General features: G+C 37.0%; 1 pseudogene, besides 3 other annotated features; it reads right to left on the bottom strand.

The window, feature by feature from the left end:
- Positions 49,146-49,346: a silencer, noted in NCBI's record as "peak1868 fragment used in MPRA reporter construct". NCBI's record gives its function as "represses an SCP1 promoter by STARR-seq MPRAs in K562 erythroleukemia cells {active_cell/tissue: K562}" and the evidence as "EXISTENCE:reporter gene assay evidence [ECO:0000049][PMID:32103011]".
- Positions 53,778-54,356: an enhancer, noted in NCBI's record as "OCT4-NANOG hESC enhancer chr12:88637506-88638084 (GRCh37/hg19 assembly coordinates)". NCBI's record gives its function as "activates a minimal SCP1, AML or CMV promoter by ChIP-STARR-seq in naive H9 embryonic stem cells {active_cell/tissue: H9 hESC(naive)}" and the evidence as "EXISTENCE:reporter gene assay evidence [ECO:0000049][PMID:30033119]".
- Positions 64,191-64,795, bottom strand: LOC101929554 (suppressyn-like; annotated as a pseudogene).
- Positions 69,710-70,256: an enhancer, noted in NCBI's record as "OCT4-NANOG hESC enhancer chr12:88621606-88622152 (GRCh37/hg19 assembly coordinates)". NCBI's record gives its function as "activates a minimal SCP1, AML or CMV promoter by ChIP-STARR-seq in naive and primed H9 embryonic stem cells {active_cell/tissue: H9 hESC(naive and primed)}" and the evidence as "EXISTENCE:reporter gene assay evidence [ECO:0000049][PMID:30033119]".

Raw genomic sequence — 72,089 nt, 5'->3', positions numbered from 1 at the left:
AGCAATACACATTCAGGAGAAACTAGACTTCCAATACTTATACAACCATTCTGTTTTTCACTTTCAGTGAACTATTCAATAAATTACAGGAGATATTCAACACTTTATTAGAAAATAGGCTTGATGTTATATGATTTTGCCCAAATGTAGGCCAATATAAGTGTTCTGAACACATTTAAGGTAGGGTAGGCTAAATTATGATGTTTGCTAGGTTAGGTGTATTCGATGCATTTTCATCTTATATATTTTCAACTTGCAATGAGTTTATCAGGACATAACCGCAACATAAGTCAAGGAGCATCTATACTCTGATATGGATACCCAAAATGAAAGCTGTATGGGATGGGTGGTATAGCTGAGAAATAAACATAGAAAAAGAAAATGAACAGACACTGGAAGGCCAACTCAAAATATCCCATTTGGATATGTAAAAGTCAAAAAGATATGTTTTACTTAAGAATTGGCAGATAGTCACCAGGCGCAGTGGCTCACGCCTGTAATCCCAGCACTTTGGAAGTCCGAGGCAGGCGGATCATGAGGCAGGAGTTTGAGACCAGCCTGATCAACATGGTGAAACCCCATCTCTACTAAAAATACAAAAATTAGCCGGGTATGGTGGCACGCGCCTATAATTCCAGCTACTCGGGAGGCTGAGGCAGGAGAACTGCTTGAACCCGGGAGGCGGAGGTAGCAGTGAGCCAAAATCGCGCCACTGCACTCCAGCCTGGACGACAGAGTGAGACTCTGTCTCAAAAAAAAAAAAAAAAAAAAAAAAAAAAGAAATTGGCAGATAGTCTGTCTGTCTGTCTACACTACTAGTTATCCTGAAGTTTCATCTCTCAGATGACAGGAAGCAGTTTAGTGTTTTTTATTTAAAGGGGAAGAACAGATAGGTAAAGCCAACAATGATATTCTGGTGCCCTATCTTGGAAATATGAAAAAAAAAATTAAGTATGTCAAAAATTTTCAAATCAACTCACCAGAGAATTTATAGGAATAGAATGGCTGAAAGTTTTAAGAAGTTCTCAACAAGCCAACGGCCCCAGTATTCCTCACAATTCACCAAAATTCACTGAATGCCTGCAGTGTGAGGAGCAGTATGCAATCAAGAAAGGAAACCAATGAATGCTGATTTAGATAGTCATTTAGCTTTGCGATAATATTCATTGTTTTTCTAATGTTTATTATTTGGAAAAAATTGAAAAGTGTGAAGAAGGAAATAATACTCATAATAAACATGGCTAAAATTATGGTATGTTTTCTATAAAAAATGTGTTTGTACCCTTTGACCCAAATCAAACAAGGTCAAGGTACGCACTGTTAATTATAAGATAAAATGAGATTAGTTGTACAGCATGGTGATTATAGTTAATAATAATAATGTAATAATGTATTTAATAATGAATTATATACTTGGTATTTGCTAAGAGAGTAGGTTTTAAGTGCTCTCACCATACACACACACACACACAAACACACAAATACACAATAGTAACTGTATGAATTGATGGATATGTTAATTATCTTGATTGTGATAATCACCATACATTGTATCAAAATACTACATTGTACATCTTAAATATGTACAATTTTTGTCAAATCTCTAAAAAGATGAGGGAATAAATACATACATATATGTGTATATTTTACATGTATGTATGTAAATTTTAAATATTGATATGTAATTTTATAAACAATTTCTTTTCTCCCACCTATGTTATCAGAGTTTGCGTTCTTTTTTCTCACATTATTAAATTTTTTTTTTTTTTTCGAGATGGAGTTTGGCTCTTGTTGCCCAGGCTGTAGTACAATGGCACGATCTCGACTCACTACAACCTCTGCCTCCCAGGTTCAGGCGATTCTTCTGCCGCAGCCTCCCGAGTACCTGGGATTACAGGCATGCGCCACCATGCTCAGCTAATTTTTTGTATTTTTAGTAGAAACAGGGTTTCACCATGTTGATCAGGCTGGTCTCGAACTCCTGACCTCAGGTGATCCACCCGCCCCAGCCTCCCAAACTGCTGGGATTACAGGCGTGAGCCAACACGCTGGCCAATATATTTTTTAAAATATAACTTTTAGAAGCTGTTTTGTATTCCATTTGTGGTTGTAACATAATCCATTACATTTGTTCATACAATGGATATTAGGTCATTTCCAATTGTAGATATTTATTTTGTTTATTTTTGCTATTTATGTGGTGATAAACATTCTTAAGCAAAAAGTGTACTGGTCATTTATAGTGCAGTGTATTATCTCTGTTTTAGAAAAAAATCCTATTGTGGTATGAATAAAAGAAATATAAAAGATTACATTGAAATATTGTAAATTCTAAAAGACATGTATCAATTGCAATTGCAAAGGTAGGTGATAGAGAACTAACTGCCTTCTCCCTACACAAATCAGAGCTCTCACAGAGATGTCACTTATCTGAGCCTTCAAGGAGAAATATGAGCTTGTTAGGAAGAGTATGATGCCACTGGTTAGTCTGAGTTCATTGTAGATTCTGGATATTAGTCCTTTGTCAGATGCATAGTATGCAAATATTTTCTCCCACTCTGTGGGTTGTCTGTTTACTGATTTTCCTTTTGCTTTGCAGAAGATTTTTAGTTCACTTAACTCCCATCTATTTATCTTTGTTTTTGTTTCATTTGATTTTGGGTTCTTGGTAATAAAGTCTTTGCCTAAGCCCATGTCTAGAAGTGTTTTTCCGATGGTATCTTTTAGAATTTTTATGGTTTCAGGTCTTAGACTCAAAGCTTTGATCCATCTTGGGTTCATTTTTGTGTAGGGTGAGAGATGAGGATCTAGTTTCATTCTTCTACCTGTGGCTTGCCAATATCACAGCACCATTTGTAGAATAGGGTGTCCTTTCCTCATTTTATGTTTTTGTTTGTTTTGTCGACGATCAGATAGCTGTAAGTATTTGGTGTTATATCTGGATTCTTTATTTTGTTCCTTTGGTCTATGTGCCTATTTTGATATCAGTACCATGCTGTTTTGGTGACTATGGCCTCGTAATATAATTTAAAGTCAGGTAACGTGACACCTCCAGATTTGTTCTTTTTGCTTAGTCTTGCTTTGGCTATGCAGGCTCTTTTTTGGTTCCCTGTGAATATTAAGATTGTTTTTTCTAGTTCTGCAATGAAGGTGGTATTTTGATGAGAATTGTATTGAATTTATAGACTGCTTTTGGCAATATTGTCATTTTCACAATATTGATTCCACTCATCCATGAGCATGGCATGTGTTTCCATTTGTTTGGGTCATCTATGATTTCTTTCAGCAGTGTTTTGTAGTTTTTGTTGTAGAGGTCTTTCACCTCCTTGGTTAGGTTTGTTCCTAAATATTTTTTTTGCAGCTATTATAAAAGGGGTTGAGTTCTTGATTTAATTTTCAACTTGGTCGTTGTTGGTATATAGCAGTGCTACTGATATGTTAACTTTGATTTTGTATCCTGAAACTTTGCTGAATTTATTTATCTAATCTAGGAGCTTTTTGGATGAGTCTTTAGGGTTTTCTAGGTATATGATCATACCAACGATGGACAGTGACAGTTTGACTTCCTCTTTACTGATTTGGATGCCCTTGATTTCTTTCTCTTGTCTGATTTCTCTGGCTAGGACTTCCAGTACTGTGTTGAATAGAAGTGGTAAAAGTGGGCATCCTTTTGTTGTTCCCATTCTCAGGGGGAATGCTTTCAACTTTTTCCCTTTCAGTATAATGTTGGCTGTAGGTTTGTCACAGATGGCTTTTATTACCTTAAGGTATGTCCCTTCTATGCCTATTTTGCTGAGGGTTTTAATCATAAGAGATGTTGGATTTTCTCAAGTGCTTTTTCTGCATCTATTGAGATGATCATATGATTTTTGTTTTTAATTCATAATCCCATCAGAAGGTGAGCTAAGGACATGGATAGACAATTCTCAAAAGAAGTTATACAAATGGCCAACAGACATTTAAAAATGCTTAACATGACTAATTATCAGGGAAATGCAAATCAAAACCATAAGATACCACCTTACTCCTGAAAGAATGGCTATAACTAAAAATGAAAAAAAATAGGTGTAGACACAGGGAACACAGTGAAAATGAAACACTTTTACAATGTTAGTGGTAATGTAGACTAGTACAACCACTACAGAAAACAGTATGGAGATTCCTTAATGAACTAAAAGTAGATCTACCATTTGATCCATCAACCCCACTATTGGGTATCCACCAGAGGAAAAGAAGTCATTATATGAAAAAGGCACTTGCACATGCATGTTTATAGCAGCACAATTTGCAATCGCAAAAAATATGGAACAAGCCCAAATGCCCACCAATCAATGAGTAGATAAATAAAATGTGATACACACACGCACACAAACACACCATGGGATACTACTCAACATAAAAAGGAACAAAATAATGTCATTTTCAGCAACCTGGATGGAGTTGGAGATCATTATTCTTAGTGAAGTAACTCAGGAATGGAAAACCAAACATCATACCTTCTCACTTATAAGTGGGAGCTAAAGTATGCGGACAAAAAGGCATAAGAATGATACAATGGACTTTGGGAACTTGGGGGAAAGGGTGGGAAGGGGTGAGGGATAAAAGACTAGACACTGAATGCAGTGTACACTGCTGAAGTGATGGGTGCACCAAAATCTCAGAAAACACCACTAAAGAACTTATCCATGCAGCCAAACACCATGTGTTTCTCAAAAACAATTGAAATTAAAAACAACTATGATCTCAGAGAATTCTAGGCAGAGTGTCATGTGTAAGGGTGGAATTAGCACTCTGTTTAATGATTTTCTTCTTGAAATAATCTCCACTCTTTATTACCATCACTCCCTGTTTTCCTCCAATCTCTCATTACAGACAAGTTAAGGTATTTTCAATTTTTCCTGTTTCTAGCTGACAGACTTCCCTAGCTGCGATCCTGGTCTCTTGCCTGATCTCTTATTCACTCTTCCCCATGAAGAATATGTAACGTTCTATTGATGATTGAAAGTCATTAGTTCATATATTATGTCAATCATCCATGATCACTGAGGATTTTAATCTTTTCTCCTTTCTCCACCAGACAGGCAGGGAAGCAAAGAGCTTAGGTTAACTATTGAATACCAAGTTCGCTCACAGGAGAACTTTCCTCAGACATAGATGGGAGGTACAAGAGGTGACACGGGCTACCAAGACATTCTAATTGGTCCATTTAGCCCTCACACTACTTTAAGAGTTGGGTAGCAATTAAGATAATGCTATAGTCTCCTCTTTCTGGCATTCTATTTCTCAATTGATTCTGCACTAGAAAAGGAAAAGGAGGTATTATGTATTGACTATCTAAAATCTCTGCCGTTTGTATTTTATTTGTAATTAATTTTTGGTTTGGCATGAGAAGATTTGGTGATTGATTGTGTGTGGGACGTGAGAAAGAGAGAATTGGAGTAATTCCTAGTCTCTACAAAAGAGATGTTATAGGAGAAGAAGCAGAATGAGGAAAATCCAATGATTCTATTTATTTGAGTTTAAGGTGTCTGTAGGACTTCCTAATGAAAGTCAAGTAAAAAAATTATTAAAAGAATTAAAGCCTTTGTTATGGGAGGAGTCAAAATTTCATTTCAAAGTACACAGTTGATTAGAAATAGAAAAGAATGGAAAGTCAATTTGCAAGTTAATCGAGACAACACAACGTAATCAAACCGTGGCACCACTTCATCAAAAGGCCACCAAATGCCAGAAGAAAAAATTCTAGGAATCAAAAATATTAGAGTCATTCCATTAATTTAAAAACATATCAGGAGGCTGAGGCAGGAGAATGGCGTGAACCGGGGAGGCAGAGCTTGCAGTGAGCCGAGATCACGCCACTGCGCTCCAGCCTGGACGACACAGTGAGACTCCGTCTCAAAAAAAAAAAAAAAAATACAGGGTGAGAAAAAGCAGCAATTGCCATAATTTGCTGATATATCTATTTCTTTAAAATGAAAGTGTGACAGCCTATCCTGTCTCTCCTCTGCCCTCACCTCAACAGCATTATTGTTACATGATTAACTGGGAAATGTCAGTGGCCTAGTGGCCTAAATTAAATTTTACCAGTCTAAGTAAAGGAAATGTTCTAGATTATAATTTAATGTGTAAACTTTGACAGTGGGAAGCATGCCAGTTTTTACAAAATAATTTATGACTCAAAAGCAAGCAGGAGAGGACCTAGTTGGTATGTGAAAGTATTAGCTACTAAGATGAAGTATAGCTTCCAAGAGGAGTATATTTGCAATTGGTGACACACTTCCTTATCATTTTCCTCTTAATAATTGTGTGTATATCTGTAGCGCTTTGTCACTTAGCTAGTTCACTAAAAGTTACACAATGTGTCACATAAAGCAGCCTAATATATGTCAAGCCAAGCTTCTGTAAGTTATCAAACCTGAAAAGACGGTTTGATATTTCATAGTGCTGACAAACTTGTGTTCCTTACAAATAGCATAAATAAAATCCGCAGGACTTTAAAGGAGGTAGTGAGAAATCACATCCAACTGGGGGACTGGGGAAGGTTTCAGAGGGGAGGTCAAACTTGAGCTAGACCTTCAAAAATCTTGATAAATGAGGATGTGACAGAAAGGACTGGTAATATAGGTGTTTGCCAAAGTACATTAAACTTGGTAAAGTGAAACTGGGTATTTTGAAAACTGTTTTCTCTCTCTCCTTGATACTTAACACTGGGTTTAAGTCAAACCTCACCTCCCAAGGACTAGTAACCAAAATAAAAATTAGCCCCAGGCCCACTTTGGAGAATTCATGGCAATCCTCAAGGGTCCCACCAATTTCCTCCTAACTTGCTCCTATTCTCATCCTTTATTTGACTGGTTCTGACTCTTATCCCTGTCTGCTATTTAAAGCTACATTTTTAACCTTTTAGATTTGGACATCTACATTCATCAGTGATTTTTAGTTATCAATTCTCCTCAAAGTTTTTTTTTTGACGCTTGAGTGATACCCAATCCCGTGACACTTCCCATTCTAGACTTTCTCTTGTAGAATGGTATTCATTGGTTTTGGACCTTTGGATTCATTTCCAGCACCAGACTTGGTTGGTACACAGGGTAGCCCAACACAGACCCAGATGGGGAAGAATTTAGACAATTTGAACCACTGAAGCTATTTTTGTTTTATTGCTATTTTATTTTTTTATGTCAACAAAACAGATACACATGGATTGAAGGAGATTTGGGAAAAACAGATAAGTATAATAGAGAAGAAAAATCACCTGCAATTCAAGATAAACTATCACTCAAGATAAACATTATTAACTTACTTTCCAGTCTTCTTTATATGTATGTATTTATACACGCATTTTAAAAAATAAAATTGCTTTCATAGTGCATATACAGTTTGTATTCTATTTTTGCATCTTTATTTTATCATGATTTTTTCCAGTATAATTTAGTAGTCTTAGATAAAAATGTTTTTGAATAGCCGGCTGCACATTTCAACATATAAATATAATATGATAGAACTCTATTATTAAGAATTTATGTCATTTTATTTATGTTTAACTTTTATTTTAGGTTCGGGGTATGTGTGAAGGTTTGTTATATAGGTAAACGCATGTCACAGGGTTTGTTGCACAGATTATTTCATCACCCAGGTATTAAGTCCAGTACCCAATAGTTATTTTTTCTGCTCCTCTCCCTCATTCCACCCTCTATGCTCAAGTCGATTCTAGTGTCTGTTGTTTCCTTCTTTGTGTTCACATGCTCTCGTCATCTAGCTCTCACTTATAAGTGAGAACATGTGGTATTTGGTTTTCTGTTCCTGCATTCATTTGCTAAGAATAATAGTCTCCAGCTCCATCTGTGTTCATGCAAAAGACATAATCTCATTCTTTTTCATGGCTGCATGGTATCCCATGGTGTATATGTACCATATTTTCTTTATCTAGTCTGTTACTGATGGGCGTTTAGGTTGATTCCATGATTTATGTCATTTAAAAATTTTTCACTATTGTACAGGAAACTCTAATAATATCCAGTGGTCCATGTGCAAGTCACTTTCAAGGAAATATAGATATAAAGCCAAATATAACTACAAAAATGCAAATTCTAAGTACTCATCTTGGAAACCATTCTTAGGAAGCCCATTCACAGGCTACTGCAAATTTCTGAAAAAACCTCTAATCATTCCAGATTCCAACATGAATCTTGAGCTATATGGTACTCTGACTGGGATTTAAAAACTTTTTTTATAAACTGGAACCTCAGTTATTGTGGACTTGAGAGGCTGAGGTATACCCACCTCATATCCAGCTACCAGGGGTCTATGCTCTAAACTTCATTAATGGATCCTGTTGTTTACTGTACAGTAAATAAACCACTTTTCCTTCCTTAGCCTTTGTCAAATTCCCAATTGAATCCCAGATTGAGTCTCAATGGAATCCTGTGCTATATATAAATTCCTAACTACAGATTATCAACGTGTGAACTTTGGCATGTCTGAAACTCATCCAATATTGAGAAAATATTTGTAAAGTACATATCTGAGAGTGTAAATTTTTGCAGAATATGTAAAGAACTCTCAAGACCCAATCATAAGAAAACAAGTCAATGTTTAACAGCTAAAGCTTTCAATAGACAACCAAAAAGATGTACAGATGCCAAACAAACACATGAAAATATGTTTAATATTAGTTATTAGGGAAATACAAATGTAAAAGACTGGCAATATGAAGAGGTGGTGAGGATGCACAGCAACATAGTGCTGAGCAGAATGCAAAAAAAAAAAAAATAAAGCTATAAGCACTTTGAGAGTTTGGCAATTTCTTATAAAGATAACAAACTTCCTATGTGACCCAGAAATCCTTCTGTTAGCTATTTACCCAAGAGAAGTAAAACCTTATATTCACACAATAGTCAATACATAAATGTTTATAGCAGTTATATTTATAATTGCCAAAAATTGAAAACAACCCAAATGTTCTTCCACTGATGAGTAAATAAACAACTATTAACATTAATATGATGAAATGTTATTCAGCAATAAAAGTAACAAAGTGGCCGGGTGTGGTGGCTCACGCCTGTAATCCCAGCACTTTGGGAGGCTGAGGAGGTGGATCACCTGAGGCCAGCCTGGTCCAACATGGTGAAACCCCGTCTCTACTAAAAATACAAAAATTAGCTGGGCGTGGTGGTGGGCGCCTGTAATCCCAGCTACTTGGGAGGCTGAGGCAGGAGAATCACTTGAACCCAGGAGTTGGAGGTTGCAGTGAGCTGAGATCGAGCCACTGCAATCCAGCCTGGGTGACAGAGTGAGACTTTGTCTCAAAAAAAAAAAACAAAAAACAAAAAGTAGCAATCTATTGATGTGCCAATCAACATGGATGAATCTCAAATGCATTATATTGAGCAAAAGAAGCTCCACTCCAAAGGCTAGCTATGTATGACATCCTAAAAAGCATATACTATAGACACCAAATAAAAATCAATAGTTAAGGGAGTGAAGAAAGGGGTTGACTACAAAGCATCATGAGAAAATTTTGGAGGATAATGGAGCTCTTCTATATCTTGATTATAGTGGTGGTTAGAGCACAATATACTTTTGTCTAAATTAATAAAACAATGCACAAAAGGGTGAATTTTACAGTATATAAATTATATCTCAATAAAACTGACTTTAAAAAATACGTGGTCCTTGACTTCAGGGAGAGAGACAAAAAAGTAAATGAATAATTACAGTAGAGTGCAAACATTTTATGATACAACTTTGGACTATCTGCAAAGGGAGTACAGATAAGGGAACAAACTATTTAGACTGATATAAGAAAACCTTTTAAAGAAGCAGTTAAGTTTGTGCAGAGTTTCTAAGAACAAGCAATGAACGAATAAAAGGAGATGGACATTCTCCTTAAAAGAAACAGCATGTGTGGTAATACGAAGCTATGGAGCATCCTGACATATTTGGGGAACTTCTGGCAATTCTTAAAGACAATAGCAAAGTGTGTGCTTGGGAACGATAGTGATATTTTAAAGAAAGGGAGTTATCCTACAGAAAAGGATAAACTAATAAATTTGACCTTTATTTTGAAAGCTATGAGGAGCAACTGAACGTTGTTTAAAAGATGGTCATTTTTTCATTTTAGAAATATCTTTCTGGTGGTAAAGTGGAGAATGGATTGTAAGGAAAAATGAAGATACACAGACCAATAGAGAGGTTATTACTGTAAACTAGGAAGCAATAATTTAAACCAATGTTTTTGGGTATTTTTTAACTTTTTATTTTTAAATTCTTTAAATTATGACGACTTACAACGATAGAATAAAGAGTTTCCATATACCCTTTGCTCAGCTTTCCCTAATATTAACATCCTACAGAACCGTGATACATTTATCAAAATGAAGAGATTAACATTGGTGCACCACCCATTAACTAAGACAGACTAACCCAGACTTTTATGTGCATTTCATCAATTTTTCCACCAATGTTTCTCTTCTGGTCCAGGATCCAACCCCTGATACTTCATTAGTCCTCATGTCTCCTTAGTCCCCTACAATCTGTGACAGCTTCTCAGATTTTTCTCGTTTCTCATTACCTTGACACTTTTAAAATATACTGGTCAGGAATTTTTCTTTTTCTTTTTTTCTTTTCTTTTCTTTTTTTCTTCTTTTCTTCTTTTTTCCTTGAGACAGGCTCTTGCTCTGTCACCCAGGCTGGAGTGCAGTGGTGTAATCATGGCTCACTGCAATGTCGACCTCCCTCTGGAGCTCAAGTGATCCTCTCACCTCAGCCTTCCGAATAGCTGGTGCTACAGGTGCATGCCACCATACACGGCTAATTTTTTATTTTCATTTTTTTGTAGAGATGAATCTCACTATGTTGCTCAGGCTGGTCTCAAGCTCCTGGACTCAAGTGATCCTCTTGCTTCGTCCTCCCAAAGTGCTGGGGTTACATGCATTAGTCAGGAATTTTATACAATGTCTCTCAATTTGGATTAGGTTAATATTTGTTTATTATTAGACTTGAGACTTTTTTAAATGGTTCAACTGTGGAAATACTACATATGTGAAGTGCCCTTCTTATCATGTCAAGGCATACATGATATCAACATGACATAACTGATTATATTAAATTTGATCACCTGGTCAAAGTGATATCTCTGTTATTATACTCTGTTATTGTACTCTGTGTATTAGAAGTAGATCAGTTTGACAGCCCAAACCCAAGGGAAGGACAAGTAAGCTCCCCCTCCTAAAGGGAGAGATATCAATTAATTTTTAGGTAGTTAAAACCACCACAGTAATTATTATTTTTTGAAGAAATTCTTTGAGGCTGTGCAAATATCCTGTTTCTCTTTAAAGTTTTACCCACAAAGTATAGCATTCATTAGTGGATATTGTTTTTACTAAGTATTAATATGATGTTTTAGTGGTAATTTTCTGTCTCTCATTTCTTCCATATCCACTATTTGGAATTCATCTGTAAGGAAAATTTATTTCTTCCCTTATTCTTATTCATACTGATAAAAGTGAATGATTGAGTATATAAGTTAATAAGGGCAAGATAAGAAATAGACACTTATTTTTTCTTTGGGTTATAATCCAATAGTGTTGTTATTTATTGTGTTTAAATTTTTTCAGCTTTGGCTATTGGGAACTCTTTCAGGTAGGCTCTTGTGTCCTTTCGATATGCCTCTATCTATATCCTTGTCTTTTTCTTTTCATTCTTTCCTTTTATCATTTCCTTACTTTCTGGCTCTACACTGTGCTCTAGGATCATTTTATATTTTTCCTGCTCAGCTCTGGTATCAACCATTTCTCCAAGGAGCATAGGTACTATTTTTTGGAGAATGGTATTTAAAAATAAGATCTAGATTAGATGTGCTCATTGATACCAGGATATCACTGCTTCTAGGTTCTCTCAGCAGACAGAACTTGGAAGTAAGTGTTTGTATACTAACTGCTTATACATACATATCTATATACTTACTCTGTGTCTATCTGTATATTAACATTAACATGAGTTCACGCTGTTACCTCCAACTCTACTCTAGTACCACAAGGTTCATTCTAGTCTTCCCCTTGCTTATTTGTAAATTCTTTCTCTGATAATAAGAAAAGTGGTATCCACTGCCATAGTACCATACACAACAGTTCCATCACCCTAAGAATTCTGTTGTGTGGCACTTTTGTAATCAACTAGTCTCTTCTTGTCTAATGCCTGGAAACCAATAATCTGTTGTTCATTCCTATAGTTTTGCTTCCCTAGAATGTCATATAAAGGAAACACAGACTTTGTAGTCTTTGGGGTCTGGCTTCTTTCACTTAGGAAAATAATAATAATAAAAATAATAATAATTATTATATACAATAATATATTTTTATTTAGAAAAATTAAAAATTTTTTTCTGTATCCCAAAACTCCACAGGGGTATCTCAGAAGTCCCATCAGGAGGCAAGAGGAATGTAAAATAAATAGAACTTTGAATTTTCTTTCACTTCTGCTTGAACAGAACAAATGTGCTTTTATCTGTTATATGTGGGTTTCTTTGGGCCATTTTGTTTTCAAAAATATTCTACTGGTCTTAAAGAATTTTATAAACTCTGGAAATTCTGAATTAGGATAGTATTAGTAGTGACGAACAGTTTAAAGCAGCTGTAAAATATATTAAATTGGGAGAATTTTTAAAACATGAAAACTATTATGAATATGTTGGGTATATATAAAGATAAGAAAATCCTCTAGGGATTTTCTATATGTGAGTTGAACAGCCAGGTCTATGTGGGAGTCATTCATCAAGATAGTTAATTCAGAGGAAGAGAAGATTTAGAAGAGCTAAATTCTGGTTTGAAAATATTGAGTTTAAGATGAGTTTGAAATGGAGAAATCCACTAATCATTTTGAGCTCAGCAGGTAGATCTGCATTAAAGACACAGATGTGGTAGTTACTGGCTCATAAACTTTAATAAAATGTATGGATATGTTTGAGTTTCCACAAGGAGAGTGTAGAATGGAAAAAAGAATAAAAGCTTAGGATGCTGCTGTGTGAAACATGAATAGTCACAGGGTAAGCAAAAAGGAAGACTACAATGAACACAGGAGAGCTTCGTGGAGGGAAATCCAGGAAAGAATGATATCACAGACTTCAAAAGAATGAAATCTTTATTTTGACAACTATGAGGAGCAGCTGAATGATTTTAAAAAGTTGGTCATATGTCTATTTTAGAAAGCTCTTTCTAGTAGTAATGTGGAGAAAAGGTTGTAAAGGAAAATGAAGATAAGCAGGATTTGGGTGTTTCAAAGATTAGAATGTTTAACCATGTCAAAGGTCACAAAGAAAAAAAGTGAATGACAGTGATGGTCTAGCTGGATTTGGCTGTTCTAAGATTGTTCGTGATGACAAAAGTTGCAGTGTATTAGAAGCTGAAGTCCAATAGTAGTTGTTTAGTAGCAGTGAATGAAAGAATGAACGAACATTGGAAAGAATGGGTATAACCTATTCTCTCTAAAAGTTTGAATTGGAAGAGAAAAATAAGAGAAAAAAAGTGTGATTTGAGGAATTTATTGAGTTGGTAGAGAGTATTAAAACTCATTTAGAACATGTAAAACATAGCTTAATTTTTTCTAAATGTGTTGGATGAATTTTCTACATGAGCCAATTTTTATCTCAAAATAAAAATTGACCAAAACAATCAAACAGAAAAAAGTTAAATACTGAGCCCTGACCCTTTTGGCATCAAAAAGAAGACAAAACAAGGTAAGCAAATGCAAAAAACTAAGTATGATTGAAATGATAAATCCAACCATTTTGGATTTAAAAAGAAAAACAAGAGGGAGTAAAAAGTATTGTATATAAACTATTCTAATTAGAAGTCTGACTTCCAGTGTATCCAGGCAATTAGCTATCAGCTCTGTCTCTTGGGCACTGGGAACTAATCTTTTGAAGCCTCAGCTATCTCCTCTCAAGACCGGGATAATGACAGCAACCTACCTTATGGAATCCTTGTGAGGATTAAATGATATAATGAAAATATTGTTGTGAGGTCAAGGTCTGCAACAAAGAATGCCCTCAACAAAAGGTGAATGGTGATGATAATTTCATTTCCTGTATAGTTTTCTAATTCACCTGATAATATAGTAGAAAAAACAAACCTAGGAGTAAGAAAATTGCTTTCCAAGTTTGTATCATTTTCTATCTAGCAGAGTTGCATCAATGCAGTCACTTGAACTGAATTTTGTCATATGCTAAGATACAAATACATTACACCGTTTTTACCAAATATAAAATTAATAGCCAGTTATGTCTTTAAAGCAAAAAATTATGCCAGATGATAAGAATTTTACTTTCTTCCATAATTGAAAGATAAAGTAGATTTGAAAAAATATCTTCTGGAAATTATTAGGTTTGAAAAAAGAGAACCAGAAAATAACATCTGAAAGTATTTGAACCTTATTTGGCACATGAGTTGATTCATGCAGTTTTTAGTAGTTTGCACGCATGGTCAAAATTAAAACTCGTTTTCACATTTTCTTGGCCTACTCTTTGAGAATGTTTAGAGGTTTTTTTTGTAAAATTTGATAGAAACAATTGTTTTCGGAGAACTTCCTCTTAAAATCTTTACAGTTTTAATGAAAATACCATAACTCACAGATTAGGGACCACTAAATTATTTGAACAGGTATATCTGCTCTCAGAAACACTTGAAGATATATACTCTATCTTAAGAAAAAAAATTCAACTTGAAAAACGACAGGAAAACAAACAATATGTAACATTGCCTCAGACAAACCTAGATCAAATTTTTTTTTAAATGTGAACTAAATACAAACTGAAAGCTGATAGACAAAAATTGAGGGATATGGCTTTGGGTTTTTAAATGTACACTTAATTGTGATGTAGAATAAAATTTATGAGGAAAGATAATCTAATGTCTTATAAAATATTCAAAGAAATATTCATATCTTATAGGGTTTCTTCTTCCAATGTGAAGTACCCTTCATGGGAAGGCAGTTAAAGAATGCTGTTTTATATGAAAATTTTAAAATTATTACCACTATTATTATTTTCAAAGGAAAAGAAAAATAAACACAAAATAAATGGAAACATGAAAAATTAGAAAAGGATTTTTTAAAATTTTCTTTAAAGTTTTATTTTAGATTCAGGGGTACATGTGCAGGTTTATCATACATGTAAATTCATGTCACAGGGGTTTGTTGTACAGATTATTTTATCACACATGTATTAAGCATAGTACCCATTAGTTACTTTTCCTACTCCTCTCCCTACTCCTACCCTCCATCCTCAGGTAGGCCCCAGTGTCTGTCGTTCCCCTTTGTGTCCATGTGTTCTCATCATCTAGCTCCCTCTTATAAGTGAGAACATGCGGTATTTGGTTTTCTGTTCCTGCTTTAGTTTGTTCAGGATAATGACCTCTAGCTCCATGTATGTTCCTGCAAAGGACAGTATCACATTTTTTGTGGCTGCATAGTATTCCATAGTATGTATATACCACATTTTCTTTATCCAGTCTACCATTGATGGGCATTTAGGTTGATTCCTTGTCTTTGCTATTGTGAATAGTGCTGCAATGAACATACATATGCATGTGTCTTTATAATAGAACAATTTATATTCCTTTGGGCATATAACCAATAATGGGATTGCTGGATAGAATAATAGTTCTGTTTTTAGTTCTTTGAGGAATCACCACTGCTTTTCACAATGGCTGAACTAATTTACACTCCTAACAATGATGTATAAGTTTTCCCTTTTCTCTGCCACCTGGACAGCATCTGTTATTTTTTGACCTTTAATAATAGCCATTCTGACTTGTGTGAGATGGTATCTCATTGTAGTTTTGATTTACATTTCTCTAATAATCAGTGATATTGAGCTTTTTTATCATGTTTGTTGGTGGTATGTATGTCTTCTTTTGAAAAGTGTCTGTTGATGTCCTTTGCCAACTTTTTAATGGGATTGTTTGTTTTTTGCTTATACATTTGTTTAAATTCCTTATAGATGTAGGGTATTATACCTTTTGTCAGATTCATAGTTTGCAAATATTTTCTCCTGTTCTGTAGGTTGCCTGTTTAGTGTGTTGATAGTCTCTTTTACTGTGCAGAAGCTCTTTAGTTTAATTAGGTCCCATTTGTCAATATTTGCTTTTGTTATAATTCCTTTTGGCATCTTTGTCATGAAATCTTTTCCAGTTCCTAGGAAATATAAGAATAGCATTAGTATTAGAAGTGCTGGCCAGAGCAACTAGGCAAGAGAAAGAAATAAAGGGCATCCAAATAGGAAGAGAGAAAGTCAAACTATCACTCTTTGCAGATGACATGATTCTATATCTAGAAAACCCCACAGTCCAGAATAGTATTCCCTAAGTTGTCTTCCAGAGTTTTTATAGTTTTAGGTTTCACATTTAAGTCTTTGATCCACCTTGAGTGAGTTTTTGTATATGGTGTAAGGAAGGGGTCCAGTTTCAATCTTCATTCTGCGTGTAGCAATCCAGTTATCCCAGCACCATTTGTTGAATAGGGAATCCTTTCACCATTGCTTGTTTGTTGTCAGCTTTTGTTGAATATCAGATGGTTTTAGGTGTGCAACCTTATTTCTGGGCTCTGTATTCTGTTCCATTGGTCTATGTGCCTGTTTTTGTGTCAGTACCATGTTATTTTGGTTACTGTAGCCCTATAGTATAGTTTGAAGCTGGGTAGTGTAATGCCTCTTGCTTTGTTCTTTTTTCTTAGTATTGCCTGGGCTGTTAGGGCTCTTTTGGGTTCCATATCAATTTTAGAGTAGTTTTTTCTAGTTCTGTAAAAAACATAGTTGGTAGTTTGATAGGAATAGCATTGAATCTATAAATTGCTTTGGGCAGTATAGCCATTTTAACAATATTGACTCTTCCTATTCATGAGCATGGAATTTTTTTCCATTTGTTAGTGTCATCTCTGATTTTTTTGTGCAGTGTTTTCTAATGCTCATTTTAGAGCTCTTTCATATGGCTGGTTATCTGTATTCCTAGGTATTTTATTCTCTTTGTGGCAATTGTGAATGGGATTGTGTTCCTGATTTGGCTCTTGGCTTGGCTGTTGTTGGTGTATAGGAATGCTAGTGATTTTTGTACATTGATTTTGTATCCTGAACCTTTGCTGAAGTTGTTTATCATCTGAAGGAGCTTTTGGGCCAAGACTGTGGGGTTTTCTAAATATAGAATCATGTCATCTGCAAACAGTGATAGTTTGACTTCCTCTCTTCCTATTTGGATGCGCTTTTTTTCCTTTCTCTTGCCTAATTGCTGTGGCCAGGACTAATAATACTGTGTTGAAGAGGAGTGGTGAGAGAGGGCATTGAAAGGGATAATTTTTATCACAAAACATTTGTTTATGATTTATAAAATTATACCACACCTTTAAATATTATTTTACTGAGTTGGGTGAATTTTTCTTAGTAGTGACATATTTCTCATTCTCTATTTTTTGTCAGTGAGAATATCTTAATTTTGATTGAATTTGTAAGTAACTTCGGAATAACATAAATATTTTATTAAGTGAGGTATATATCAACTAGCAAGTACAAGAAAATTAATTCATCTCACATGAGAAATTGGCTAAACCTTACAAAGATTTTTCTCTACTGAAAGAGAATTGGCACTCAACTAACTTACAGAGATTGGCTACAGAATATAAATCTTTGGAAAATAAATCTTTGGAAATATTATGTCAAAATAAATGATCATACGATTTGTATATCCAAGAAGTATTCCTGTGGGCTTACATGACTTCTTGAAATTTCTTCAATGCTATTATTATTGTTAACTAAAAAAAAAAAAAAATCACACAATGTAAATTTAGAAAAGAAGAGCTTTATTTCTTATAAAGTGTTACAGCCTGCAAGGTCGCCATCATGCATCCTGAGAAGCACGGCTTCTGGCAAAGACCAGAGACAGACACTTAGCACGAGAAGGGTTTAGGGTAGGAGCTTTATGCTGAACGGGTTGGTTATATATACATATTCAATAGGTTATAGGAGTACAGGAGAGACTATGCATATTCGTGAAGGTAGTCCTGATGATGCATATTGAACAAACACGCATGCAAGATATGACTCGTGTTCACCTTGGGGTGGAGACACAACATTTAAATGTAGTATAATTAGGCCCAAGACATCAAAATGTGAAGCAGAGACACAAAGGCACAGCTTCTGTAAACTGTACACAGCCTCTGTAAACTGGCTAGAACCAGTCCGTGGTCGGTGGTCTTATCAGGAGAAAGTTACTGAAATCAGTCTTTTGTCCAACTAAAGCTGTAGTTATGGTGTGTGGAACAGGAGAGTTCACTCAGTGTCTGGTGGCAAGCTCTAACTCTTTTAATATTGCTTATCGAAAAACCTTAGCAGTTAGAACATAGTTTATTCTTTAAGTGTAGGGGTGTGTGACTTAACTCTTACCTGGCATGACCTTGGGTGCTATTAATGATTTGGTATCTTACTATGGCAGAGTCTGTTCTGTCAGTCTTATGACCTTTACTTTAACATTAATGCTGGTCAGTTGTGTCTAAATTACAAAAGTGAGGTGGTATAAGCCATGACTGACTTCCTGTCCTACTCTGCTTTTAAGATTTTTCTGGGTTCTCCTTGGCCAACAGGGGATCCATTCATTTGTTGGGGATTTAGGATTTTATTTTTAGTTTATATTATTATATATATTCCATTGAAGAAAGTATCCTTGCTCCAAATGAAACAATGAGACAGACAGAAAGAGAAAGAAGCAGAGGATGGGAAGAGAGGAGATTATAAAGACATTAATACACTCATTCATGCCTGGGAGCTATATAATAATAATTAGATTTTGGTCAAATTAAGGCTTAACTTAATCACACAAAATCATAAAAATAAATTATCAATAAAGTAGATTCCTTCAAACATATAGATGAAAATTTCAGAAAATACAAGCCATTTATAAAAAATTAAAAGTGAGGCCAGACATGGTGGCTCACACCTGTAATCCTATCACTTTGGGAGGTCAAGGCAGGTGGATCACCTGAGGTCAGGAGTTTGAGACCAGCCTGGCCAACATAGTGCAACTCTGTCTCTCCTAAAAATACAAAAAAATAGCTGAGCGTAGTGGCAGGTGCCTGTAATCCCAGCTACTCGGGAGGCTGAGGCAGGAGAATTGCTTGAACCCAGGAGGTGGAGGTTGCAGTGAGCCGAGATTGCACCACTGCACTCCAGCCTGGGTGACAGAGCAAGATTCCATCTAAAAAAAAAAAAATTAAAAGTGAAAGACTAAGTGGTTGTTAAAAGTTAAACGGGCTTAATTCCACCAGAGAAAATTACAAATACACATTAGATAGAGTAAATAATATAGATAATGTCGCATAAAATCGAGTTAGGCAATGCAAGATCTACTCAAGGAAACAATGCAAAAGAAAATAACAGAGATATAAGAAGAAATATGAATGATATGTGAACAGGCAGGCAACCTACAGAATGGGGCAAAATTTTTGCAATCTACTCTTCTGACAAAGGGCTAATATCCAGAATCTACAAATAACTCAAACAAATTTACAAGAAAAAAACAAACAACCCCATCAAAAAGTGGGTGAAGGATATGAACAGACACTTCTCAAAAGAAGACATTTATGCAGCCAACAGACACATGAAAAAATGTTCATCATCACTGGCCATCAGAGAAATGCAAATCAAAACCGCAATGAGATACCATCTCACACCAGTTAGAATGGCAATCATTAAAAAGTCAGGTAACAACAGGTGCTAGAGAGGATGTGGAGAAATAGGAACACTTTTACACTGTTGGTGGGGCTGTAAACTAGTTCAACCATAGTGGAAGACAGTGTGGCAATTCCTCAAGGATCTAGAACTAGAAATACCATTTGACCCAGCCATCCCATTACTGGGTATGTACCCAAAGGATAAATCATGCTGCTATAAAGACACATGCACACAGATGTTTATTGCGGCACTATTCACAATAGCAAAGACTTCAAACCAACCCAAATGTCCATCAATGACAGACTGGATTAAGAAAATGTGGCACATATACACCATGGAATACTATGCAGCCATAAAAAAGGATGAGTTCACATCCTTTGTAGGGACATGGATGAAGCTGGAAACCATCATTCTCAGCAAACTATCGCACGGACAAAAAAACCAAACACCGCATGTTCTCACTCATAGGTGGGAATTGAACAATGAGAACACTTGGACACAGGAAGGGGAATATCACACACTGGGTGGGGGGAGTGTGGAGGGATAGCATTAGGAGATATACCTAATGTAAATGACGAGTTAATGGGTGCAGCACACCAACATGGTACATGTATACATACATAACAAATCTGCACATTGTACACATGTACCCTAGAACTTAAAGTATAATAAAATATATATAAATAAATAAAAAATGTATGAGAACCAAAAAAAAGAAATATGAATGATATGAAGAAATATGAAAGATGGTGACAAATAAAAAGGTTAATAACTAAACAGAAGATATTGTAGGAGCTTAGAGAAAATGAAACAATTATTAAGAAGAAAAATAGAAGAACTCTCCCAAATAGGACCCTTTATAAACATTAAAAATTAAATTAGGCTTCACATAATAATTATAACGAAAAATATATTTTACTTACATTATTTTAGTAAAAATACCCAAGATCACAGAATTGATTCATGAAACAAGATATTATCTATGAAATATTTTTAAGGCAGAAAGACACAGATAAAAAGTGAGTTTTAGTGTTCCTTGTGAGTCTGAGGAATACTTAGAATGGTAAGAATTTGGCATAGTAAAGGGGGCAGCAATGCAAAATGTTAGTAGTGTAAACTCTGGAGGATGAATCCCACCATATCACTTGTTGGTTGTGTGACTCACAGAGAGTTTCTACACTTTTCTAAATCTCAGTTTCCTTATTTTAAAAATAAAAATAATTTTTAAAATAGCTGTTGTTCAATAATCAGTTTTGGATTAGATGAAGTACCACATGTGAAGTGCCTAGCACAATGATAACCACCTATTAAAATTATGCTGCTCATGATATTAATGATGATGAAGATGGGAATGATGAATCAACATTTAACTCATTAGCATGAAAAGTTAACCAATTTTACCTCTGCAAGGCCCACTATATCTGTTTCTTCTTCCATTGACCTGGATGTAACCAATATTAGCACTTACTCATCTCTTGTAATAACCTCCTAACTTATAACTCTTCAATATTTATTTGTCTTTACTTGAAAAGCATGTTCCTAATATAAACTACAGGTCTTATCACTTTCCTTTTCAAAAAAAAATGTAATAGCCCTTTAGTTATTTATTCATTATATGTTTTTCCTTTCATCTTGGCTTTTGCTCAAATGTAAACATCTTATAAAGATTATTCTAAATAATTCTATTTAAAATAGTCCCTTTAATTTATTTTTGTTTTTAGCATTTATCTCTGTCTGATTTTTTTTATATACAGTCATGCATGACTTAATGATGGGGATACGTTCTGAAAAATGTGTTGTCAGGCGATTTCATCATTGTGTGAACATCATAGAGTGTACTTACTCAAATCTATGTGGTACAGCCTTCTACACACCTAGGCTATATGGTATAGCCTATTGCTCCTAGGCTACAAACATGTACATCATGTTACTTATTAAATACTGTAGGCAATTGTAACACAGTGGTAAGTATTTGTGTATTTTAAAATATCTAACGGTCGGGCGCCGTGGCTCACGCCTGTAATCCCAGCACTTTGGGAGACAGAGGCGGGCGGATCACGAGGTCAGGAGATCGAGACCATCCTGGCTAACACGGTGAAACCCCGTCTCTACTAAAAATACAAAAAAAAAATTAGCCGGGCGAGGTGGTGGGAACCTGTAGTCCCAGCTACTCGGGAGGCTGAGGCAAGAGAATGGCGTGAGCCCAGGAGGCGGAGCTTGCAGTGAGCCGAAATTGCGCCACTGCACTCCAGCCTGGGTAACAGAGCAAGACTCTGTTTCAAAAATAAATAAATAAATAAGTAAAATAAAATATCTAAACATAGAGAAGGCACAGTAAAGATATGGTATTGTAATCTTGTGAGACCACATTGCATATTGACCAAAATATTGTTAGGTGGTGAATGACTGTATTTATTTGTATTTTTATCTTTTTTTCTTTCTAAAATATAAATTCCATGAGAGTAGGGAATTGGCCTGCTTTATATACTGGTGTATCCTCAGAACCTATTAAAGTGACTATAACACGAAAGTGCTCAGTAAAAAATATTTGTTGGATAAATGAGTAAATAATTGTTAGTCTTTCCTAGTAGAAGTAGTTGTTGAGAGCCAGAATATTCTCACCATTCAATAAAAATCTTGTGCCTTGTAAATTATGGGTTTATAACAGAGAATTAACGAATTTTACTTTAACGCTAGAAAAATCCCTGGAGTATTCAAGAAGATAATGTGGCATATGGGGAAAATATTTAGAGTTCTCACCCCTAAAAACCTATACATTTAATTTGGTTATGCTGTATAAAGCGATGTAATGTTCAAAAATCTCCTCCAAAAGTAGATAAAGTGGTTTTCCTAATGATAACCTACTTTGTAAGGAAAATTATCCATCTTGCTATTTTCTCAATGTTTTACGTTGTCTCTAAACTGAACCTCCTCTGTAGTGGGATTATCTGCCTCTAACCTCAAGCCCCCCAGCCAACCCCCTACCACCACTTCACGATTTCGAGAAGGCCAGATACTGTTCCATGATCCAACTTCAATGATCAAATTTAATCTCTTCTGCTATTTGATTAATTCCAGATAGCAGAAGAGATTATTGTACATTAAATTATTATCTCCATAGTTAAGAGGTTAACTAGATAAACACTATAGTCCCTTCTGAGTCTCTATCTATTATTCCATGCAATACATCTCTTAGAAATTCTGAGTCTATAACAGGGATAATAAAAACAAATTTCATTTAAAACATCTATTTCTAAAACAATTTTAACTTAAAAACAGAAGTCATTTAATCATGGATTAAAACAAGAAATATGATTTGGCACTAAGAGCAATATTTATTGATTGGCACTTTCAATATTTAAAAATTACTTGGTTACTATAGCAAAACTAAATTAGAATCAGAATTAGCATATAGCAAAACTTAATTAGAATTAATGTTATTTACAACTTTATAACTATGAAAACATGAGATGATTATTTGAGGTCCTACATGTATAAATGAAATGCTAAATTATATTGCATTTACCACATGTTTTTAAACAACATCAATCACCTGTTGTTACTTTTGGCATCTGTTTTAACTTAACATTAAAATCAACATTTTTCCCACATTATTGACTCTTCTAATAATTGTTATTGGTCAATAAAAATTACATTACTGTATTATATAATTCAATATTCTGAATTTATCTTCCAAACTGAGAGTTATTATTATATTTACTATTTATATTTAAACTACCAGATTTATTCTGTGTATTGTTAATGATAGGACAAATATTTAAAATGTTTTCTCTACAACTAGCATCACCTGTTATTTGTGAAAAATAAAGAAATTTGAGGAAATAAATTATTCAACTACTGGTAACATATTGTATACTCTTCTAATCATACAATTATGAAAATATGAGATGATTATTTGAGGTCCTACATGTATAAATGAAGTGCTAAATTATACTGCATTTACCACATGTTTTTAAACAATATCAGTCACAGGTTGTTACTTTTGTCATCTGTTTTAACATTAAAATCAACATTTTCCCATGCCATCTAAATCTGTTCGAAATAGTTTTTATTCTAATAGTAGAGGAACTCAAAGCTTTGCATTAGAATAATTCCTTTATTATGTCTTATTATTGTATGTTGACTGGCTCAGCTTGGCAGTTCTGCTGTAACACATCACATTGACTGGGGATTCAGTCATCAGAAATTCAACTTGGCTAGAAAAATCCAAGGGGACCACTCATATGGCTGGCAGAATATGCAGGTCGTTGGTTAACAGCTGTGTCCTCTCCATGGGGCTTGAGCTTCTCACAGCGTGGTGACTGGGTTCTGAGAGAGTGTTCCAATAGCTGGTATTCCAATTGAGAGGAACTGGAAGCTGCTACTCTTAAAGGCTAGATCTGGAATTGAAACAGTGTCACATCCATTGCATTTTCTAGAAAAAGCAGCCATAGGCCTTTATTAAATGGAGGCAAAATAGACTCCACTCTTTAATGAAGAAAATGAGAGATTAAGACCCATCTTTAATCCACCAGACTAGCTAGATAACTTTTACTTGTATATGCATCATAATTTAGTCAAAGTTAGAAATCTCTGCTAAAATCATTCAACAAAAGAAAAAGCGCTGTTATAATTAAGGCTCAGCCACATCTGTGCAACGTTTTGGGTTGAGCCTGTTTGGTTGACTCAGCTTCTTGAATCTGTAGATTTATGTCTTTTTCCAAATTTGGGAAATGTTGAGCCATTATTTCTTCAAATACTTTTTTCAGTCCTATCCCCTTTCTCCTCTCCTTCTAACCCTCCAATGACACAAATGTTATATCTTTTATTAGAGTCCCACAGGTCTCTAGGTTTCTGTTCTTTTTTTTTTTTTTCAGTCTACATTTGTTATTGTTCAGATTGGGTAATTTCTATTGTTATATCTTCAAATTATTGGATTCTTTCCTCTGTCCTCTCCATTTTGCTGTTGAGCCTCTTCATTGAGTTTCTTATTTCAGTTATTGTATTTTCAGTTCTGAAGTTTTCGTTTAGTGTCTTCTATTCCTTAGCTGAGGACTACTTTTGTTTTTTGTTTCAAATCTATTTCTAATTGCCCACAAAAGCATTTTTAGGATGGCTGTTTTAAAATCCTTATCAGTTAATCCCAACACTTGTGTCATCCTGGCATTTTCATCTATCTATTGTTTTCTCTCACTCAAGGTGAGATTTTTCTGTGATTTTTTTATTGTGCTTTGCACATCTTGTGTATTGTGTTTGCAACTCTAGGCCTTATTTAAATCTCTGTTTTAGCAAACCTTCTTTGATATGTGGGAGCGAAAGTCCCAGTTCTCCACTTGTCCTTCTTTGGCACCCCAACTGGGAGGAGTACTTTGTTACTGCTGAGCAGAGATGGTATTTCATGCTCCTCACTAGCCATCTGGTGACACCACCCTGCCTGGAGTGGGAACAGCACTTCGTTAATGCTTCCCACATAACTTCCACTGACACTGCAGTCAGGGAAGCCTCCTTACTCCCCACTTAGTCTTCTCTGACACCTGTGGGAAGAGAGAGTACTTTTTTATGACTGGATGGCGATGGTAGTCCAGCATCCTCACATGCCTCCACTGAATATACGGGGGAGTAGTGTCTGATAATCACCAGGGAGAAATTAAAAGTCCCAGCTCCTGACTCAGCCTTCTCTAACACCACCCTACTGGAGAGGTTGGGACACCTCATTACACATCGATAGGAGTGGATATCTGAATTCCCTGATGGGCCTTTCTCACTGGGACGAAGACAGAGCAGTGCTTTTTTCTGTGACATTTGGTTAGAACAGGGTGGTTATTGTCTCAAAGTTTTCTATTTTGCTAGATTACTCTTTTCCTGGTCCTTTGGCCAGAGAGAGCAGAAGATTGATGTGTTAAGTAGGAGGAATAGAAAGAGGTATGTGTACTTGATCCAGAACTGTTTTTATTTGTTTGTTTTGTTTTGTTTCTGAGACTGAGTCTTGCTCTCTTACCCATGCTGAAGTGCAGTAGTACGATCTCGATCTCGGCTCACTGCAACCTCAGCCTCCTGTGTTCAAGCAATTCTCCTGCCTCAGTCTCTCAAGTAGCTGAGATTACAGGTGCGTACTACCACACCCGGCTAATTTTTGTATTTTTAGTAGAGATGGGGTTTCACCATGTTGGCCAGGCTGGTCTCAATTTCCTGACCTCAAGTCATCTGCCCTGTCTCGGCTTCCCAAAGCACTGGGGTTGCAGGCATGAGCCCCCATACCTGGCCAGAACTGTTTTTTTTTTAATCTGATTATTTTTCACTTCATACGTTGTTAACATTTTCAAATGTTGTTATGCTGACTTTTCAATTGTTACCTTTTTTAACAATAAGAATATATTCTAAATAAAAAGAGAAATGTCTCCAGATGGTGGAGTTGCTAATGATTTTTCTTTTCTTTTTTTGTTTTTCATCTGTCATGTCTCACACTCTAGTGGACATATATTGCTTTTATGGCAAGATATTACTCGATAATTATTATTAGGAAATTAGCATTCCCTATATACCAGTTAAAAATAAGGCAATACAGAGAGAGCAAATCACATGAACTCTACACATAGTTTTAGAAGATTTGACAGAACATTTCTGAGAGTGTTATGTCCTTTAAGTAGCAAAAAATTGGTAAAAGTTAAATTCTTAATTCCTATTTTAAAATTCAATAATATTTAAGGCATATCCCTTTGTGTTTTCTCTCCTCATCCTCCCCCTTCCACCAGCCCAGGTAGAGCATAGAAAAACATTTCAGTGCTTTGGAGTTTTTTGTTATTGGTTTTTTGGGTTTTTTTTTGTTTTGCTTTTTTCTATTTTTACATTGAAAGAACAGAGTTAAGAACATCCTTAATAATGTAGTTTAGGGACAGATGGCCATGCAAAAATAACCAAGTTTACCAAAATGATGGTTAAAATGCCACATTTCTCTGAACATTGTCACTGAGCAACAGGAGTGAAATTCAAGATTTTTTATGTCCTCCTCCTCGTAACTAAAGAGTAAAGTAAAATAACAGTATAAGAATCAGCTAAAATAAAAATCTGTTTCCTGATCATTTCATTTTGATTAGTTAAACTAAAGCTTTAACATAGGAATAGTTTGACTTCTACCTTAATAGACGGGTCATTAAAAATTCACAAAGCTGTGTTCTCTTTTAGCCTATGCTAGCAAAATAAGACTTCTTAAATTATTTTATCTTCCACCTTTTTCATCTGTAAAATTAAAAAATTGCAACATTTCCCAATTTTGAAATCATTTTAACGCTTGAGATAAGAAAAAAGGCATTTTCTGTGCCTTACTGGGAGGGCTCTATCCTTACCCTTCACTCACTGTTTACACCCCCTTGCAACACCCCACACCATTTAATTCAGTGTTCTTGTTTATTTTTATTAAGCTGCACATATTGTTTACTTCAGTGATAAATACAGTAGTAAGTCAACAGCTGATTGAAGAGAAGACATTGAATTTACTAAAATACTTATGTTGATACCAATATTCCGTAATTATGAATCTCCATTGGAAGTTGTACTCTTGTGATTTGGGTCAGAGAACATCCAAACACTCAGGTAAGGGACTACAGGCATTAAAAAGAGAGATTTCTTTATTTCTAAATCAGAAGCAACCTGGCAGGACCTTTTGGGAGTCAAGAGAACTCTCTGTTAGTAAAATAATGAAGATCTATAGGCTTAAAAGTTTCCTTTTTTAAAAAAGCATTATGGTGCCTTTTTGTTTATATTGAGCAAGTCCAAACTTCTAAACTCTTTTTATTCATTCATTCATGTGTTCATTCAACAAATATTGTATTAAATACTAACATACAGAAGTAAGCTAGAGAAACTTCCTCATTATGTTAACAAATCTTAAAATATCTTCATACTGGAGTATGTCTTCAGAAAAGATCAATCTGTAATCTACCTTATCTGTTTCTATAACTGTATTAGTCCGTTTTCATGCTGCTGATACTGACATACTTGAGACTGGATAATTTATAAAGAAAAAGAGGTTTAATGGACTCACAGTTCCATGTGGCTGGGGAGGCCTCACAATCATGGCAGAAGGCACATCTTACATGGCAGCAGGCAAGAGAGAATGAGAGACAAGCAGAAGGGGAAACCCTTATAAAACCAGGAAATCTCCTGAGACTTATTCACTACCACTAGAACAGTATGGGGTAATCCACCCACATGATTCAATTATCTCCCACCAGGTCCCTCTCTCAACACATGAGAATTATAGGAGCTACAATTCAAGATAAGATTTAGGTGGGGACACAGCCAAACCATATCAACATAGCTCCAAAATGTGCTAATAGATTTCCAAAGCCTTAAGAAAGGGCACTAGTAAGAAAAGACAGAGATGGAATCCATTTAGCTTGTCCTGAGGAGGCATTCTCTATATTTGGAATATTGTCAATGAATACAAACTATGTATCTATTGTCTATAAAATGATTGGGGGAGCAGGGGTGGAGACAGAGAATAATTTATGTAAACAAGTTGATAAAGGATCATTTCTTTGAGATACTGTGTGTACAGTGTTTCACACTAGGGCTTATCCTCCAAATTCCTACCATAATAAACTTGGATAGAAAAGTCATAGACATCAAAGATCCCTCTCATTTTAATATCTATTCCTTAAATTCTAGTTCACAGTTAGCCTAACTCTCCTTGATCCCTTTTCCTTCTGGTTCCAAATGGCCATCTAGAGCTGAGGATCTGCCAGACTGTTGTTCACCCTGTGTGGAGGTACTGGTTCTCTGTCACATAAGTTTTCTCAAGAAGGCCTTACCTATCCAATCATAATATTCCATCAGGAGAGATAAACCATAAGGAGAAAGGAAATTATGACTTCCTTTTCTTTCATTCTAAAACTCTACCCACTATGGTGGCCTCATTGTGTTCCATTAAGCACCCACTTCATATATTTTACCTCTCCCTGATGACGGTATGAAAGTAATAGGAAATCGAAAGTGTTTGAGAAAATCTTAGCCATGGCTTTTTGAACCAAAATAAAAAAGAGATAGGGTAGACATCCTCAAAAGAAATTTTTGGTTGATGAAAGATACCGTCAAGGTTTTACAGAATAGAGAGAATCTTGATTTTGTCTTTGTTGCTGCGATAAATGTTGCTGAGGAACACATAATGCCAACTCTCTGTTTTGGTCTGAATGCTAAACAATTCCTGATAGGGACATTGAGAGTACTGAATAATCGTATTTAAAGCCTTGCTACAAGGAGAGTGGCTATTCCACTTTAGACAAGGAAGGGCCCAAACTCAAAAGGCAAAGAAGAGAATTAAATGATAGTATAAAAAGGAAAACCAAATAGAACTAGGCCAATCTCTTTAGAGATTTTTCCTGGTCACACACGCCTAAGGGTTTCACCAGAGAATCCAGGACAGAGGCTCCTAGAGCAGGTTCTATTAATAGTTATTCTTAGGGTTATTATATAGTAATGTATTTTTTTTTAAGTTTTATTGTGTATTTAGTTATTCGTAAGATATTCTTCTTTTTTTTCTTTTTTTTTTTTTAAGACAGTGTCTTGCTCTGTCACCCAGGATGGAGTGCAGTGATGTGATCACAGCTTACTACAGTCTTGACCTCCTGTGCTCAAGCAATCCTCCCACCTCAGCCTCCAAGTAGCTGGGACTACAGGTGTGCACCATCACACCTGGCTAAGTTATGTGTTTTTTCATGGAGATGGGGTTTCATCATGCTGTCTAGGCTGGTCTTGAACTCCTGGGCTCAAGCAGCCCGCCTGTCCCAGCCTCCTACAGTGCTTGGATTATAAGCGTCAAGTAAAATAGCTCTTTTAACTTTCATGAAGGACAATTATGTAATTCAAAACATGCAAAACCACCTCTAGCAACATTCAGAGCATAGATTGGCTAGGGAAGCACAGAGTCTCTTAACGGTGCTTCAGTATAACTGATTTCCTACTGAGATGTGCAGACAGTTCCTGGGCAGCAATTCTTTCATAGAATCAACTACCATTTGGTGGATAAAAGAAAACCTTTTGCAATAATTCTGATTGCCAATAAGCTAAAATGTTTATTTGCCTCCTTTATCAATGACAGAATTTCTGATTTCCTGATCAAAACTGTAACAGAAGGAATAATCAGTGGCAATATTAATTACCACAACTTAATGTAATCCTAAAAGATACAGATTCAGAATATAGATTTTTAAAAAGTATTTTAACAAGGTATTAACTAAGTCAGTGGTAGTACTGAGAACTTACACATCCTAAAATTTATTCTAGACTTAAGGTGCATATGTTGTCTCCTATTTTAGACTTACTAGCCACTCCTACTCATTTCTTTAAAATCTATTTCAAATACCACCTCTTTGGTCAATCTCTTTGTCCTCTTCCTGCAAATATACACACCTTCTCTGGCAAGCAGTACTCATTGTTCTGTAGAAGGACTCTCAGAACACTTTGTACATAACTCTGTCACATTTTATTACTAGAATTAGTTGTTACATATTCCTTTCCCACTAGGCTGTGAAATTATCTAAGGCATGGACAGCTTTTTATTAGTATGCTCATCCCCAGGGCTTAATACAAGTCTAAAACTGAGTAGCCACAGGTTAAATATGGGTTTGGTGGAACCACGCACACACAGCCAGTTTCACCACACAGTGACTATGGAATATACCAGCAGCTGCAACAGACAACATTTTTTAGCCATAAAAATTCTACGTTCAGTTCATTTATTTTTGGTCTCTTAGATCATGCTCCATGTACGTTTTATTTTCAAAGTCCTCTGTAGATTATGTTGAGCCAAAAAAACTCAGAAAATATCCACTCACTTAAATTAAACAGACTTCCCTTCTGTAAGGGCTCTTTAAGCAACTCTCAGAATTTGATGCCTTTCTACAGTTTGGGTAATAAATTATGAATTGTTTTATGAAGCAGATTATATGTCTGGATCAAGTTTTTAGACTATATTTTAAAGCACTATGATTCATTAGGAAACAGATCAACTTTAAGATACAAACAAACAAACAAACAAAAAACCGTGAGCAGCTACTGAAGCACCTTGCTGGATAAATCAAGGTCCGAGTGCCTGATAAGGGGTTTCAAAGGGCTTGTGACTAAATTGTTAAAGGAGTTCATCTTTACAGTCCTTGTAAATATAAAAGAACATATTGTGATTAAACAATGTCAAATTGACCACAGGGAGTCCTGAAGTCTTTTACTGGCATGGTTGTAGTCTGAAGTGCCCTAATTGAAGCTGCTTATTAAAACCTAACTCACTTATGGACAAGTGCCAATGATCATCAGCACATGGTGACCACTAGATTGGCCAGAAACAAGGTTTTCTTTTTCTGTATTTATAAACATTTGTTTCTAGCACATTTATTATAGTTTCCTCTGTGTAGTGTTTTTCCTGTTGTTTGTTTGCATGGAAACTATGATATTTTTGGCAAGAAGCAGAAGATAAAGAATTACTTTAGGATTACACTGATATTTTCAGCCTGGGCCACACACAGAAGGCAACACCATCAGTGACATCCTCAGCAGACAAAAAGGATGACAATATAAGGAAGGTACTGAATCAGCATTGAAGTTTAATTTAACAGTTAAAGTCTTGTAACATTTAGTAATGAAATAGTTACTCGTATTGGGAAAAATAGGGCACTCCTCATTCACTAACAAAACATCAAGGACAGATAACATCAGTTGCAATTTTAATTTCAGCAGGCTTTTTCTGTCAAAATTGACAATCTAATTTGAAAATATGTATGTAAATGTGAAGAACTCAGAATGTCCAACACAGTCATAAGAAAGAAGACTAAAGTTGGAGGGCTTATACCATCTGATTTCAAGATTTACTCTACAACTATAGTAATGAGTCAGTGTAAGCCTGGCATAAGGTTCAACAAATAGATCAGTAATCAACGGATATTTATTCAGGGTTTTTGTTTGGTTTTGTTTTCAATAAAGGCTCCACAGCGATCCAATGAGAAACTAAATTTTTTTTAGCAAGTGGTCCTACCACTAGAAATTCATATAAAAACAATGAATTCTGACCCCTAACTTATACCATACACAAAAATTACTTGGAGGTGAATCATACACCTAAATGTAAAATCCAAAATTATAAAATTCCTATAAGGTAATATAGAAATAAATATTTCTGTGACCTGAGGGTAGCCAAATGTTTCTTGGATAAAGAAAGGAATAGCTTTAAGAAAAAAAAAAGTTACTTTAGATTTTATCAAAATAAAAATATCTACATATAAAAAGACAACATAAAGAAAATTATTAGGCCAGTCATAGTGTGAAAAAATTATAAAACCAATATCTACTAATAGACTGAGATCCTTTATTATAGATATAGATATGACCATATCAAGAACATGGTAGTTTTGTTTGTAGTTGATAGGTAGAAACTAACAGAAACAGTAGTCAGGTCAATATTTGTGAAATGAAGTTTAAGTTATTGAGCCCACGTTTAGCCTCTATTCACCATAGCCACTTTGCAATGAGTTCCTTGAGCAAGCACTGGGGTGGCTGGAGAAAGAGGCATTTAACATTTGGAGACCATGTCATTTCATTCACCTAATTACTGACACTCTTCTACAGTAGATGTCATCTACAGTACGTGCCATTTGGTGAGCATTCACATGAGACACAATTATTTTTACACTAGATGCCAAATTGTGTAAGTCCATTCATTTATATCTTCTATCAGATTACCTTGCCAGCAACCTTCCAGTGCTGTTCTTCTTATCTCTGACCGAAAAACCAAACCATCAGCGATTGCCCAGAAATCAATGTAGATTCATTCTTCTGGTCATCTCTTTGTCCAGATAAGATGGACAATAAAGTCTTCCACTCAATGTCCTGTCTAGGATGAAGATATAACTGGGATGATTTCCATTTACTCTTTCACTCAGGGCCACACCTGAGAGAGACTGTCATGCTACAGCCATCCACTTGTGGTTGTTGCTAGCAAAATTATGCAGAACCATCAGAGTTTTTCCCTTTTCAGTCAACTGGTCATAAGGAGCACCCTATAAGGTCACAGGGGTGTATTGAGATAGAAAAGACAATGCAGCTGGAGCCAGTGACAAAGGAGCCTGAGCCCACATAAAATTTCCATTTGATGATAGGTTGTTGCTGTGCACACCCAACCTCATGTCCTAACGGGCCAAAAAACACCCAATACAAAATGGAAAGCTCACATCATACGGTCACTTGATGTCCCACAACTAGGCATGTAGTCTCTACCAGGACCCAGGATCACTCCAGGATTGATTTTCTGGAGAGGAATAGTTATCTGCAGAAGAAGGCATGAGTTTACCTCAAAATTCTAGAGGCCTGAGATTCTCCTGTTGGTGCTCACAAGAGGATCCACACTGCACTGTGTACTATTGGATTTGCTAGATCATGAGGCCCAGTTGGCAGAGAAGTGTGTACTGAAGACTTAACTTGCTACAGAGCCTTCTCTTGCTTTGGTCCCTATCAAAACCAGAAGCCTCATGGGTTATATAAGGTATATGCTATCTCCAAAATCCATAAAGGCCACCAAACATTGAGCCTCTGTTAGTGGGGGTGGTGAAAGGTGCAGCAATGTGTCTTTTACCTTTGAAGAGATATGTTCATAGGCTTCAAACCACTGGACTCCAGAAACATCACTGAGGTGGCAGACTCCTGAATTTTTGTGGTTTATCTCTCTCCCTCTGTTTTGCAAATATCTTGCCAATCAGTGCGATCTATGAATTGTAGTTTCTGTTTTGCAACAATCATTAAACAGTGCTATAATTGGAGTATCCTTTACCATGACCAGACTGACTCAGTGGGTAGAGTTTTACATAATTTTATGATTTTGAATGCAAATGGAATATCTTCTGTATTAGTTTCCCATTGCTGTTGTAAAAAATTATCACAAGTTTAGTGGCTAGAAAAAACACAAATGTATTATCTTACAATTCTGGAGATCAGAAGTTCAAAATGAGCTAGCAGGGCTGCATTTCTTCTGAAAACTCTATAGACAAATTCATTTCCTTGCCTTTTCCAGCATTTAAAGGCTATGCTTATTGCTTGAGTTATGTCTCTGAATCACTCCAAACTCTACCTCTGCCATCACGTGTTCTCTGACTCCGTCTTATAAGAAATTTTGTGATTAGATTGGCCCACTCAGAATAATTTCCCTTTTCGAGATTTTAACTCAATCACATCTGCAAAGTCTCTTTTACCATGTAAAGTATATCCATATTATAGGGATTAGGATGTGGACATATTTGGGGACTATTATTCTGCCTACTACATCCAAATTGAGGACTGCATGCAAAATATTTCAAAAGTATTCGAATACGTTTGTGTGGGTTGTGGGGGAAGGGTGGTTGTTGTCCCGAATTTCTCTGAAGAGCTAAGAAAATGCTTTTTCTCTAGCTGGTTGCTGACTGATCCCATGTCTGCTTAATCCTTTACTTGCCTTCAGTTACAGTTGGAAGAGAGGAAAAGGTGCTTGAGGGACATTGTGAGGAAAATGGTGTTTTACAGAAAGACAGCTTGGGGTCTGAGTCTTGGCACTGCCACTGAATAATAGGGGATTTGCTTAAGTTTTCTAACATGTAAAGCAATACAATTTTTACTGTAAGGGTTAAGTCACACGATGTATGTTAAACACGTAACACAGTATCTGGCACGGAGCATTCAACAAATGAGAATGGTTATTATAATCAGTTACTATTATTCATTTAGATTAAATGTTCTCAATTCTTAATGCCCATGAGGATCATTAACAAAATAACAAAGTCCAGAATCACCCTCAGAGATTATTATTTGATTGGTCTATAATTTTTTAAAAAGCTCCCCAGATAATTATAGTGACAACAGGGTTGAGCAAACAGTAACTTTGATAAAGTTGGCTAAGATATAAACCAACTCCTTTGGCTGTATTTACTATGAATATCATTGTGCCACATTTTCTAAAACATCTTTTTTAAAGTCATTATTTAAAAGTAAGTTTTACAGATATAATTTGATTAGAACAGGTCTGGTGAAAAGATGTCCATTAATTGCACAATACTTTTTTCCTTTCATGTGTTTGGCTTGGGAAAATATTTTTTGATTTTATCTTTTGAGAATTGATGATTTTGCTTGAAAGAAAAACTATTTTTCTATTATGAGTTCATAATATGACTGCAACACTTTCTTGCAGTTTTCAAACATAGTGTGGAAAGCAATGATTTATTTTAAAACTTATCATTTGATATTTAGTGCCATATTTTAACACAGCTTACAGATTATTTTTCCCAGTATTTTTGAGGATGTGTTGTTATTGAAAATTATCTCTATTATTTTTGCCTTGTGGCCCATAGAATGAGAATTTGTCTTAGATTATCTTTTGAAATAAAGATTATGATTGTCTCCATAAAACCAAATAAGATGTAATAAAATTAAAACAACCAATTGGTGAGGATAAAATAATCTTTGAAGGAAATTAATTGAAAGAATTGACTGGTTTCTCAGGATGGTGTTGCTATGGAAAATGTTTTAAAAATTAACAGGTTATTTGAATTTATGTACTTTTCTAAATGTAATCTACAGATTTTAAAAATAAATTTTGGTGGTATCTGGAAAAAAATGTATATCATATTTTGAGTGCAAGGTTTGGGGTTATAGTTATTTCTTTGGAATAAATATGTTAAAGATACATTTTAGAGAAATAAGTCTTTAATTTGGTTCAAATAGACTCTGACTCAGACTCATGATTAGATATCCTTGAGAGGAGCAAAATGAAGAAAGGTATTCATTAAAAAGATGCTTGAGAATAACTGGAAAAATTATGTTTCATAGCCAACTATTTTTATGTCATAGGACAAATAATGAAAAACACAATTTCTTCTTTTGAAATATGTATTTCAATATCAAGTCAAGCCAAACTAGATAAAAGTCAATGTTTTTATTGTTAGTGAGAAAACTGGATATATTTTCCCTTAGTAACATAGATAGAATGCATTGCATCCTTAAGCATTTTCATAAGTCCTTCTGATAAGAATATCATTCTAATAAATATTAAAAGAAAAATATCTCTTCCTATGTTCTTTTCTATCAATTGCTTACTGTTTACCTAAAATGTTATTTGCTGAATAAAAGGTATGTACTTCCTTTGTGAAAAGTCTTTTTGTTTTCTTATTAAAAAGTAAAGATAATCTTAGGTCTTTCCAGGCCCTTTCTGTTGATAAAGTTTTGGTAAATCAGTAGTCTGCAAAACATGATAATCATAGAGGAATAATTACACTTCTGTTAATTGTATGTCTTTCAAAAAGAAAGAAAGAAAGTTTATTCATATTTAAAACATGAGTTGATATTATATGTATAAAATTTATACGCCAAACTTTCTTGCTGGTAGTGATGCATGATCAAGAGTATGAAAAGTATAGGTTCTATAGTTCTATACCACTACAGGATGAGTATAGTATATATATTACATAGTTTCAAATAGCTGGAAGGATGATATTGAATGTTTCTAACACAAAGAAATGACAAATGTTTGCAGAGATGGATATGCTAATTACCCTGATCTGATCACTATGCATTATATGTGTCAAAACATCATACCTATAATGTACCCCATAAATATGTACAATTATGTGTCAGTTAAAAATATTTTTAAAATAATGAAATAATTTTTAAAATAAAATTTTAAGAAGAAGAGTATGAAGACTGCTAGAATTGATGCCCTTTTTATGGCTAAATCCCTTGTGAGATTTATATATCCAAATCCACAAATGCACATGTCCAAAATCCATAAGGGATATAGGATACAAAATATTGGTTGTAGAGTGTTGAATTGAGAAGAGTCTGAAGAAAGCTAAATTGCTCTAATTGCTCTGCATGATAGAAAGAGAAGAAATTGAAATGCAATGGGGTGAATGGCACATTCCTACAGGAGGTGTGAGTAAAAGAGATGAATGAGGAGAGAAAAAGAGAAAATGGAGTTTGGAAAATATTAAGGGGCCAGGCTATTACCTATGGAGGGGAACTCATTGAGACGTTTTATGAGGTGGAGTAGGCACAAAGACTTTTTAAAACAGAGGTATCTTTTACTTAATGTTAAGTTATTTAAGTATTAGTTAATGAGATCCTTCCTCCATGACTCCCAAGCCTTCAGTACAAGTTCTACCTGCCACAGCCTTGTATGAATAGATACTTAAATGAGGAAATAAAGGGGAAGCAGCCACATTCTAGTTATTGCCTAAGTAGCAATCAAGACACCAACTGTGTTTTTTGTTTGTTTGTTTGTTTTTTGCTTACTAACTGTATAAACGTGTGCACCATTGAGGCTTATCAGTCTTTTTTTTTTATACTTTAAGTTTTAGGGTACATGTGCACAATGTGCAGGTTAGTTACATATGTATACATGTGCCATGCTGGTGTGCTGCACCCATTAACTCGTCATTTAGCATTAGGTATATCTCCTAAAGCTATCCCTCCCCCCTCCTCCCACCCCTTATCAGTCTTGAAAGTCTTTAAATTGACCAGGTACAGTGGCTCACACCTGTAATCCCAGCACTTTGGGAGGCTGAGGTGGGTGGATGGCTTAAGCCCAGAAGTTTGAGACCAGCCTGGGCAACATAGTGAAACCCTGTCTGTACTAAAAATTAGCCAGGCGTGGTGGCATGTGCCTGTAGTTCTTAGCTACTCAGGAGGCTGAGGCAGGAGGATTGCTTGAGCCTGGGAGGCAGAGGCTGCAGTGAGCCAAGATCGCACCACTGCACTCCAGCATGGGTGACGACAGAATGAGACCCCATCTCAAAAACTTTTCTTCCTGCCCAGAATATCCTCTCCTGTGAAACTTGACCCTGCACAATGCCATCTAACCTATACTTCACCCTTACAGGTACCCATAAGTTACAATCCTTGATACTTTGCTTATGTCAATATCCGTAAACTATGCTAAGTATATTCTATTGAGTTACCTTCAGAATTTTGAAGTCTTTTCAGAAATATAGATATAAGGGTGGTAAAGCTGTGAGTGTTGTAGAGTAGAAAAGAAAACCTTCCCAGGAGATCATGGAGGGCTTTCTAATATATAAAAGGAAGAACACAGTCTTTGGAGTCTACCCAAGAAAACTAGGCTCAAATTCCAGCCCAGGCCCAGCACTAACCATGGAAATTTGTGCTCAACTTCATTGAGACTTTATTTCTTCATTCAAAAAATGGGGATAATAATACCTATGTATCTAGAAATGTTTAAAAAGTTAAAAAATTAATTATAGATGTACATAAAATGTCTAGCCCATACTCAATAGTAGCTGTCATTATTAGTATATATCCTTAAACCTGATAGTCTTAGCCAAAATAACATCATTCATTAACCTCACACTGTAATAGAAGTTAACGTGGGCAGCCAAACTAGCAGTGTCTTACCCACCTGATGCCCAAAGGGCCTTATCCCTACATAATTCAGCTAGGCAAGCATCCCTCTTATACATACACTGAATTTGTTTTACTCAAGCTGTTATAGTTTTCTCCTTATATATCACATTTTTTAAAACTAGAAAATAAAATATTTTTTAATTGTCCTATAATTTTTAGTTTCTTGTCACATAATCTTGTTCTTCTTTAAAATGGTTAAAGGTTGCTGGCAAAAAAAAATTAAAGACAAAAAAATTCTTTGGCAAAGACAGAAGCAAGAAAAAAGTGTAACAGTTTCTCAAAATATGTGCTTTCTGTGTGTGTATATGTGTATGTTATAGTAGGCTAATTAAGAAAAATCTTCATATAAACCAATAATATGGTGCAGTAACTGAAAAGTTATTGAGTTTTTCTCTTTTTATTTGTTCAAGTCATTGTGAGGTATCCATTTAACAGGAAGGAGATCAGAACTTGTTACTAGAGAAATATAAAAAGTTAGATTCAGCTACTAATATGCAAATGAGAAGTATGCAGTAAGTAGCCAAGAAGCAAGACTACAGTTGAGAGAGCAAGTCAAGAAAGATTATCCAAATTGCTTCATTTCCTCCACTAAAATATCAAAGGCTTGGAGAAGCCAGTCCACAGAGATCCCTACAGTACAGAGCTACTACTTTACCCATAACAAAAAAGCAGCCAAGTGTGCTATTACTTTTCTTTATTAAAAAAGTATTTTTTTTCTTTCATTTCTGCAAGACTCTGGACAAATTTACTGCTATTCAATGGCAGAAGGAAAATATGACATAAGAAAAGCAGGGGAAATGTTCATTTTCTAGATCCACGGGAGAATGCAAAGAGATAATGAGAAAGGAAAGTGTAAGATTCCATGTATGACAACTTCCTACCAGGCATAGTTTCAGAGAGAAGAAAAGGTGATTTAAGAAAGGAAGCTTACACTGGGCATGTGGCTGTTCCCAATGTCCTATTTAGGACTCTAGAAAGAATTCACCTTGTGGGCTATTCTTGCACCAACCTAGTGCTTGGCCACATTTCCTTGATATTCTATGAGACTGGAGAGAGGGGACCCTTAGGCTTAACTTTCTTAGTCGGGTTTCCAGATTTCAATGGTATAGATGAGAGTTGAGAGCAAAGCTCCTGCCATAGGGCCTACTAAAAGGGGCAAGATGACCCCCGGCAGAGGTTAGGCATTGATTCCTGGGACAACAGAGAATCAGAGAATGTGAAAGAGCCCCTTGAGTCTGCAGTCAGGAAGAAATGAAGTTAACTAAGGCCAGCAAAGTCTGGCCAAGACAAGAAACATAAGTTTATGAGTAACATAGCCTAAAGACATCAGTTTTGGAGAGTGCTCTAATTTGGGCCAGATGTTAGCCAGGCCTGCTCCACAATTATTCTAGCACTTCCTTTTCAACATCATCTTGAGAATTCCTATCACCCTTCCTGAGTTGGAACACTTGTTTCTTGAATCTCATATTTCTTTGCTTGCATCCTCATTACTTTCTGGAACCCAACCTCCACTTATTTCCTGAAAAGCGGTGTTTGGGAGGAAAATTTTTAAAACCTTGAGTATGTCTTATGTTACTTACATCTAACCCTCAATTAATAGTTGTAATTTATTTCTTAAATTCCTATTGCTGAGTGAGAAGTTGTTAAGTGAAAAAAAAATCTATTTTAATGGGGAAATCTATGATGCATTTTCCCCAACTCAAAATATGCAAATTATTTTCACAGATAGGAATATATGTCAATTGAGCAAGGGAAATATGTTTATATGTTTATATAAATAAAATAAACAATCTGAAAATAGATAAGTACAGTTTGCTGTGTAAAGCATAACAAATATTTACTGTACTTACCAAGGGGAAAAGAGTGGACTTGACAGTGGGTGGCCATTGGTGGAAGACAGTGCAAGGAAGCAATTCTTAGGAAGATGATGGAGAATTAGGTGCTCATCTTTCAGACAGGCTTTCAGTATCTAAATTAGGCATGCTTGATGATAATTTTGTTTTCTTTGAGACTTTGGCAAAATAAAAGCTAAACGTGAGAGCTCTTAGATATACATGAGCATAATGTATATCCACTCAAAAGCGATAGAAAATTATACCTCTTCCTCTGTCTCACTGACATTTGTACGTAAAACAAAATGTTTTGGGTTTGTCAACTATTGTGTGTGATTTTTTTCCACATTATATTTTCCACATCATATTTTCTATTAAATACATTTTTTCCACATTATATTTTCTAGCTAAAAACTATTGTCAGGTAAGTTGGTTTGAGCATGGCAACAGACAGGATCAAATGTTACAATAATTTTTTCAAAAATTTATACTAAAAATTTCAATGGGTAGAAAAGAAAAGCTCTGCATATGCATAAAAGTCTACCTAAATAATACTGCATGCAAATACAAACACACGTTGTAGGGTTATTTTAACAACTTTCAACAGTTTGCTTTATCTGTACTTACTCATTTGACACCTCCAACTAATATCCTGATTTATAGCCTGAAAACTTCCTCTGGGCATGGTGAAAGATAATATTTTGTCTCTTCAAATACTGAGAAAACAAATTTTCTACCTCATTAGCTTTAATATACTTTTTCTTCTCAGTCATTTTCAAGGAGAATATTATTAATATCAAATGGCCGTTACAGATAGGAGGGAATCTTTAAAGATTTCAAGGAATGGGATTAGGTTAAGACTAAATTTAATATCTTCTTGATACCTGATGTATATTGAAGGCAGGGGCTTTTTAGTACACTAAATCATAATTTTAAAAATTTCACATGTGAACATTTAATTTCTCGAGGACAAAGACTATATTATTGGTGGCTTGTAGATTTGGGGGCCCAGTATAATCATGAGTCATTCAAACGAGAGAACTTTTTCTGGCTATGGTCAGAGAGAGATAGATCTGACAGAAAGAGGATCAGTGAGATGCAGCATGACAAAGACTTGACCCAGCATTGCTGAGTTTGGAGATGGAGGAAGAGGAAAACAAGTCAAAGAATGTGGGTAGCCTTTGAAAGTTGGAAAAGGTAATAAAATATATTTTTCCCTAGAACCTCCATAAAGGAACGCATCCCTGCTCACACTTTGTTTTTTAGCCCTCTGAAAAACGTGTTGAACTTCTGACCCATGAAACTGTAAGAGAATACATTTGTGTTGTTTTATTCCACTCATTGATGATAATTTCTTATGATAGCAATAGAAAACTAACACACAAACATTAGTATATTTTATAATCTCTGCATTTCTTTAGTGTTCCAACTTTGTTAAAATAGAAATTATGCCGATGAAAATATTTTCCACGATGGAAAGGGTTAAGTAACTAAAATGTCTCAGTTTTTCATATGACAGTCTATGAATCAATAATTCTGTACACAAGAAATCTTCACTCCCAACAAGGCAAACAGCCATCTTCATACCAGTAAGCTCTAAAATTCAAAAAAGGCCTGGCACGGTGATGGTTGCTCATGCCTGTAATCCAAGCATTTTGGAGGCCCAGGCAGGATAGCTTGAGGCCAGGGGTTCAAGACCAAAATGGACAAAAAAGCAAGACTCCATCTCTACAAAAAATAAAAACTAAAAAAATTACTTGGGCATGGTGGAGTGCACCTTTAGTTTCAGCTACTTTGGACACTGAGGCAAGAGGATCACTTGAACCTAGGAGTTCAAGGCTTCAGTGAGCTATGTTTGTGCCACTGCACTCTAGCTTGGGTGACAGAGGGAGACTGTGTCTCTAAAAATTAAATAAAGTAATTAATAATATAAAATAAAATACAAAAAAAGTGTTGTTTATTGGGCCAAAAAATAATTCTACATAGCAAAGACTAACCCTTGTAATTTTTAAGAATTATGTCACCTTGTGACATGAGATATTGTATAATTGTGACATGTTATTGCATAATCCTTAAAAATTATGACATCACAAAAAATTTATCACCAAATTAATTTATCTTTGTACTAATCATAGCCATGTCCCAAATGATAAAATATTCTTAACAAGGCTTTAGGTAGTGTTTGAATAAAAGCTGTTTGTGATATGTAATAAGTGCATTTTAATTCCAAGATTTTGGTATATGAATAAAATCAAATATTAATATTCACAAACAGATATTGAAGAAAACACATCAACATCTGGAAGTTCATATCATGGGGAAAGATAGTGCAATGAAAACAAAACCATAAGAGATTAATCTTGTGGGAATGTTTGCTTCCTGGAAACCAAAGGTAATTTCCTATAAAGTGAGAAATGTGAATTAAGTACAAAAACATAAAACAAAACAACCTAACATATCCCATATGAAATGCTTAAAACATAGTATAAACTGAATATTTTCTATAACAAGGTATTTGTTAGCATACTTAACTAGAATTCAGAAATAAAGCATTAAACACATTTAGATCTTTATTCTGAAGAGCATTCTGTTAGATATTGTGAGATAATTCAGAAACCATGTCTCTGACATTAAGGAGTTTAAAGACTCTCTGGGAAGTCAAGACAAGTGCAAATGAAATGGCATAGAATTATTACGTAACAATTTCTAAAAAATGCACAATATCAAAATGATGTAGGAAAAAAGTAGGAGTAAATTATGATTAATCAGTAAAGACAAGAGGTGGGCACCCATATCCAGAAATAAATTGGGTTGCCAGGTGCATAATACAAATGGAGATGTGCTGAGAAAAATTTTGAGAGGAAAAATTTATCCCTTGGCAGTCCTCCAAAACGACTTTAATTTTCACCATTAGTCCAACCCATCAACTACTCATTTAACCAGAAAATATTTATTGAGTATCACACACCATGTTGCATGGGCACTAGTATAAGTATTTTTCTTTTTTCTTCCTTTCCTTTAGTTGAGCCACTTGAACTATGATTGTCTTCTGGAAGACATTAGGTAGAAAGCCATTATCATATCCTAACATGCAATTATGAGCCACACCTTTTTCTCTTCTCTCATCCCTAATTTTACTAAATAATTACAATTGTCCTTAGATACTTCCCAGCTGTCTATTGTATACACTATTGCCAGAGCAATCTTCTAAAATCATGATTCTCATTATCTTCTACTTACTATTCACCAGTCAAAATTTACTTGGTTCAGTGACCCAATTCTTCAGGGCTCTAAAAAAAGAGTGAAACGAAGAAAAGTTTTGACAGAATAGGAGAGGAGTTCAGGAAATGACTAGAACTTCATTACATTATGAAGTCTGTAGGTCCTGGTAAAAGATTTAAATGAGAGATAATTGGTAAAGATACGATGAAGAATGAGTGGATGAATATCTTTGAAATGTATCATCCTGTGGGCAGAAAGATAAGAGTTCAATATTTAATATGAGTATGATTGATCTGCAGATAATTATGGAGAGTTTAAAACTAAAGACAGACTTTTATCCATCAATCAATTCATACAAAGTAGGTAAATTCGTACCATAAGAATGGAGGGGCCAAACGCGGTGGCTCATGCCTGTAATTCCAGCACTTTGGGAGGCCGAGGCAGGTGGATCACCTGAGGTCAGGAGTTTGAGACCAGTCTGGCTGACATGGTGAAACTCCATCTCTAGTAAAAATACAAAAATTAACCAGGCGTGGTGGTGCACACCTGTAATCCCAACTACTTGGGAGGCTAAGGCAAGAGAATCACTTTAACCCGGGAGACAGAGGTTGCCATGAGCCAAGATCGTGCCGTTGTACTCCAGCCCGGGCAACAAGAGGGAAGCTCCATCTAAAACAAACAAACAAACAAACAAACAAACAAAAAGAATGGAGGAGCTTCTGAGAAAGATAAATGTTAAGGGAAAGGAGCAAGGAACAAGGAAGTAATTTCTGGAAATCCCTGAATGTGGATATTAAACAAAGAAGAAACAGGATTAAAGGGAGAAATAATAGAAGAAATGAATGTTATAAAATGTGTTTAAGGGCTTCTTAAAAAGTTATATTTTATTTGCAGTCAAAGAATTTGTGTACAGGATGATGTAACTAAAATAAAGTGTTCAGTGAAATTCCTCCTGATTCTCCTTTGGATCAGGTAGATTTTGATATTAAGCAGGCTAAATGGTTCCAATTTTTCTTTTCTGGGAATTAAATAAACCAGAGCTGCTTTTTTGACTGTTTATAAAAGAAGAAAATGAGCTGCCAAGACACAGTTAATAATATTGTGTATGTTTGAATTTGTCACAGAGGAACTTTTAACAAGTCCTAGAATGACATCTTGTTTTTGCATACCCCCAGCCAAATAACTTCCCAAATTTCTTACTCTTAAAACAGCTCATAAGTATAAGCTGGTAGCCAAACTATAGCATGAGCCAAGAAACATTGCTTATTAAGCCACTAGGACAAACTGAGTTGCTTTAAGTGATTTTACCTACTGAATCATTAAAATGAACCATAATAATCCAATCTTTTTATTTATGTTGAAGTAGCTAAAGGCTAAAGGTGTTTTAATTTATCAACATGAGTTTATATAGAACTTGACTATGAAGAAAAACATCATTTTGGGATGCTATCCAAGAACACAGATCCTACATGAAGAGACAGGAAGCAGAGAATGAAAAAGCAAAAGAAGAAAGTTTATACAGTCTTCCAACTCTTAACTTCCTATTATATAAGTGTTTCAGAGGTCCATATGCCCAGGGATGACATATACTGCCAAACCTTTATCCCTTTCCAATTGCCAATTGATCATAGTCTTCCTTTCTCCTGAATGAAGATAAGCCAACACAGAATTCCAAGCAGCTACTACCAATTGATAAGTTAGCATGTTATTCAAAAACGAAGTGCCATTTCTAAGACATACAAAAGTTTTTCAGAAAAAGAGTTTGAAAGAGGCTTTTTTTTTTTTTGAGACGGAGTCTGACACTGTCACCCAGGATGCAGTGTGGTGGCACAATCTCGGCTCACTGCAGCCTCTGCCTCCCTGGTTCCAGTGATTCTCATGCCTCAGCCTCCAGAGTAACTGGGATTACAGGTGTGGCCACCACACCGGGTTAATTTTTGTATTTTTAGAAGAGAAAAGGTTTCACCATGTTGGCCAGGTTATTCTCAAACTCCTGGCCTAAAGTGATCCGCCCACCTGAGCCTCCGAAAGTGCTGGGATTATAGGCATGAGCCACCATGCCTGGCCTGAAAGAGGCAATTTTATAACATACTTTCAGAATACTATATGACCATAGGTTCATAATCCATAATTAAAGAGAGCAACACAATATTATCTATCATCCATTTCCATCCATCCTTCCATCCGTCTATTTTTTGTTACATCTCTTAGCACAGAGGCCCGTGAGCTATTGCCTTAAAAGAGCTTTAAATTGTCTGTTTGAACTTCATTCAAATAATTAATTACAGTAAATCCTAATTACATGCAAAGAATATCTGGTTACACTTGTGCTGATCTTATATTGACTTTATTGCAAACTTTTACAAATCTCTCCTTTATTCCATTTAACTCGCAACTTCTTCTAGTGCCAAATCCTTCAACTCCTAAGAGATAGGGAAAGCATAGCTGCCATATATGTTATTTGTATTTATCTGGAATAAATGCAAGCACATGGTCTGCAGTTGCAGAAGGTAGGAAGACAATGGACAAATCACTTAGAAATATTCTTCAAGGACTAGGCACCATGGCTCATGCCTATAATCTCAGCATTTTTGGAGGCCAACGGGGGCAGATCGCTTGAGTCCAGGAGTATGACACCAACCTGGGCAACATGGTGGGACCCCATCTCTAAAATTCTTTTAAAAAAGAAAAAGAAAAGAAAAATGTTTCAAGACAAAGCTTGGAGAGCACTAACTTTCTTAGGGAACTGGAAAGTCTTCAGGGAGGAGATTTTGTTTTCAATGAAAGAAGGCTAGAGGTTCTTCAGCAGAAGAGAAAAAAAGGGTTTGGCATTTTTTAAAAGTATTTATAAGGCCCATGGGATGCAGAAGTGGATAATGAAATCAATATTGTATGGTAAGACTAGATGTGAGATGATTTTGGATGCCAAGTTCAAGTGTTTGGATTTTTATAAATAAATAAAAATGACTCATTAGAGGTTTTTTTAAGCTGGTAGTGAGTACAGGATCAGATGTGGAGTGTAGATGAGTGTAACCTTATTCTTTTTTTAATTTTAGTTTTTCCTGCTTTTCTTTTTTTGATTATCAGAAAATACCTATTTATATTTGAAATTATAGAATATAGATAAGTCATACCATGGAAACTAAAAGTCACCCATAATCCCATTCATTCAGAGATTAATATTTTGTTACTTTTTTCATGAGTTAGGATAAATATAAACATACACATAATATATGTATAGTATTTATATGCAATTATACCTTCTAATGAATTCTTTTATGCATATCTTTTTGCCTCTTTCACCTGATAATATACTGTAAACCTCTTTCCAGTAAATTCACATAATTGTCAATTTTTCAGTATCATAAACAATGCTGAGATAATGTTTTTTGTATTCATATTTTTACGTATTTATTTCATTATTTTTCTAAAATGAATTCACAAAGATGGAACTGTGGATCAATGAGTTTTCATATTTTATACCTTATGATTCCATTTTCTTATTATTCCCTCTAAAAGGCTATATCCATTTACATCTCAATTAATATTTATGAGAATGTATGTTCCTCCCATGTCTGCAACATTTTGTGCTACCATTTTAAAATTTTTGACTATTTGTGAGAAAGTTCTCATTATAATTTTATTTTGTACTTTTTGATTACTCCTGAAGCTAAACATATTATATACTTATGGGTCATTTGTTTTACATCTTTGGGGACATTGTTTATTGAATTCTTCTGTTGGAATAATTATTCTTTCTTTTTTATTTGCAACAATGCTTTAAATATTAGGTGAGTCAACTTTCAAGTACAACATATATTTTACATATTCTTCTGGGTTTCATTTTATTTATAATGTTCCTAAAATGCAAATTTTTAATTTTTAGATAGTAACGTTCATCAAGATGTTTGTCAACTTAGTGATTTTTGTCTTTTATGTCTTAAATTAATTTTGATGAATAACGTGACAAAGAGCTTTAAACAACCATCTTAACATCATCTACTTAAAATTAGCTTTTCTTTATGAAATTAAAATGCTACCTTTATCATGTTTTAAATTGTAAAAGTCAGTAGAGCAGAGTGGGTAAATTCATTGCACTTAGCATAACAGAAAACCTCTTTTTACCACTTTGATCTCCTCAAGTCTTAACTTCCTTAAGGGAGAGAGATGAAAATAGTACTAGATTATTATATTAAATAAGATAATTCATTTAAAGCACTTAGCACAATGCTTGGCTCACAATAAGCATCGGTGCATGATACTGTTGTTATTTTTATGTTAGTTTATTGTTCTGGGTTTTTTAAATTATCTTCATTGATTATTGTGTCTATTTTTGTACCCAAGTCATAGATTTAGTTATTTTGTAACTTTAAGTACTTTTGATTATCTGATAGAACAGTTTTATTCAATCACTCAAAAATATTTGTTTAGTCTCTTCCTTACCTTTAAATGGTTAGGATATAAAGATATATGGATAACCAATTCAGTACTAGTTCCTAATCAATTAAACATGCAATCACATCTTACTGAGGATTTAACCAGGTTGTCAACATCAAAGTATTTAAAATATCATTTACTTTTTGTTAGATTCTGAAAACACCTTGGTCTAATAGCAATATGCCATTAGCAACATATTAAATCTAGTTTTTATCTACTAATGGCTAGTCTCACCCATCTTTATATCAAGCGCATTAATTTCAGTGTCAAAGGGCAAGTGTTTCATAGTCTTATGCCATTACTCTTCGGTATAGCCTGTAAGATTGGAATCTTGTCCTCTTGTTGGATCTTTAAAAACAAAAACACTTAAATGACATCACTTGACACATAACACAAAGCAAATGTGTTTGCTAATAGATTTTTGAGAAGAGGAATTGAACATTTAAATTTGTCAATATTTATACAGACTACCCAAGAGAGACTGATAATATAAACAGGAAAAATGCTTCATGTTTGAAAAGAAATGGACTCGGAATGAAACAGACCTGGATTTCGAACCCTGGTTCTATTTATTCCCTAGGTAAATAGGACAAAATTATTGTAAATTTCCTATTGCTGCTGTAATAAATTCTCACAAATTTAGTATCCTACAACAAATGTATTCTCTTAACTGTTCTAAAGATCAGAAATATAAAGTCAAGCAATTCCTAGGGCTATATTTTTTCTGGAGGACTTAGAAATGTTTCCTTTCCTTTTCCAGCTTCTGAAGGCCACTGCATTCCTTGACTCATGCCCCCTTCCTCCATCTTAAAAGCACGTAACAACCTCTTTCACTGTCAGTTTCCTTTCTGCTTCTGACATTCCTGTCTCCTTCTCTCTCTCTGTCTCTATCTCCTTCTCTCTCTCTCTCAATCTGTGTGTGTGTGGGTCTCATAAAGATCCTTGTGATTACATTTGGCCCACCTGTATAGTCTAGGACAATCTTCCCTTTTCACAATTTCTAACTTAATCACATCAGTAAAGTCCTTTTTGCCACATAAGGCAGTGCTCCCCAACCTTTTTGGCACCAGGAACTGGTTTCATGGAAGACAATTTTTCCACAGACGGGTTGGGGGGATAGCTTCCGGATGACTCAAGTGCATTACATATATTGTGCACTTTATTTCCATTATTATTATATTGTAATATGTAATGAAATAATTATATAACTCACCATAATGTAGATACAGTGGGAGTCCTGAGCTTGTTTTCTACTACTAGACAGTCCCATCTGGGGGTGATGAGACACCGTGACAGATCATCAGGCGTTATAGTCTCATAAGGATCATGCAACCTAGATCCCTTGCATGCATGGGTCACAATAGCGTTTTGTGCTCCTATGAGAATCTAATGCCTCTGCTGACCTGACAGAAGGTGGAGCTCAGGCAGTAATGCAAGCAATGGGGAGCAGCTATAAATACAGATGAAGCTTCACTCACTTGCCCACTGCTCACCTCCTGCTGTGCTGCCTGGTTCCTAAACAGGTTCCCTGGAGGTTGGGGACTCCTGATATAAGGTAACATATTCACAAATTCCAGGAATTAGTATGTGGACATCTTTTGGGAGCCATTATTTAGCCTACCACAATCATAGTACTAGAGGAACTCATAACAACTGGGGAAGATACTGAAATGACTCATGAATTTATTTACTGACATCTAGCTTGCTACTTTTATAAAGAGGGTTTATTATGCAGGTGCACATTTTGGGCATGTGTTAACCTCTTCACCTGTAAAATAGAACTAATAGAACTACTTACATATAGGGATATTCTGAGGATTAAATAAGAAGTTTAAAGGGCTGTTACCACCCCGTTATAAAAGAACACTGTGGACATTGCACTAAAAAGTGACTCTTTTCAGTGCAAAAAAGATAAATACTTTTGTGCATGTGTGCAGCACATTGGCATTCCATTCTAGTCACATTATAGTTACTTCAATTAATTTGTATGCTTAAAGAGAGAAAGAGAAATAATGTAAATAATCTCTGCCATTTCATTTGTCATTCCACCCAATGAGCATGTGAAAGTGACTATGAAATGTATTCCTTAAATCTACTTTTCCTATGGGATCAACTGTTTAAATAAACGTATTCTTTCAGATATTATTGCATTTATTCATTTACATACCTATTTCTATGCTGTGAAGGCAGTATGACAAGAACTTAGCCTAACACAATACCTTGTAGTTGGTGCTCAGTATATGATAGCTGTTATTATTATGCAAATAAGTATTTCTTTAAAGATAATGAGGGTTCACCAATAAACTGACAACATATAATGAGAGAGAGCAGGCTAGTGGAATGAACAGACTTCAGAGTCAGTTACATCTAACTTCAAATCCTGAATTTGCCATGAGTTGTATTCTTAAAACTTTTCCTTTAACTCTCTAAACATCAATTTTGTCATTTCGAAAAAGGAAATTAAAATTATATCTCTTTAGATGTGAGGATCCAATGAGAAAATATACTTAGAGCTCCTCGAATACTGTTGGTCAGTGAATAGTAATTATTATTATTTAAATAAATATTTTCTTAATTAAAATATATTTAGCAAACAACTTTCTGAATAATGAATATAGTTATCATAGATTAAAAGATACAATTCTTACAATTCTGTCACCTAGGTTTCTGAAACATATAAAGATCTGTGGTCCCTTACAAACTGTTTATTACTAATAAATTTTCAGTATGTGTCCTAGTCAGGCTATTCATGATGACATGTAAGTGCACATACACAAACATGGATGTAAAACTTCCAATGTACCTTCAGTGATGGAAGTTTATTGTAAGAATTCAAGGGAATATGGAGTGGCACAGTTCTTAGTGTTAGCAACAACATAGTCATCTTCACGTTCCAGATCTTCTGAGACTGGAAAATGCAATAAACTCTACATATAAGTGGCTTAATGTTTTTTCATTTAACAACTGTGGTTTTATTAAATCAATTTCTCTATTTCACCAAATATTTAATTTGGCCAACTTGCCAAGCCACAGTAAAGAAGTCTGGATTTCTTTTCGCTGAGTCATTGTCAAGTTATCTCTGACTCCAGTACATCTTTGACCCAGACTACACTAAAAGTCTCAAGGCCTTCTTTGCCTTTTTCTGCTTATAGGCATGAGGGCTCCTTTGGGCTCTTTTCCCACTGGCCTCTGTGTGGAAACTCAGGCTTATACTTCTATGCCTCATCATGCCAGCTATGCTTTAAAATAATGACCCTGTCCTCTGAACTATACCTTGCTCATACTTGGCTGTTCAAGACTTTCAAAGACCTCAGGAGTGTTTAGATGCGATCACGTATGTAAACTATCTTGGAAGAAAGATAAGAACAAAGAAATAATGATGAAGAGTAAACACCCTAAAAAGAAAAAAGCACCATACAGAGGGGAGAATTACTTTTAAAATACATTTTGCAGAATTACAATCCTTTATTCCACTCTCCAAAATCTCCACAACCCACCACAATTGCCACACTATGTGCCAACACTAAGTACATCAATTCTGGGAAGGCAGAACCATATATATTGGACTTGAAGACATGGCCTTTACGACCATTAATCTATTTCCTTTTTCATTTTTAGTAAGTTTTTTTTTTTTTTAAAGAAAACCTGGTTATCCATCTAGCATCATGTTCTTACCTATAGGTAATTGTTACCTTTTCAGCATTTTACCCTTATGATTTCCTTAAATTTTTAAATTGCAGTTGATGTTTGATTTTGTTTGAAAAGAAATCTAAATGAGTTTAGGAACTCATGTGGATACCTGAGAGAACAGCATTGAGGAAGAAAGGCTGGGAGGGGCAAAGTTCCCCTGAGGTGGGAGTTCAGCAAGGAGGCTGATTGAGCTGGAGCGAAATGGATGAGGAGGGGAGAGGTAGGAGGTCAGCCAGGAGAAGAATCATGTAGACCTTTTGAAGCACATTAATCAGGTAGACTTTTTAAAGCACATTACTTTTTGTATATATTCAAAACAGAATACAAAATCTAGGGCCGGGAGCAGTGGCTCATGCTTGTAATCCCAGCACTTTGGGAGGTCAAGGCGGAAGGATCACTTGAGGTCAGGAGTTCAAGACCAGCCTGACCAACATGATGAAACCCTGTCTCTACTAAAAATACACAAATTAGCCAGGTGTGGTGGCTTACACCTGTAATTCCAGCTACTCTGGAGGCTGAGGCAGGAGACTTGCTTGAACCCAGGAGGTGGAGGTTCCAGTGAGCCAAGATTGTGCCACTGCACTCCAGCCTGGGTGATGGAGTGAGGCTCCATCTCAAAAAAAAAGAAAAAAAGAATACAAAATAACAGCCCTGGTATTTCCTCCCATTATGCAATCTTATCATTCTAATCTGTCTTTAATTAATCTCAGATGGACTCCAGAAAAATATGATGCTTTGAAAGAAGTTTTTATTGGATTACAAACCACTGAAAATATATTTAAATTTTTAAGAATTATGTACTAGTAGATTTTATTCAATTTCATTTGAGAGGATACCCAATTCCAAAGACAATTGGACCGATATTTTTCTGTTCATCTATCATGTTCCTCTACTATCAGATTCTGTGTCTTTTTTATTTGGAGAAGGCTGCTCTAATTCAGACTTAGATCATCTCTAATCAAATCTAATGGGAAAAGAGCAAGATGCTTTTTCTGGCCTGTCCTAACACCTTACTAATATTGATTGTGTCACACTCAAATTCCTGAACTTGGCTATAAATGACTAGCCAAGGGGATGGAATATATTTATTTCTATCACCATGGATTATATGTTTCTATCAATAGAGCATCCCTGAATCAATCCACAATGGCAGTACTGGAATTAGGGTGAATTGATGTTGAACAATACACAAACAACCAAAGAAATGTCCAATCATTTGGCTACTTCATCTTCCCATTCATAAACCCTCAAAAATATCTGTCTACATAATAAACTTATGTCACATCCCACAGAAAACACATCCTCCTTCGCTTTCCCAAAGAAATAATGAGAAATAAAAATCTCATTCATTGACCACACAGAGTTCTGGGTTCAAAAGGGCTATTCGAGGTACAGTCCTCTCAGTCAGATCCATCTCTAACTCCTCTTCACCTAGAGAACTAATGCTATATACTGTGTTTAATAAATCCCAAAACATTCAATACACACTTTTAAGCTGCTGTTTTGGGAAGGTAAACAACATTAAAGTGGTTGCTGATACATAATTCATATAATGTCTTGCATGACAGGGAAAGAAAGGGCTCCTTGACCTAGGAGTGAAATATAGTTCTGCTCTCTAAGGACTTCTATTGTTGAGAAGGAAATGGTTAATGGCAGTTTAGTGGACCACTTCTTCCCTAGTGGAGATAACAGGGGAAAAGAATGACTTCCACCAGATCTCCTTGTACACAGGGATTTCCTATCTACAAAGTAGGATATTTCTGGTCTATTTTTCTTATTGTAGGCAAATCTGAAATCTATGGACTTTGCTTATACCTGCTGTTTGTGAGTAGCCTTTAAATAATTAATAAAATTTGATACCAGGTAAGATCTATAATTTATGTGCACCTGCTTTGACAATTCAATCTGTTGAGTTTACACAATTCTTGTCTATGACCATATCCGAAGGGCATCCCGTAATTATTTATCAGTGTACTTCATTTAACCTCAGGTTCTAGAGCCTGAGGATTATTTTAAAGCTTGAGAAAATTTAGCCTCTTTTTTGTAAGGCTTGAGATTTGTCTAACAGTAAAACTTACTTGAACTCTTGGTATATTTTTAACCTATTTGCATTTTCTCTATTCATGGGGTAGTAAACAAAGGGAACTATCATGAAGAATCAGAGTATTTAAATCTGGACAACATGGCTGGATTTTCTGTCTTCAAGAAATTGGCCATGGCTACTATAGTACTTTTAGTCGTGGCCCCCTAAAAGACAGATTGAAATCCTAACTCTCAGTACCTCAAGAATGTGGCCTAATTTGCAAATAGGGTAGTTGCAAATGATTAGTTAAGGTGATATCACATGGGAATAGTGTGAGCTCTTAATCTAATATGACTGTGTCTTTATAACAGGAGCAGAAACAGACACACAGAGGGAGACAGCCATGTGAATGATTAAAGTGATGTGTCTACATGTCAAGTAACTCAAAGGATTGCCGACAACTTCCAGAAGCAAGGAGAGAGGCATGGAACAGATTCTTTCTCGGGTGCTTCCAGAGGAAGAAAGTCTGCTGGCATGTTATTTCAGACTTCTAGATTCCAGAACTGTGAGATGATAAATGTATGTTTTTCAAAGCCATCCAAATTTGTGGTACTTGGTTGCAGCAGTCCTGGGAAACTAGTACATCGACACTGCACTGCCAATTTCTTTAGCCCCGAGCTGAATTTCCTTCTTCTTTGTATCTATGCCTCTGGAGTGTATTTTCTCAATGGGAGTAATTCATCCCATTGTCAGGCAATGACTACTTAATTGGAAGAATATGGGAGGGGCTTGAGAAGCTAGGATATGATTTTTCTAACTACCAGTCATATCTCTTGCTAAGTTTCCCACTTCTAATATTGCTTGAATCAAATACTAGCTTAGGGCAGAGAATTTTTGGCTTTTCTACCCTGCTACTGTAGTTACAGCTATCTCAGACTTCAAATTACAGGTAGAAATGAGGCTGGTTGCAGTGGCTCACACCTGTAATCCCAGCACTTAGGGAGGCCGAGGTGGGCGGATCACATGAGGTCAGGAGTTACCAGCCTGCCCAAAATGGTGAAACGCCATCTCTACTAAAAATATAAAAATTAGCCAGGCGTGGTAGTGCGTGCCTATAGTCCCAGCTACTGGGGAGGCTGAAGCAGGAGAATCTCTTGAACCTGGGAGGCGGAGGTTGCAGTGAGCAGAGATCACACCACTGCACTCCAGCCTGGGTGACAGAGATTCCATCTCAAAAAAAAAAAAAAAGAAAGAAAGAAAAAAAAAAGAAAGAAGGAAAGAAAGAAAGAAAGAAAAGAAAAGAAAGAAAGAAAAGAAAAGAAAGAAAGGGAGAGACAGAGAGAGAGAGGGAAGGAAGGAAGGAAGGCAGGAGAAGAGAGAGGAAGAAAGAGGGAGAAGGAAGGAAGGAAAGAAAGAGAAAGAGAGAAAGAAAGGAAAGGAAGGAGAGAGAAAGAAAGAGAAAGAGAAAGAAAGAAAAGAAAGAAAGAAGGAAGGGAAGGAAAAGAAAGAGAGAAAGGAAGGAAGGGAAAGAAAGAAAGAGAAAGGAAGAGAAAGGAAGGAAAGGAAGGAAGGAGAGAGAGAAAGAAAAGAAAGAGGAAGGAAGGAGATAGAGAAAGAAAGAAAGAGAAAAAGGAAAGAAAGAAAAGAAAAGGAAGGAAATGTAGGAAAGAAGGAAGGAGAAAGAGAAAGAAAGAGAGAGAGAAAGAAAGACAGAAGAAAAGAAAAGAAAAGTAAAGAAAACAAAGTGGAAGCTTACACCAAAACAATATTCTCTAATCTCTTTATTTTTAAATAAAATGGATCTGGTTTAAAACTTTCTCATTGTTTGACCTTATTTGATGTTCTAAATGCTGAATTCAAAACAAAGTTTCACATCTTGTGGTCTTATTCAGTGTGACCACAGGACATGCTGCTTAAACCATTGCTTAAACAGAGAACAGTTTAAGCAGTTGTTTTGCTTACACTTAATAAAATCTGCCAACTTCCAAGACTGGAATTGAGGCCCACATTGCTCTTCATGTGACCTCCTGAGCTTGGCCAGACTAGCTATGAAGTCTAGTCCTTGTTCAAAAGTTGGCCAACCACTCAGTTGTGATTCGAGTTGCTTCTACTTTAACTTATGTTATTGTCTTTTCACATACAGTTTAACCAGGCCCTCAAACAATATCACTGCAACCCAATTTCCTACTTCTATCATATGCCTAATCTGTCCTGGATCTATTCACATATAGAATCTCTCTTTACAGTGGAAAGATGGTTGCCACAATTTTAAACGTATATTTTCTCTCATTTTGAGTCAATGAAGTGTTAGTAAAATCTTGGGTCATTTCACTGACTTTTATTTAGTCAGATTTCCAGTTGTTAAGTGAATCACAGTGAATGGAGCAGTGCCATGTGCAGAATGACTTAGATCTGAGTCATATGCTCTGGTCCCCACACCTCCAGAAACACATGAGCTAATCATGAGAAAGAACTAACCCACCAAATGGCTCTTTGTAGAAGTAAATTGAAGCTAGCCAGTCAGAAAATGTAAACTAAAATAACAACAGAATTATTAGGTTGGTGCAAAAGTAGTTGCAGTTTTTACCATCACTTTCAATGGCAAAAACCGCAATTACTTTTGCATCAACATAATGGAAGGGTGGAGTAAAACAGCAGAGTAAGAATTTCCATGAAAGGCTAAGAATTTTGTCAAAGACCTTTTCTGCATCTATTGAGATAATCATGTGTTCTTTGTCTTTGGTTCTGTTTATATGCTGGATTACATTTATTGATTTGCATATGTGGAATCAGCCTTGCATCCCAGGGATGAAGCCCACTTGATCGTGGTGGATAAGCTTTTTGATGTGCTGCTGGATTCGGTTTGCCAGTATTTTATTGAGGATTTTTGCATCGATGTTCATCAGGGATATTGGTATAAATTCTCTTTTTTTATTGTGTCTCTGCCAGGCTTTGGGATCAGGATGATGCTGACCTCATAAAATGAGTTAGGGAGGATTCTCTCTTTTTCTATTGATTGGAATAGTTTCAGAAGGAATGGTACCAGCTCCTCCTTGTACCTCTGGTAGAATTCGGCTGTGAATCCATCTGGTCCTGGACTTTTTTTGGTTGGAAGGCTCTTAATTATTGTCTCAATTTCAAAGCCTGTTGTTGGTCTATTCAGGGATTCAACTTCTTCCTGGTTTAGTCTTGGGAGGGTGTATGTGTCCAGGAATTTATCCCTTTCCTCTAGATTTTCTAGTCTATTTGTGTAGAGGTGTTTATAGTATTCTCTGATAGTAGTTTGTATTTCTGTGGGATCAGTGGTGACAAAATTCAACAGCCCTTCATGCTAAAAACTCTCAATAATTTAGGTACTGATGGGATGTCTCTCAAAATAATAAGAGCTATTTATGACAAATCCACAGCCAATATCATACTGAATGGGCAAAAACTGGAAGCATTCCCTTTGAAAACTGGCACAAGACAGGGATGCCCTCTCACCACTCCTATTCAACATAGTGTTGGAAGTTCTGGCCAGGGCAATCAGGCAGGAGAAAGAAATAAAGGGTATTCAATTAGGAAAAGACAAAGCCAAATTGTCCCTGTTTGCAGATGACGTGATTGTATATTTAGAAAACCTCATCGTCTCAGCCCAAAATCTCCTTAAGCTGATAAGCAACTTCAGCAAAGTCTCAGGATACAAAATCAATGTGCAAAAATCATAAGCATTCTTATACACCAATAACAGACAAACAGAGAGCCAAATCATGAGTGAACTCCCATTCACAATTGCTTCAAAGAGAATAAAATACCTAGGAATCCAACTTACAAGGGATGTGAAAGACCTCTTCGAGGAGAACTACAAACCACTGCTCAACGAAATAAAAGAGGACACAAACAAATGGAAGAACATTCCATGCTCATGGGTAGGAAGAATCAATATTGTGAAAATGGCCATACTTCACAAGGTAATTTGTAGATTCAATGCCAGCCCCTTCAAGCTACGAATGACTTTCTTCACAGAATTGGAAAAAACTATTTGAAAGTTCATATGGAACCAAAAAGGAGCCCACATTGCCAAGACAATCCTAAGCCAAAAGAACAAAGCTGGAGGCATCACGCTACTTGACTTCCAACTATACTACTAGGCTACAGTAACCAAAACAGCATGGTACTGGTACCAAAACAGAGATATAGACCAATGGAACAGAACAGAGCCCTCAGAAATAATACCACACATCTACAACCAACTGATCTTTGACAAACCTGACAAAAACAAGCAATAGGGAAAGGATTCCCTATTTAATAAATGGTGCTGGGAAAACTGGCTAGCCATATGTAGAAAGCTGAAACTGGATCCCTTCTTTACACCTTATACAAAAATTAATTCAAGATGGATTAAAGACTTAAACGTTAGACCTAAAACCATAAAAGCCCTAGAAGAAAACCTAGGCAATACCATTCAGGACATAGGCATGGGCAAGGACTTCATGTCTAAAACACCAAAAGCAATGGCAACAAAAGCCAAAATTGACCAATGGGATCTAATTAAACTAAAGAGCTTCTGCACAGCAAAAGAAACTAACATTGGAGTGAACAGGCAACCTACAGAATGCGGCAAAATTTTTGAAATCTACTCATCTGACCAAGGGCTAATATCCAGAATCTACAAAGAACTCAAACAAACTTACAAGAAAAAAACAAACAACATCACCAACGAGTGGGCAAAGGATATGAACAGACACTTATCCAAAGAAGACATTTATGCAGCCAAAAGGCACATGAAAAAATGCTCATCATCACTAGCCATCAGAAAAATGCAAATCAAAACCGCAATGAGATACCATTTCACACCAGTTAGAATAGCAATAATTAAAAAGTCAGGAAACAACAGGTGCTGGAGAGGATGTGGAGAAATAGGAACATTTTTACACTGTTGGTGGGACTGTAAACTAGTTCAACCATTATGGAAGACAGTGTGGCAATTCCTCAAGGATCCAGAACTAGAAATACCATTTGACCCAGCCATCCCATTACTGGGTATATACCCAAAGGATTATAAGTCATGCTGCTATAAAGACATATGCACACAGATGTTTATTGCAGCACTATTCACAATAGCAAAGACTTCAAACCAACCCAAATGTCCATCAATGATAGACTGGATTAAGAAAATATGGTACATATACTCCATGGAATACTATGCAGCCATAAAAAAGGATGAATTCATGTCCTTTGTAGGGACATGGATGAAGCTGGAAACCATCATTCTCAGCAAACTATCACAAGGACAAAAAACCAAACACCGCATGTTCTTACTCATAGGTGGGAATTGAACAATGAGAACACTTGGACACAGGAAGGGGAAGATCACACACCGGGACCTGTCGTGGGGTGGGGGGAGGGAGGAGGGATAGCATTAGGAGATATACCTAATGTAAATGACGAGTTAATGGGTGCAGCACACCAACATGGCACATGTATACATATGTAACAAACCTGCACGTTGTGCGCATGTACCCTAGAACTTTAAATATAGTTTTAAAAAAAGGAATTTCCAGTGACTGTACCACCACAGAAACATCAACATCTATTGAACAAATAATAAATATCCATGCATGAAAATGATTTCCCTCGAGATAAGGAAGCCAAATGAGAGACTATAGTACCTGATTGTGTCACTATAATAAGAAAAGACCCCTTTAAAAGGGTAGGAAAGCCAGTTATACATTATCCTCATAGCCCCTTCCCCAAGCCCAGGCAACACAGTGCAAAGAGAGATACCATCTGTCTGGGAGAAAGAGAGGAAAGTGAGCACAGGACTTTGCCTTAGACTCCAACACTGGGTTAACCATAGTAAAATCCAGCACTAGACAGACCCCCATAGATCCATATTCCAAGCCAGTATCCATAGACTGAGCCTCTACTGACCCAACCTGGTGTCAGGCAGAACTACAAATCTCCAGGATTCAGGATTGAGTGGAAGAGTCGATCTTCAGCCCACTTCCCACCAGGTCACCTTCAGGCAGGTCTCAATGGCAGGCATCCCCCAGAGGCTCCAGGCTTCTGGTATGCCCCAGTGCCACACAGGCTGCACCTGCCCTGAACTTCTTGCATTCTCCAGCACCATGCCTGCAATAGCAAGCCCCAGGTTTCTAATAGCAGTACACTAGCTGCAAATGCCCTGGCCTCTGGCCTACCTATCCCAATACTGTGCCTGCTGAAGGGCTTTCCCAGACAAAGTCAGTCTGTGAAGACTAGAATAACTACTTACTTCTTTGAAAGCACAGACATCTATATACAAGGATCAAGAACAATCAGGGACACATAACATTGCCAGACAGATTAAGTTGCCAGTGATTGACCCTAAAGAAATGAAGATATATGAAATGGCTGACAAGCAATTCAAAATAGCTATCTTAAAGAAGCTCAATACTTTGGGAGGCTGAAGTGAGCAGATTGCTTAAGCCCAAAAGTTTGAGACCAGCTTGGACACCATAGCTAAATCTTGTCTCTACAATAAATACAAAAATTAGCTGGACATGGTGGTGTGAAACTGTAGTCCCAGCTACTCAGCAAGCAGAGGCAGGAAGACTGCTTGAGCACAGGAGTTTGAGGTTGCAATGAGTCATAATCACATCACTACACTTTAGCCTGGGTGACAGAGTGAGATCCTGTCTCAAAAAGAAAAAGAAGAGGAAGGAGAAGAAGAAGAGGAAGAGGAAGAAGAAGAAGAAGGAGAAGAACAAGGAGAAAAAGCAGCAGCAACAGCAGCAGCAGCAGCAGCTCAGTAAATGTCAGGAAAACACAGAAAAACAATATAATAAAACTAGAAAAATAATATGTGACCAGAATAAGAAATTTAATAGAGAGATTAAAATAATAATTTAGAAAACAAGCAGGAATCCTGGAGATAAAAAAATACAATGAACAAAATTAAAAAGGCAAAAAATAGCATCAATGGCAAAATTAATCAAGGAGAAGAAAGAATCAGTGAACTTGGAGATAGATTATTTGAAAATAGACAGCCAGAAGAAAAAAAAGCATAAAAAGAAATAAAGATTATAGGATTTTTGAGACAACATCAAAAGAGCAAGTTTTTGAATCACAGGAGTTCAATAAGGAGAAGGGAAAGATAAAGGGGTAGAAAACTTATTTTTAAAAACAGGAGCTCAAAACCTAAAGAAAGATGTAATTATTTAGGTACAGGAAGGTCAAAGGTCTCCAACCAGATTTAATTCAGATAAGACTACCCCAAGGCATATTATAACCAAACTGTTAGAAATGAAGCACAAAGAGAGGATTCTGGGAGCAGCAAGAGCTAAGAAATGAATAACGTAAAAGAAAGTTTCAATATATCTAGCAGCAGACTTTTCAGCAAAAATCTTACAGGCCAGTAGAGAGGGAGATGATATATTCAAAGTGCTAAAGGAAAAAACCAGCCAACCAACCCTAACATATTAAGGAAAGCTGTCCTCAAGAAATGAAAGAGAGATAAAAATTTCCCCAAACGGAAACTAAGAAAGTTCATCACCACAAGACATGTCTTACAAAAAAAGCTAATGAGAATTCTTGAAGCAGAAAGAAAAGAATTCTAATGAGTACGATAAAAATATCTGAAAGTTTAAAAATCATTGATAAAAGTAAGTATACAGTCAAATTCAGAATATTAAAATATTTTAACTATGGTGTATAAATCATTGAAATTTTTAGCATGAAAATCAATAATGTAAGCTATTAATAATTTTATAATAGCTATAATAATTTGTTAAGTGATAAGCAGTATAAAAAGATCTAAATTATACCATCAAAACTCAAAATATTGGGGAGAAAATACAGTAAAATTGAAGTGGGCTTTTTTTGCAATAAAGTTAAGTTGTTATCAGCTTAAAATAATCTATTATAGCTATGAGATTTTTCTTTATGCCATAAGGTAAGCACAAAGTAGAAGACCTATAGAGGATACTTACCCCAGAAAAGTAATAAATCAAAATATACTACCAGAAAAATTACTTAAAACACAAAGGAAGAGAGCAACAGAGAAAGGAAGGAACAAAGGATCTATAAAACAATTAAAAGATAACAAAATGGCAGTAGTAAGTTCTTACCTATCAATAATTACCTTGAATGTAAGTGGATTAAATTCTAGCATCAAAAGACACAAAATGGCTGAATAGATTAGAGATAAAAACAAGACCCAACTATATACCGCCTATAAGAGACTCACTTCATCTGTAAAGACAAACATAGACTTAAAGTGAAGGGATGAAAAAGATATTCCATGAAAATAGAAACCAAAAAAGAGAAGGAGTAATAATACTTTTATCCAATAAAATAGACTTTAAGTCAAAAAATTTTTTAAAAGACAGAAAAGGTTATTGTATAATGATAAAGAAGTCCATTCAGTAGAAGGATATAGCAATTACGAATATACATGCACTCAATATTGGGACACATAAATATGTAAAGCATTATTAATAGATCTGAGGGGAGACATTGACTGCAATGCCTAATAGTATGGGATGTCAACACCACACTTTCATCAATAGACAGATCACTCAGACAAAAATCAATAAGGTAAACTGAATTGAAACTACACTCTAAATCAAATGGATCTAACAGACACACATAAAGAACACTCCATTTAACAGCTACAGAATACACACTCTTCTCAACAGTACATGAAACATTCTCCAAGATAGGTCATGTGATATAACACAGAACAAATTTAAACAAATTTAAGAAGACTGATATTAAGTAAGTTTTCTGGTTGCAATGGTATTAAAACTAAAAATAAATACAGAGAAAACTTCAGAAAATTCACAAGAACATGGAAATTAAACAACATACTCCTGACCAAACAATGGGTCTGATATCATTTGGCTCCGTGTCTCAACCCAAATCTCACCTTGAATTGTAATAATCTCCACATGTCAAGGGTGAGACCAGGTGGAGATAATTGAATCATGGGAACAGTTTCCCCCATGCAGTTCTCATAATAGTGAGTGAGTTCTCACAAGAGCTGATGGTTTAATAAGGGGCTTCCCCCTTTGCTTGGCATTCATTCACTCCTGCTGCCTTGTGTAAAAGTGCCTTCCACTATGACTGTAAGTTTCCTGAGGCATCTCCAGCCATGCAAAACTGTGAGTCAATTAAACCTCTTTTCTGAAAGGCTCTTTTAGTGGTTCAAACCCTGAGAACGTGCCAACAAACAACACAAGGTGGTGTGGAGAAACACGCTGTTTTAGTGAGCACCTGGGTGCAGATGGGCTGAGGCCTAAAATGGTGTCAGCCCCAGGTGAGGGCAGGCAGGGGTTTTATAGTCTCCAGTAAACAAGAAGTGTCCCAGTCTGACCTAACTGCTACGTGGTACCCTGATGGCTCCCTCTCTCGATCTCCAGTGGGTACATGTCTTCCAGCCAGCTCTCTTCCTGCTTCTTCTATCTTGCTGATGCACGCTGCTGACGCAAGTGGCTTTGTGCCTTGGGACTGGGCCTGAGGAGGGAGGAGTTATTCATCCCCCCAAACTTTCAGGCCCTGGGGAGAATCTTTAATTCCTGTCTATTCGGTTATAGAAAAGGGAAAAGGGACAACTTTCTCAATAACTACTTCAGGTATGACATAGGGGGTGCCATGGGCACCTCGGAATAAAGAAAAACTTAATTTTTGGGGTATTCTTGAGAGACGGGTTGGTATCCATTGTGTCATTGTAGCAGGAGCATCGTCTGGATTGTCTGGCAGTTAACTGTAGTTTCAACAAGTTTTAGTGGCTTTCATTATCAGTGGGATAGGGGAGAAACAGGAGGAACCCAATGATGAAGATTACTGTCTCTACCAGCGTTTTAAATCCTCCTAAATTAGAGAGCCACCCTCCTAGAAGGTTTATCGGGTCCCATCCCTTCCAGGTTTGGACTGGTACATGGGCTACTTTTCTGATGTTTGAGGCAATCTCTAGAACCACTTTTCCATTATATTCTATGTTAAGACAACAATTGGAGATATTAAACTTATCATAGACCCCACCCTCTTCTGCTAATAAGTAGTCTAGTGTCAGTCTGTTTTGATAAGTTGTCGTGTGCATTTGGTTTTGTTGTTGTGCAAGCATTTCCAGGGCTGAGGCAGTTTGGTTAGTGATTATCTTTAGAATAGCCTGTAGTATAATTATTCTATTTAGCCTATATATGGGAGTGTGATAACCCCATGAACCATCCTCAGCCCAAGTGGCAGGGCCATAATATTCAATGATCCATTGCAGAGGCCACTTGTCCTCTCGCCATCTTTGGCTTCCTCCTACCTTTAAGGATTGTTTTTCTCTGTTTAGGTTATCACATACAGGGACTCCAAGGGTGTTGCCCACCTGCTTTGGAAGTAAAAAGAATCCAGGTTTAACTATGCCTAGGAAGCAAGTACCTTGCCAGTGATAAGGTAGCCATGAGTAAGCCTGGGTTCCACATATCCAAAAGAATCCTTCAGGGGCAATCCATTGTAGGCTGGTGTTCATAGGATTGTCCCATAGTGCACTTAGGCAGGGGTATGCAGCTTAAGGGTTAGTGGTGTTTGTATAGTACCAGGCCTTTTTTTACAAGACACAATTGAGGTAGCTTAAGTTAGAAGGAGACCAGGCTCCTTGGGGTAACCTTGGCCACCACTCTGCTGTGGAGGCATTGACTGTTAGGGTTTGGTGACAGGGGCTTTCACCTACAGTGTGATGGGTTTCATCAGTCCACTTGTGGAATATGCACACCACCCCTCTTACTGGGTTCGTAAGTGTCTAGGACTGTGGGTGTTCCTGAGGACTGAAAATGAGGCTGGGGTTTTGGGATGCTAGTAACTAAGGGGGAATGTCTATCCCATACCACAGCCACTGTTCACTTCACTCATACGAGCTCCCTTGCATACCCAGCAATTGGACACATTCATGGTAAGTGTGATGCTTTCTCCTAGATCTACAAACAGCTTTTTCCTGACTTGGGAAGGGATACATCTGCTTGTAGTTTTGTATAAAAGCATGAAAATACCATGGGTGATTTTGGGTGGGTGGTGGGGGGAGTTGTTTATTTTGGCTTTTGCTTTGGCTATAATCTGTTCTCTCTTTATGTCCTCTAGCACTTGAGTATTTACTCCCCATTGTCCAATTTTGGTGAAGCAAAGCCACTGCTTACCTTTTGGACATATAGTCCCATTACAACTGCCAGATACTCCTGGATTTTTTACTTTACAATAACCTTTCCCTGATTCAACACATTCCTCAATTAAGTTTCCATAACAGGATTTTTCTATACGAGTATGTTAAGTAAAGGATTGTTGCATTTTTCCTCCACAGTGGAAAGACTGATAACACTCATGGCAGCTCGGAGGGGCTGCTGTGGACAGCAGGGCAGCTACTGACAATATTAGGATTGTGATGAGAGATATTCCTGTATTAAGACTTTTGGTTGGAAGTGAGGTACAGCAGGCAGTTGGGTAGATATAGGCCATTTCTAAAGCAAGTGATTAGTCTTCCTCATCTTTTGGCTCTAAGAAAAAAAAATTGGGTTAATTTAAGCTTGGTAGGAGAAATTGGCCAGGATGACCACTTTCCTGTTAATGTTTTGGAGGAAGAAGTAGCCTTGGGGGTGAGCTTGACCCTGGTGTGATGGATCCAGCGAGGGAGTTCTTGGATTCTCACTGCAGTTGGCATGCTGAGTATCATAGTGTAGGGGCCTGTCCACTTCAGTTGTAGCTTTTTGTGAGGGTCAGGTTGGCAAATAAATACTTCTGTGCCTGCAAGACAGTTATGTTGAGAGGACAAGGAGGTGTCAACAGGGAGAGGCATGACCTCATTTGCAGCTTCACGAATGAAAGATCATGTCTGGATTAAGGAGGGGAGGATTACCCGGGCAAGATTTGCAAGTAGATTTCACTCACATGCTGCCCTATAAATGGCTCTGCTATCTTCTAGTCTTTGTTTGTACTTTCTCCTGGTGGGTAGAAGCATTCCCAACAACTTCAGAAGGTGCAAATGTCATAACAGAAACTCTCATCATACATATAGTTACCCACCAGGCCCTGGGCTTGGTGGATATGAAAAGGCGGCAGCCAGAGGGAATCCTGGGGTGACACTGAGTGGCAGATAGAGCAGGACTGAGTAATTTCTCAAACACGGCTGGAAAGGAGAGGACAAGTGAGAATAGGGTGGAGAAGTTGCAAGAGAGGTTTGTAACCAACATGGAAAGAGTTGTGGAGGGTTTGGAGGATAGGGATTATCTGAGAGTGAGGAAGAATGAAACACCCTTCCTTGACATACCGTGGTCCTTGCTTTTGAAGGTTTTGGGCTTGGAAGTCCTCCTTTTCTTCTGAGGAGTAAAGAGGAGAGAACAAGGACAGGGACAGAAACTGGCCTTACACAGGTTGTAGGGCTACTTGTTTGGCTAAATTATCTGCTAGAGCATTTCTAGCCAATATAGGATTGTCTGGGGTTTGGTGGCCCCTGCAATGAATGATGGCAACTTTCTGCAGGAGTCTGGCAGCTTGAAGGAGTTTGCTGATGAGCCATTTATGACAGGAGTGTTTTTTGCAGTTAGGAAACCCCATTCTTTCCAGATGGACAAGTGTGAGTGCACTATGTGGAACATATAATGAGAATCTGAATATATGTTAATTTGTTGTCCGCCTGCTAGCATGAGTGCTTGAGTGAGGGTGATGAGTTCAGTTTTTTGGGAGGTGGTTCCTAGGGGGAGCAGACTGGCTTCAATACTGTGTGGGGCGTAGCACTATAGCATAGCCAGCATGTTGGCATCCTTGATATAGGAAGGAGCTGCCATCTACGAACCAAATAAAGGAGGCATCTGGAAGGTGTTGGCCTGTTAGGTTTGGAAAAGGTATAAGAAAGGTTTGAACAGTGTCTACACAGAAGTGTGCAGGGTCTTGGGAGGCAGTAGCTGCAGGTAAGAGCATGGCCAGTTTAAACAGGAGCTGGTTAGCACAGTGATTTGGGGAGTTTCTATGAATAAAGCATACAGTTGGAGGAGCCATGGGGCAGAGATGAGACTTAGTACACTGCGGTGAGCTAGCATGTCTTTGATGTTATGGGTTGAATAAACTGTTAGGTTGGCATGAAGAGATAGTTTTAGGCTTTCAAGGGTGAGGACAGCATTTGCCACCAGTGTTTGGAGGCAAGCAGGCCATCTGAGAACTGTGGTTTTAAGCTGTCTGGAGAGGTAAGTGATAACCTGGAGGGTAGGTCCCTTAGACTGGGTTACAACACCTAGTGCAGCTCCACGTCGTTCATCGGTATAGAAGGAGAAAGGTTTGGTGAGGTCTGGGGGAGTAGGTGATAACCCGGAGGGCAGGTCCCTTATACTGGATTAGAACACCTAGTGCCACTCCACATCATTTGTCAGTATAGAAGGAGAAAGGTTTGGTGAGGTCTGGGGGAGTGAGGATGGGGGTTGAGATGAGAGGCTTTTGGAGTAGACAGAAAGGTTGGATAATAGGCTGTGCAGGGTTTAAAGGTTCATGGAGACGGCCTTTAGCAGCTTGGTATAACGGTTTGGCAAGTAGAGCGAAGGAGGGAACCCAAAGCCTAAAATATCCCACTAATCCTTGAAAAGAGAATTTCTTCCTTAGTTTGCAGAGGTGGGAGGGACTGGAGGAGGGATATTCAGTCAGTTTTGAGCCCTTGGGTTTGCAGGGTAAAGGCTAGGCCTAGGTAGGTGACTGAGGGAGTGCATATTTGTGCTTTTTCAGGGGAGACCCGATACGCCTGCTCTGCCAGGAAGTTTAAAAAAGAGATAAAATGGGTATTGCAATCTTTGAGAGAGGCTACACAGGAGCAGATCATCAACATATTGAAGGAAAGTGGACAGTTTTAGGGATAAGGTACAGAGGTCGTGGGCAAGGTCCTGTCCAAAAAGGTGGGGGCTGTCTCTAAAACCTTGAGGTAGTATGCACCAGGTGAGCTGATGTCAAAGGTGGGTGTAGGGGTCTTCCCACGTAAAGGCAAAGAAGTCTTGAGAATTGGGGTGCAAAGGAATTGTAAAAAAAAGTATCCTTTAGGTCTAGGATGGAAAAATGGGTGGTACTGGAGGGAACTGTGGAAAGTAAAATGTATGGGTTAGGAACTACTGGACATACTGGGAGCACAGCTTGGTTAATGAGCCTGAGGTCCCAGACTAAGTGATAAGTTCCATCTGGTTTTTTAACATGTAGAATTGGTGTGTTAAAAGGGAAGTTTGTTGGGCAGAATAGGTGACTGGAAGGAGATGAAAATGATAGGCTTTAGGCCTGCAAGAGCTGCTTGGGTAATTGGATACTGCTTCTGTGAAAGGAACTGGGTGGGGTTTTTAAGGGTAATGCGGATGGGGGTGTGGTGTTTTGCAACTGAGGGTGTGGAAGTATCCCAAACAGCAGGGTTAACTACGGATGGGGGATAAGCAAAGGTTGCATATTTTAGGGTGGGAGGTTGGAGGAGTAGAAGAAAGCTAGAAGCACCAGAGGGGTCTTGGTGGATGTGTTGGTTACCATGGGGAATGTGGAAGTGGAGAGTAGTGTGGAGTTTTGAAAGGATGTCTCTGCCTAGGAGTGGAGTTGGGCATGAGGGCAGGATTAAGAAAGAGTGAGTGAGGGAAAAGATGTGAAGGGAGCAGAAGAGTGGAGGGGTGACTCAGGGTTTGGAGACTTGTCCATCAATACCCACAACAGAGACTTTGGAGGACTGGGTGGGTCCTGAAAAATTAGGTAAAGCAGAGTAGGTTGCCCTGGTATCAATTAAAAGATATACTGGCCTACCTGCCACCATCAGGGTTACCCTTGGCTTGGATGAAGAGATGGTAGTTGCCAGGGCATCCATTCCAGGGCAACATCAGTCTTCAGTGGCAAGCCAATGAGATCCAAGTAGGAGGTTTTGGCCAGCTCAGGAAGAGATGGGGGTGGTCCTTGCAGAAGCCACTCACAGTACGACTTCCAGTGGGCCCTCCGCAGATGGGGCATGGCCTGATGGGCTTACCTGGGTTAGGGCATTTTCTAGACCATTGGCCTTCATTGCTGCACTTGAAACAGGTGCCAGGTGGAGGTGGATTACTAGGAGGCTTCCGTGTGGAGCTGTGGCCCCGTGGGCCTGCAGGGCCCCTGATGGCAGAGGCAAGCATTTGAAATTCTGCCTGTTTTTGCCTTTTATCTTCCTCATCATGATTGTTAAAGACTTTGAATGCTAAATTAAGAAGGTCTCATTGTGTGGTTTGAGGGCCGTCATCAAGCTTCTGAAGCTTGCACCGGATATCAAGGGTGGATTGGGAGATGAATCAAACATTTAAGATAGTGGTTCCTTCTAGGCTGGCTGGGTCTAGGTTGGTATATTTTCTCATAGCTTCAGTTAAATGAGAGAGAAAAAGGGCTGGGTTTTCATCAGGACCTTGGGTGATTTCTGAAAGTTTTCATAGTTTACCGCTGTATGGGCACCCTTTTTGAGTCCTGCAAGGAGACACACAATCATGTGGTCTCGATAGCAGTGTCCAGGGGCCCCATCTTGATAACCCCAGTGGAGGTCCTGACTGGGGACTGCTTCTGTGCCAGTAGGCTGGGTAGGAGCCTGGTGAGGAATTGTATCAGCATGTGCCTGAGCTAAGGTCCAGATACAGTCCCAGTCTTCTGGGGTGAGGGTGGAAGAGAGGATAATGTAGAGGTCATGCCAAGTTAGTTCATAAGACTGGGTGAAGTACTGAAACTCCCTAATATAAGATGTAGGATCTTCTGGATATGAACCGAGTCTTTTGTTAATTTGAGAGAGATCAGTGAGGGAGACGGGAACACGAACTCTAACAATACCTTCAGTTTCTGCTACTTCCCAAAGGGGGCACTCTAGCACAGGTGCTGAAGTAAGGGTGGGGCATGGGTCAAAGATGGCACCTGAGTGAGTATGGACGGGAGAGAAGGAAGAACCTGGAAATGGTTCCTGTTGAGGGTTTGAAGGGGAAAGGGGGTTGAGTTAATAAGCAGTGGAGAATAGATAGGGGTTTAAGGTGGTGGGATGGGTTTATGGGCCTCAGGAGAGGGCAATGAGGGAGAAGAATGGGTACAGGCAGTGCTAGAATTGTCCTGAGGAGAGGACAGTGTAGGAAAAGAAGTGGATACTCTTGGAGGTGGTGCTGGATGGGAAGATGGCAGCTGGGAAGGTGGTGGCTGAGAAGATGACTGCTGGGAAGATGGCAGCTGAGAAGAAAAAGAGAAGGCTTGGGGGATTAAAGAAGATGGTTGAGAGGGAGAGGTAGGGGCTGGGAAGGGTGGACAGCAGTCTGCTGGATCAAACCAGGAAAAAGAGGTAGGGTCGGGAGGAGAAAGGCGTTCAGGGTGGCTATGATGGAGAAGGAGGATTTGAATAGGTGAGCAAGAATTGCAGAGGTCAGGTTGTAATTTGAGTGTGAAAAAGGCCTGGACATAAGGAATTTCTCCCCGTTTTTCCAGTCGTCAGCAATAGTTGCTTAAGTCAATTAAAATTGTAAAGTTGAATGTTCCATTTGGGGGCCATTTGGACCCATTATCCGATTCGTACTGTGGCCAAACTGAATTGCAATATAAAAGACAGGTCACTTAGGGTGGATATCTTACCCGAGGCCTAAGGTTTGCAGGTTTTTTATGAGGCAGCCTAGAGGGCTGTCCTTTGGAGTGGAAGACAGGGAATTTCCCATAACAAAGGGTACACTCGGGAGAACAAGGAAAAGGAGACCTTCCTGGATGGCCGCAGGGAGATGATAAAAGAGCAATCCTCACTGCTGCCTTTTTCGTTCCTAGAACGGGATCAAATGGCTTAGAGGCATCCCCCTAAGACCAGATGATCAGCGAGTGCTTCACACATGCCGGCGGAGCCTTCTTGGACCAACGTTGGATTTCTGGACCAGAGAAACCAAGAGAGGCCGTGTGGATTTATCTCTGTTAACCAGGCTCCCAGGAAACTTACCAGTAGGTGAGATCAGTGACCAATGTGCATGCACAGAGAGGTGACTGGAGGCTGAGGAGCTTCCTTTGTCCAGCTGCTGTGGCCTGCTTTCTGGGGTGGAGGGGTAGGTCCACAGGGCACATGGACCAGAGCCCGTCTCAGGTTTCAGCACCTGATGCAAGGCTCTTGTATTGGTTTGAACCCCGAGAATGCACCAACAAAAAACACAAGGTGGGTGGAACAACACACTGTTTTAATGAGCGCCTGGGTACAGATGGGCTGAGGCCTAAAATCACATCAGCCCCAAGTGAGGACGGGGCATGGGTTTTATAGTCTCTTGTAAACAGGAAGTGTCTCAGTCTGATGTAACTGCTACATGTTACCCAGACGGCCTCTCTCTCTCGATCTCCAGTGGGTAAGTGTCTTCCGGCCAGCTCTCTTCCTGCTTCTGCTATCTTGCTGATGCACACTGCTGGTGCAAGTGGCCTTGCACCTTGGGACTGGGCCTAAGGAGGGAGGAGTTATTCATTCCCCCGAACTTTCAGGCCCTGAGGGAGAATCTTTCATTTTCTTTATAAATTACCAAGCCTCAGGTATTTCTTCATAGCAGCATGAGAATAAACTAATACAGTAAATTGGTACCGGGAGTAGTAGGGTGCTGCTGTAAAGATACTCGAAAATGTGGAAGTGACTTTGGAAGTAGGTAACAGGCAGAGGTTGGAATGGTTTGGAGGGCTCAGAAGAATACAGACAAATGTGGCAGAGTTTGAAACATCCCAGAGACTTAGAGGGCTCAGAAGACAGGAAGATGTGGGACAGTTTGGAAATTCCTGGAGACTTGTTGATTGAATGGCTTTGACCAAAATGCTGATAATGATATGAACAATAAAGTCTAGGGTGAGGTAGTCTCAGATGGAGATGAGAAACTTGTTGGGAACTGGAATAAAAGTGATTCTTACTATGCTTTAAGAAAGAGACTGGCAGCGTATTGCCCCTGCCCTAAAGATCTGTTGAACTTTGAACTTAAGAGAGATGATTTAGGGTATCAGGTGGAAGAAATTTCTAAGTAGCAAAGTGTTCAAGAGGAAGCAGAGCATAAAAATTCAAAAAATTTGCCACCTGATGGTGCACTAGAAAAGAAAGACCCATTTTTTGAGGATAAATACAAACCCACTGCAGAAATTTGCATAAGTAACAAGGAGCAGAATGTTAATCACAAAGACAATGGGGAAAATGTCTCTAGGGCATGTCAGAGAACTTCATGGCATCCTCTCCCATCAAGACTCAGAGGCTTAGGCAGGAAAAATTGAGTGGTGGCACACACCTGTAAAAAAGAGTGGTGGCACACACCTGTATCCCAGCAAGACCCTGTCTCAAAAACAAAAGAAAATGAAAAAAATTGTTAGAACTGGTAAGTGAATTCAGTAGTTTCAAGATAAAAATAATAAGCATACAAAAGCAGTGGAGTTTCTATGCACTAACAGCAAATGATCTGAAAAGGAAATCAAGAATATAGTTTTATTTTAAATAGCTACAAAAAATAATAAATACTTAGGATAAATTTAGCCAAGGAGCTAAAAAATCTTCCCACTGAAACCTATTGAACATAATAAAAGAAATTGAAATAGACACAAACAAAAGGAAAGATAACTCACGTTCATGGATTTGAAAAATTATTTTTATTAAAATGTCCATACTACCCAAAGTGATCTAAAGAGTTGATATGGTCTGGCTGTGTCCCCACCTAAATCTCATCTTGAATTTTAATCCTTACAATCCCAATGTGTCATCACAGGAGGGATCTGTATCATGGAGGCAGTTTTCCCCATGCTGTTTTCATATAGTGAGTGAGGTCTCTTG

This window comes from Homo sapiens, chromosome 12 (assembly GCF_000001405.40).
Source record: "Homo sapiens chromosome 12, GRCh38.p14 Primary Assembly".
Classification (NCBI taxonomy): Eukaryota; Metazoa; Chordata; class Mammalia; order Primates; family Hominidae; genus Homo; species Homo sapiens.
Note: the sequence above shows the minus strand (reverse complement) of the source record. Positions and strands in the feature narration are given on the sequence as shown.